Genomic DNA, 72,089 nt, shown 5'->3' on the forward strand with positions numbered 1-72,089 from the left:
ATGAAAACAGGAAATAAAACGAAACCTAGGTTCATGACAAAAAACTGATAAATACGTCCTCTGATTTTCAAAGATGTTTTAAGACCAGCTAACAATGTTAATTTTAAAATCCTGATCACATGATTACGGTATTACTGAAGATATTGACTGTACAGCTAGCGTTACTAATTGCTAAAAGTTTTTAGTGTCACCCTGAAGTGTTTTAGTGTCGCCAGCTGTAAAATATAACTGTACATGACTTGCTGCATCCAGCAAAACACAAATTCAGTTTTGCAATTTTAGCTTCAGCTGAACTTTTTAATACATTTTTATACTGAATAAAAGGACTGTGGCTTTTGCCCCATATCTCCTTCACTGTAGTCGTGTTATAACAGTGATCTTTTAACAGTCTAAACAGAATAGATTACAGCAACTTGATAGACTTGAAAAATCAACACATTCTTATTTTTTTTTAGGACTTAATTAGAAATTACTCCCAATTTTAAAGGGGCCACTGGGACTATACTGTAGTATAGAGTTACTTGATGGGAAATAGCTCAGGTCATATGAGAAGTGTGTAGTATTTTTATGAGTGTGACCACAGTCAGAGATGTAATTCCACTTGGCTCTTGACTGTCGGCCTTTTGAACAGGCTGAAATGCAGAGAAGTTGCCAAACGCAACAGTGATGAAAAGGCTGTGATTAGTTTCACAACACAGCTGCTGATGGGGAGCATGTCGACTGAAAAAAAAAAAAGACATCCATAATGTATGCATGTTTAAATCAAATTTCCTGTCTCATCGCTGAGAAGTTGCTCTTATTATGGAATTGATTTGCATATCTTGAGGTACTTAAGAATAAGGTGACATGGAAAGGTAAGTGTGAGCATGAATCATTCCCACAACTGAAATTACATGTATGATTTGTACCAGTTACTTCCTGCTGCATTCTGTCCGAACCATCTGATACATTTATGTATCCCCCGTCCCACATACGCTCGCAACTCAAATGTCATCCTATTCTGTCCTAAATGTCAGTGCAAATGAAAGTCCTCCCAAAAGTGGGGCTTCGAGAAAGAAGACTGTCACTTGGCTGCCATGCAAGACCCACGCTGGTATCAAATTCTTACATACATTTGCAGCTATAATCTTCAAGCTCTGCACCCACTGTGCAGACATCTCGTGTATGCAGTCACTGCACCCACGAGGATGTCTTTGCCGTTGTTCAAGGTGGAGCTAAGAAAACAAAGACCAGAATTGTCAGTGGAGCTGGAAATGATTTCATGACCTTGAAGTAGAAAAAGTGGCTCCACCAAGATGGTACTTCTGCATGCCTGTTTCAGCAAGTGTGGGTGAAAAAAAATTTCAGCACTAATAGTATTCATCAAACTGACAAATCTGGTTAAAGTAATCTTTAATCCTGAGACAAAATTTCTCATTTCTACATTGGAAATGTTGTTCGTTAAGTACACAGCAGTAGGACAAACCCCTTTCAGTCAAATAATGTCAAAATTAATCTGGAACATAACCAAAATGGCTCGCCTAACAAATGTTGCAGCAAATTATGTTACAGGCTCTAACAAGATGTCTTCCATTTATCTGTTTAGGAGCACATAACAACTAAACACCTTATTTATTAAAATAGATCTGCAGGTGAGAAAGTTCATATCTTAAACAGAGGCATGGGCAACCACAAGCAGGTCTGCTAGATGTGCACCACTCATTAGAAGCCCAGTGGTTTCCCTGTCATCAGATAAGAGCGACCCTAAACCGACTCGGTCATGACAGTCAACGCTGCAGTGGACTCATCCGTAGATAAAGCACCTATAACTGACAGGAATCTGATCGTGTTGTTCCACTGCACCATTTGTCTGTTTCTCAATTTAAGGCACTGAGGCAAAACTGATTCTAGTGGTAAAATAGATTAACATGCATAGGCGTAGATTTCAGGGGGGAGGCGGTGCAGGGGATATGTAGCCTGGCTGCGCTCTCCTACGTACTTCCTTAAATTTTCATTTTCCTTCAGTACTACGTCTGGGTTTGCAGTATAGTCTTAGGTTTCCTCCGACCAAATATTTCGCGGTCCAATCAGCAAACAGAGGGAGTGTCTGAGAACGATGACATTGAGGTTGTGAGTTATACGTGCTCTAGTTTGAGTTATAGTTCCGTTATGGCGACGGAGAAAGATGCAGTCCATTGTGGCAACGCTGGCAAATAACCAGAAGTTAAAGCCTGAGCAAGAACAGTCAATCATTAAAGCTGCGAGCAGCGATGGACAGGCCCTCGCGCCTCTGCGCGCGTCGGGGTTACCGGCGGACGCCGCTCCTTGCGACCGTGCATTTGCGCGGCACTCAGACGCCACAAACCGTCACCAATGAAAAGGGAACTCCCCGCCGAGTTCAACAATACCTCACACAAGACTCTACGTCATACGGTTCATTAGCTGTGAAAGGGGGCGTGGCTAAAGCATAGGGGGCGGGTCCAACCATTACCAATTAAAAATGAAGCCTCTGCTGAGATGAATGATACCTCAAACAAGACTCTACCTTAAATGGGTCAGCATGTATGAAAGGGGGCGTGGCTTAAACATAGGGGGCGGGCCAAACCATCACCAATGAAGAAGGAAGTCTCTGCTGAGTTTAATGATACCTCACACAAGGGTATACCTTAAACGGTTCAAATGTTATACAAGGGGGCGTGGCTTATGCATAGGGCGTGGGTCAAACCATCACCAATGAAGAAGGTACACTCGATTTACACCCACTTCCTGGTTCGGCGGCGAAACGCACAAAATGGCCGCCCTGCCACGGCCACGCCCTATGACGAAAAGTTTTTCTTTAAACAACTTTTCATCTTTAACATCTTAAGATGGCACAGACCGAGTTTGAAGTTGATCGGATGAAATCTCTAGGAGGAGTTCGTTAAAGTACGACATGTGGATATGGCCAAAATCGCACTTATTTTGAACATTTAATTCAAAATGGCGGACTTCCTGTTGGGTTTAAGTTTTATGTACATCTTGACATGTTACATATGTATACCAAGTTTCGTGAGTCTACGTTAAACGCACTGCAGGGGCTCAATTTTCTTAACTTTCTAGGGGGCGCTAGCGAGCCCTTTTTGTGCGCCTATTCCCGAAACCCTTAAAATACGTAAATTTTCACCAGACTTGATGCGACAGCCAAATTTGGTGAGTTTTTGAATATATTAAACCCCTCAAAAAGCCAATTCATTTGACGGGAAAATAATAATAATTCCTTCAGTTTCAATAGGGTCTTCGCCGCTGTCGGCGCTCTGGCCCTAATTAGCCTATTGTAAAAATAGGCTAACGATTGTGTCACATAGTAGAGGAATTACCGTATAGTACAGGAGAAGCTCGCAGGCAGTTTTGAGTTACATTAGCTGTTTAGGTTTAATTACTAATGTTAACTAGCATTTTAGTTAGCAATAATTAGCCTGTGCCCATGTTATCTCCTTACATATACCTACGCTCTCCGTCTCTGCAAGATTGGGAATGATTGAGATTTCTCTCGGCACAGCTACCAGAAGACTTCCAACTTTCAGACAGGTTGCTCACGTCACATCTACGTCTCTCTCAGTTGGAGGCTGCTCAGTAAAGCTAGCGATGACCGGAAAAGTGCTTCTAATATCCTTCACTGGTCTCCGTCCAGAGCAACGGGATCTGTTGGTCCATTCTTACATACTGTCTATGGGTATATCCAATAGTTTTAAACTTCAACAGAGTAACTTTAAGGAAGTTAACACTGTCTTGTCAATGGAGAGTGGCCAGACTCTCTGTACAAATGTAATGTACGAGAGTCTAGTAGGACCAGGCTAGGGGATATGTCCCCTCCAATATTTAGAAGAGGTAGATTCGTCCCTCTCATGTACGGAAAACAAGAACTGTGTCTACTTGTGCTACATCGTGGGGTTGAAAAACCCAACAGGAGCGTGAAAATTAAAGATGTGATTTCTTTTGATTTTGTTGTCTTTTATGTAGATTTAAACGTTGGAGCTTTTGGCTTTAACAAGGTCTCATTCTCAACAGATTTGTTGTTGAGATGTACGATTCCTAAACAAAAACAACATCCTGAGACACGTGTGATGTTTAGAATATGCAGAAAGTTTTGAACAATACAGGAGAATAATAATTCCCTTGTTTTCTTCTAGAAAAATTCACCAGAATGCAGGAAATTAAGTGTTTGACGCTCAAAATCAGACCCCCGGTTATAATGTGTGTGTTGTTGTGTTTGTGTGTGTGTGTTTGTGTTTGTGTGTGTGTGTTTGTGTGTGTTTGTGTGTGTGTGTGTGTGTGTGCGTGTGTGTGTGTCCAATGTTGAAACAAAACCTACGCCCTTGCTATTGGAGGTACAAAAAAAACAACAAAACAACACAATAAACAAGGCATAGAAAAAATCTTAGCAGCACACAACCAACAGATTGATTATGAACAATTTGCATCACTTTAGTGGTCAGAGTCAAATAAAATCCCTATCAATTATCTTAATTAAAAGTAGGCCTGTCAATTATCAGCACAAATACAGTTATAAACAACTGGATCATTTGTCTGCAGCAGCATTACATAGTAAGGAGTTTACAATTTTAAGTTTAGTGAGTACATTCCAGTTAACGCTGCTTGACTTTAAGCCAGCTGACCAAATGTGGGAGGTTTGCTTGTTGGCCGGTTTACCAGGATGGTCGGATGCAGTCAGTGGATAGACTAGTCCCGCATGCGTTAGCTTGGCGCAGGAGCTCAAGGTGTGGAAAGGCAGCTAACCCAAAAAGTACGTCTTCTGGTAAGTCTAAAGTTGTCTTTTTTTTTTTTTTTTTTTTTACATGTTGTGTCATCTTAGCTAAAATGCTAACATTGACCACTGGCAGGCCTACGTTCAGAAGTCTTCTGGAGTGCTGTGTGTGCAGTCACTGGGGCTAACCTTGAGCTAGCTGTAGGCTGGCTGCTTGTTAAATCCCAATGTCGTATTTTTATTTATTTTTTATTTTTAGACGTGTTAAACACAGAACATGCAACATATGGGTGTGGAGACTTTGGAGTTGTTTAAAGGCAGAGCTGGGCTGGGTAACAGAAAGCAAACGGATCAGATTCATGTAACTAACTAGAATGATTGACTACAGTTCTGTTAATCAACGGAGTGTTTAATTGACTAATCATTTCAGCTGGACTAGTAGGCCTGTATATTGTCGGGTAGTTTAATTTATAATAAAACATCATATTTTATAAACTTTATGTGTTTTGTGTGCAAAAATCTTAATTTGCAAGTGACTAGCAACTTAAGCTGTCAGATGAATTTAGTGGAGTAAAAAGTACAGTAGTGAAGTAGAAAGTGGCATGAAAAGACCCAATAACTTATATTTTATATTTAATACCATTGATAATATTGATAATTACTCTGCAATTCCATTACTGTGCAATACCTGTATACTGTGCAATATCATTACTCTCATTGTCCAATATCTATTACTCATTGAATATGATCACCACTATTGGGCAATATTCAAATAATGTGCAATAACCCACACTGCATATCACACTGTATATAAAACCATACTTATTTTTATGTATATATAGTGTCTCAACTGTGCACCTTACCCCCCCTCTTTTTCTTTGTTGCACTAATTATTTTATTTCATGTTGTTACATTTTTGGACGTATATGTTGGCACTGGGAAAATAGTTGCTTTTTAATCTCATTGTACATGTGTATAGTGACAATAAAAGGCATTCTATTGTATTCTTTTCCAACTTGCACACACTTTTCAGGAGAGCTGTTTTATGCCAGTTATTGTCTAGTTGGATGTTGCACTTCCTATAAATAACTGATGTTTTGTTTAGAAGACAAAACTGTTTTGGACTTTTTACACAGAGAATATTTTGACATGTCACAAATGAAGGCTGAATTCCATTTAGCTGCTTCAGTTTCAGGGTCCTGGTATTGTGCATGCTGGCTTACTGTCATGGCTTACTGGGAAACAAATAGAACAGAGCGGGGGGGGTAATGTTAATAGTAACACCCTCCATGCTGTGTGTGAGGAATAAGATGGTGAAACTGGTGCATTTAGACATATTTTGGCAGTGATATGAGTGTTTGAAACACTCTGAATATGCAGTGAAGAAGTGCTGCCGGAGTGGAAAGGAGTATTTGGGTAGTATTGTGTAATGTTTCAGCGACACAAATGGCACAAACATGTATTCTCACGAGTTCAACTATTTCATCTCAAGCGAGAAAAAGGTTGTTTTGCGAAAGCCAATCAGTGTTGAGATTCTCCTGCATAGCATAGCCCTGATTGATCCCAACTCCAATTGGAAAACAAGCATTTTGAAAGTTGTTTGATATCGTCTTGCGGACAGACCTGACAAAGCATGAATTCTGACTTTTTACTAAACAGCATCTTGATGTTGTTATTTTGAGTCAACATACTTTTCTTACGTTTATTGCAATTAAATTGCACGTGGCTGTTGATTCGATATACTGTAATAGCGATTGCTCAACACCCTCGCTCACGTTTGTATTGTAGGTGCATTATTTACATGCTGAAGTAGTTACACTGCATTAAGATAATGTAATTAATAGTGGGTTTATCGTTATTTGCTACAGAATGCTTAGTCTATATGTCAAGATCAAAGTTGGCCTATATAGTAACTCAAAAAATACAGTTCAATCACAACTGAAAATATGCCTCATTGTGTGTATATGAATAGAGGTGAATAAATATATTTATTTAAACCCAAGCTCACATGGACACATTACAGTTTGCTTACAGAGAGAAAAAGGGGAGTGGAAGATGCTGTCACAACCCTGCTGAATGGAATTTACAATCACCTTGAAACACCTGCCTCTCATGTACGCATCCTGTTTGCAGATTTCTCTTCAGCTTTCAACACCATCCAGTCACACATGTTGGTAGAGAAGCTGACAAACATGGGTGTAAACCTCACTCTTGTAAAGTGGATTCAGGACTTTTTGACAGGCAGACAACAGTATGTGAGGGTGGGTCACAGTCAGTCAAGAACCATCATGACAAACACGGGAGTGCCACAAGGATGCGCTTTATGACCACTGTTATTTATTTTATATACTAATGATTGTGTCAGCCACCATTCCAACTGCTCACTGATTAAGTTTGCAGATGATGCTGCCCTGGTCGGTTTTTTTTAACAGATAATGAACAGGGCTACAGGACTGAGGTTGACCACTTCCATGAATGGTGCAATCAAAACTCACAAATTTTCTGTCCAGAACAGGAATAGGTGGACAAGGTGACTTAAATGGGCAGAAAAATTACTGGATCCGATGTTAAAAGCATCTCCAACCTCACAGAACAGTATACCCTCAATCTGGCCCTGAGTATACTGGATGATCCATCCCACCCACTTTTCTCAGAGTTTTCCCCCCCTCCCCTCTGGATGTAGGTTTGGAATGCCCCTAACAAAAACCAAATGTTTCATTACATAATTTGTGCCGAGGAGCATTCAGTTACTGAACAGATCACACACAGGCACATAGACATTTTATTATGTGTACTATTGATTATTTATTGAATTATCTATTGATTCATCTTAGCTATTGGACTGATGATTGCATGCCACCACCATTGCTGCGTTGTTGTTGTTGTTTTCTGTATCCTCTACGTCTTCACAGCTGTTGGATGTTTGGTGTGGTTTTTATTGTTTATGGTTATTTACTGTTGGATGTGCTTAATGTTTAATGTGGCTCCCTTGTAGGGCTGCACAATTAATCGAATTTTAATCACGATCACGATTTTGGCTTCCCACGATAAAATTTTCGTGATCGAGCAATATTTAAAAAGCGTCATTCCGTTCATAGAGCGCTCCTTATCAAAGGTTTTGCAAAGCCAATCTGTCTGATCACGTGCCTACATGAGCCAATCAGAGTTGTTCCCTGCACCGCGCAGCTCAGTTTCTAGATGTAGACCGTCCCGTAACGTGAGTCATCACGTCATCATAAGCCGGTCACGATGTTTACCAGTTTACCAGTAAATGCAACATTTTGTCCTGTCTGTTTTGTTTTTCAGACAACAGCAGTGACCATAGTGCTAGTTTGTGTCTTTTGTAGCTTTAGCAGCAGACTGTTGGACGTCCTGCTGCTGGAATCCTCTCCCGTGAAATACAGTGACACTACACCGTTTAGCTGTCAGCATTTTAGCCGTGTTTAATCCAGTTACTACTGTGGCTAACGGTAGGCTAACGTTACCTGCTGTGTAACGTGTTATTAGTGTTTACTAGCGTGACATGCAGCGATGTTTATGTTGCCTCTAACGTGGGTTTCGGAGCATCAGAGCGCAACACAGACCTGTAAGTGGCAGTGTAATGAGCCACCAAAATCTGCGTTGCTATTTCGTCAGATAGATACCTTACGGCAAACGTGCATGTATGAAAAACGGTCACACAACAGCTGAAACGGCATACTCCTTCACAGTATCCTTCAATAAAGGAGGAATGTAGCACAATATGGATGTATTAGCAGGAATGTAGCACAATATGGATGTAAAAGCAGTTATAATTAGCCTATGTGACAATACAATTTGTTTTGGTTAAAATCAACAAATAATCGTGATAATTAATCGTTCTCTCAATATTGATCAAAATAATCGTGATTATCATTTTGGCCATAATCGTGCAGCCCTACTCCCTTGAGTGCAAAACAAATTACCCTCGGAGCAATAAAGATTTCATTCCTTCATCAATTAAACTAGCGCCAGTAAGGCAACGCAAAGCAAATGTACTTGGCCTGTGTCAACCCAACATTACATTAAAAAAAAAGTAGAGGTTTGTGAAAAGATGTGTGTAGGGTGTGTGAGGAGGGTATTTGCTGGACTTGGCCTCCACCAGGCATCCTGACGTGCCGGACCCCTGGCCTCGGGGTCGCAGGCCAGACTTCTCCTTTCCTGCGATGAGCTGTTAACTGACCTCAGGGGCAGTCAGTCAGGCTAGAACAGTGTGTTTCTCAGCGTGCGTTTCTGTGTGTGTGTGTTGGAACCTTAGCACCCTGTGATCTGATTTACTCTGACAAGGCAACAGGACCGAACAATAAAAATGTCTATTTTTCTCTTGTTCGTTCGCTCTCTCTCTCTCTCTCTCTCTCTCTCTCTCTCTCTCTCTCTCTCTCTCTCTGCATGCTCCAGGCGAAATGGAGGAGATGATTAAACAGAACAAACCCACTGGAAGAATGTCATTCCCAAAGAGTCATTTTTGGAGCCTAAATCCCTTTTGTATGTTCTACTCATAATTCTACATCAGGAACAGTTTGGTGTCGTTTGGCTCAGAATGCTGCAGCAAAATTACCTACAAGACCCCGTAAATGAATGCATATAACCAGTTTTGACACGCTAACCCCATGTGATCCAGAGGAGACCGGACCTTTGCAGTCATGGTGCCTCGGCTCTGGAACTAAATGCTGAAGTAGATTGGGCAAGCTAGTTATTTATCTTTGTTTGAATCGCTCCTAATAACTTGTTTCTATTTGTAGTCTCTTTTTAGCAACAATTTGTGTCTCGTGTATTGTCAGTATATTCAAGTCACAGAACCAAGCCTCTGTTTTTCTGAAAGCTAAATCCCTGTTCATCTTTGTTAAACCCAGAAGATTTAAAGTTTAACAACACTTTCTGCTGTGGAGGTATTTCCAGAATCCTTCAAGACTTTTCTAACCATCTGGATGCAAAAAGTATTCCATTTGCCATGTATGGAAATATAATAAGTGGTGGTCCAGCAAACCAAATATTGTTTCATCCAAATGAACAGAAATTATTTTAAGACTTTAGAGCCGCCATTTTAGCAGCATTAAATCTCTCCGCATATATTTCATGGATTTCCATGAAATTGACATTCATGGTCTCCAGACTATGTGTACCCAAATGACTTTGGTAATCACCATTTCATCTAGCGCCACCATGACGTTGACATTTGTGATTTTGAGTGAAATGTTTCCATAAAATCTGATACACACATTCATGTCTCCCTCAGGATAAATTGTAATAACTCATGGTGATGCTCTGACTTTAAATCTAGAGCCATCATCAGGTAAATAAATTAATTTATCCAAATACTTTGGTGTTTGAATTACCTGCAAAACTAATGACACTCCCATCAGCCTCAGCTGTACTTTGTTTAGTGCTAAATAGAAAATGTTAGCATGCACACTAAACTCTTAACATACTAAACTAAGATGTTGAAGATGGGAAATATGCTAAATATCAGAATGTTAGCATTGTCATTGGGAGCATTTTGGCATGCTGATGTTAGCATTTAGCTCAAACCACTGTAAGTACAGCCTCACGGAGCTGCTAGCCTGGCTGAAGACACCTTTCGGAATTTTTTTTTCTTAGTTATGTAAATTGAATACATGATGGCATGTATTGTTTTAATTTGAATATGTTTTTAAATTGTATTTTATTTAATCGCATTTCTCTATATTTATTCAACTGTGATATTAACATTAACCGTTTTTTTATCAATTATTTTCTCAAATTGCAATAATTTTCTTTTCCACCTCTTAAATCTGTGCTCTCAGTCTTAGGGCTGTGCAGTTAAAGGTGCTTTAGGTAGGATTGTGAAGATCCAGGACTTCTCAGTCCCCCCCTTCTGCTAAAACCCAAACAGTCTGCTAAGCCCCTCCCCCCACAAGGGAGAATGAATGCGTGTGCATGAGCAGTGATTGACATGCACTTCGACACTCCCACTGGCCCTGATTGGTGCATCTGAACAGGGAGTGGTGGATTTTTGCAAATCGCACTACAGGCTGTAGGAGGAGCTGGATTTTTTTTTTTTTTTAAATGACTTGCTTCATGTAGTTCTACTGGAACATAAGATCAGTTTCAGCAAATATGACAGAAAGTTGTATAAGTCTTACCTACTGCATCTTTAATCAAAATTGAATTGGGATTATGCTTTCGGCTCCCAATGATCACAAAAACAGAATAATCGAGAAAAACAATTATTTATCTCATTACGTTTTGCAAGTAAACTCTTATTTTCTCTTGTGTTCTGAATGAAAAAATAAAGTTAAATAGGAAAAGTATTACATTTCACAGTTATGTTTTTATACTGTTGATTTATTTAACTTTTTCCACAGTTTTTTTAAAGGTGCCCTGCCATACCAACCGTTTTTTGTTACGGTTAGGACAGAACGGACCCAAATGCAGAACTCAGCACAAATCACTTTATTAGGAAAAGTGGGAAAGTGAATGGGGAAGTGGGGAGGTGGATGCCAGAGAGGGGAGCACAGGCACGGGGGCTGGAACCGGGAACAGAGGCACGGGGAGACCGGGTCTGAGAACTCGACAGGGAAGTACTGGAGCGCGGAGAGGCGAGGGCTGAGGCAGGCTGGTCCAGGAAACCGTGAGGGGGAACTGGATGGAGGAGCCAGCTGACTGGAGGCAGAGTGACGAGGAAGGCAATGGCTGAAACAAAAAGACAGAAAACGGATTACAAAGATACAAGCAGAAGAACACTCAGGGGAATTTGCAGAAGCTTGAGACGCGTGTCACCAAGTAGGCAGGAGCAACGATCAAGCGAAGGTGGTGAGTCAATCCGGGTTTATATACTGGGCTTGATTGGAGTTGATGGCGGCAGGTGTGTATGGTGGGAAGAGCGGTAGTGAGGAGGCGAGCAGGTGTGCGCAATCAGCTGGCTGGCACAGACAGGAAGGGAGGGGGAACACAGAGAGAAACAGAGGCAACACAAACTGACAGCAAAACATGAGGAAAAGAAAAACAGGAACTCACAGCCAGCCGGACTCCAACCACCACAGTACCCCCTCCTCAACGGACGCCTCCAGGCGGACCGCCAGGCTTGTCCGGGTGGGCCCTGTAGAAGTCGTCCAGCAGGGTCCTGTCAAGTATCTGGCTAGTGGGAATCCACGACCGCCTCCTCGGGACCATATCCGCCCAGTCCACCAGGTACCGATAACCCCGACCTCACGTCAGACATCCAGGAGGCGTCGACTGTGTAGGCCGGGTGGCCGCCGATGATGCGTGGAGGAGGAGGTGCTGCCACTGGGACGGAGAGAGGACTTGTGGAGACCGGTTTGATATGGGAGACATGGAAAACTGGGTGGATTTTCATGTGCGATGGGAGTGTTAGCCTGACCGTGGTGGGGTTCACAACCGACTCAATGGTATAGGGACCCACGAACCGGGGGCGAAGTTTCTTGGAGGTGGACGGAAGGGGAAGATCCCGGGAGGAGAGCCACACCCTCTGGCCCGGCCGGTAGGAGGGAGCGGGATGCGATGGCGGTCTGCCAGGCGTTTGTTCCGGCAGCTGTTCGTTGGAGAGCAGCCCTAGCCTCCCTCCACACTCGACGACAACGTCGGAGATGGGTCTGGACCGACGGAACCGTTACTTCCTCCTCCAAGGACGGGAACAGCGGGGGCTGGAACCCCATGGCGCACATAAACGGAGACATCCCAGTGGCAGCGCTGATGAGAGAGTTGTGGGCGACTCGACCCAGGGGAGATAGGAACTCCACGAGGTGGGATTGCGGTAGGCCACACACCGGAGGGGCCCCCAGGTCCTGGTTGGCCCGCTCGGTTTGCCCGTTGGTCTGGGGGTGATAGCCGGATGACAGGCTGGCGGTGGCACCGAGGGCTTGGCAGAAGGCTTTCCACACTTGGGAAGAAAACTGGGGCCCCGGTCGGAGACAATGTCCTGAGGAATGCCATGGAGTCTGAAGACATGGTGGACAAGGAGACGAGCCGTTTCCAGGGAAGTAGGTAACTTGGACAGGGGGATGAAGTGGACTGATTTTGAGAACCGATCCACGATGGTGAGGATGACCGTGTTGCCGTTGGAGTTGGGCAGTCCGGTGACAAAGTCCAGGGCGATGTGGGACCAGGGCCGACCGGGGACGGGAGGGGTGGAGCAGACCGGCGGGCGGCTGATGGGATGCCTTGGCACGGGCGCACACCTCACAGGCTGCCACAAAGTCCCGGCAGTCCTTTCCATGGGGGGCCACCAAAATCTCTGTCGGAGCAGGAACAGGGTCCGGGCCATTCCTGGGTGGCAGCTGAACTTTGAGGGCGGCGCCCATTGAGGACCTGGGAGCGGACGCTGGGGGGGACGAGAGGCGGTTAGGGGGACCGGTACCAGGGTCAGGGTCCGTGGACTGGGCCCGCGGACGGCGGACTCCACGTCCCAAACCAGGGACGCGACCAGGCAGGAACGGGGCAAGATGGTATCAGGTTGGGTAACCGGTCGTCAGTAGAATGGAGACGGGACAGGGCGCCTGGCTTGGTGTTGTGGGATCCGGGGACGATAAGACAGGGTAAAGTTGAACGGTTGAAGAACAGGGCCCACCTAGCCTGGCGGGAGTTGAGTCTTTGGGCGCTCTGGATGTATGACAGGTTTTTGTGGTCCGTCCAAACCAGGAAGGGGTGTTCAGAGCCCTCAAGCCAATGTCTCCATTCCTCCAGGGCCAGTTTCACTGCCAATAGTTCCCGGTCTCCCACGCAGTAGTTGCGCTCAGTGGGGGTCAGGCGGGCGGGAGAAGAAGGCGCAAGGGTGGAGCTTGTGGTCAGCGGGGGAGCGCTGGGACAGGGTAGCGCCGACGCCCACATCTGAGGCATCCACCTCCACCACGAATTGAAGGGAGGGGTCAGGGTTAGTGAGGATGGGGGCGGAGGTGAACTTTGTTTTCAGGAGGGAGAAAGCTGCAGCGGCTTCTGGGGACCAGACGAAGGGCACAGAGGTGGAGGTGAGACGAGTGAGGGGAGCGACCAGGAACTGTAATTACGAATAAAGCGCCGATAGAAGTTGGCAAAGCCCAAAAAGCGCTGCAGCTGTTTGATAGAAGTGGGGTGGGCCACTCCACAACAGCCCGGATTTTGGCCGGGTCAGCGAAGCTGCCCACGCTCAATGATGAAACCGAGGAACTGTAACGGATGGGACGTGGAATTCACACTTTTCAGCCTTTACAAAAGACGGTTTTCCAGAAGCCGCTGCAGAACCAGGCGGACATGCTCAATGTGTTGGACTGGGTCGGGGAGAAGATCAGGATATCGTCTAAGTAAACAAACACAAACCGGTGCAAAAAGTCACGAAGGACGTCGTTAATGAGGGCTTGGAAAAACGGCGGGGCATTGGTGAGGCCGAATGGCATTACCAGATACTCGTAGTGCCCTAGTGGGGTGTTAAATGCCGTTTTCCATTCGTCCCCTCCCGGATCCGCACTAGATGATAAGCGCTATGCGAAGGTCTAAACCGTAAAAATGGCAGACCGGGAGAGGGACTCAAAAACAGAGTCCATAAGGGGAAGAGGGTATTTGTTTTTGACCGTGATGGAGTTGAGCCCCGGTAGTCGATACAAGGACGGAGGGATTTGTCTTTCTTGGAGACAAAGAAAAGCCAGCGCCTAGAGGGACGATGAGGGGCGAATGATGCCAGCAGCCAGGGAATCTTTAATATACTGCTCCATAGCTTCTCTCCGGACGGGACAGATTAAACAGATGGCTAGACGGGAGCGGGGCGTCCGGGAGGAGGGAGATGGAGCAGTCATAAGGGCGGTGGGGGGGTAAAGACAGGGCCTGCTCTTTACTGAACACGGTGGCAAGGTCATGGTACTCTGAGGGAACAAGGGTTAAATCAGGAGGAACGGGAGGAGGGTGAATTTGGGTGGGCTTACCGGGGGCTCGAGCGGACAATAGGCAAGATGCATGGCAATGAGCGCTCCAATTCCTGATCTTCCCCCGCGCCCAGTCTACGTTGGGGTTGTGCAGAATGAGCCAGGGGAGACCCAGAACGATAGGGTTGACGGGGGAGGTGACGAGGTGAAACGAGATCGACTCATGGTGATTACCCGAGGTGAGGAGGCGGAGCTGGGGAGTGCAGTGAGTAACTGTGGTGAGGGGCTGACCACTGAGGCCGGTGGCATGGAGGGGAGTATCTAGGGTATTTGGGGATGGCGAGCTGCCGAGCGATCTCAACGCCTAAAAGATTTTCGCCGGCACCGAATCAACCAACGCCCCAGAGGAAGCGATCCCTCCTGCCATGATAGGGAAACATCCAGCAGGAAGCGGAATTGGGAGAATGTCGGCTCGCCAGAGCTCCCAAGGCTACTGGCGAGCCGACTTTTGGGCGAACCGGCAGGTGGACAGATAATGACCGGCTGACCACAGTAAATACACACCCCGGCGAGACGACGGCGTTCCCGCTCCTCCGGGTGAGGCGGCGCGCCCAACTGCATGGGTTCGGGTGGAGGAGGAGAGGGAGGAGCCGGGGTGCCGCCGAGCGCGACTGGGAAGGCGGGGAGCAGGGACCCGTGGTGGCGGAAGGCAGGACCGGAAGAGGAGGAGCCGGGACCCGCGTTCTCTATCCCTCTCCCGGAGACGATTGTCTAAATCGATGGCCGCTTCAATGAGCCCATCGAGGCCCGCGGCTCGCCCCTGGCAGCCAAGTGGTCCTTAATCCGCCACTAAGGCCGCCCAGGAACGCCAAGAACGGAGAGCCGGGCTGTTCCAACCCGATCTAGCGGCCAGAATGCGGAAGTCAACGGAGTACCCGCGACGCTGCGAACCCCTGCCGGAGCGCCATGAGCCGGGAAGCCTTAGCCTCCCTTGCACAGGGTGATCAAACACCCTCCTCATTTCCCCACAAAGGAGGAGTATGAGGAGAGGAGGTGAGGCTGCCCCTTGCTCACAGAGGTGTACCACTCCAGGGCGCGGGTCGCTGAGCAACCCGGGCGACGCAACACACCTTGGCCTCGCCTGAGCTGTAGGTTAGTGACTGCCTCCAAACACCAGGTTGCACTGCACGAGAAACCCCTCGCAGGTTCCCAGTATGCCGGAGAATTCTCGGGAGGGAAACTGGGGACCCGAGAGGCGGAGAAGCGACGGAGGATGCGACCGGATCGTGAGTGGGAGGCGAGACGCAGAAGCGGGCTGAGAGACATTAATGGGAGGGTTGGACATGTCGGAGTAAGGAGACTGGGCACTCAGACGCCGGATCTCTTCGGGTCAGGGTGCGAATGGACTCGGCCATGGCCTGAATAGCCGAGGAATGCTGACCGAGCAACGCACCCTGAGCGGACACGGCGAACAGCAAGTCCTGGGGGGGGGGGTTGGGAGAGTCAGAGGGGGATTGTGAGCCTGCTGGGTCCATGATGGCTTGATCGTTCTGTTACGGTTAGGACAGAACGGACCCAAATGCAGAACTCGCACAAATCACTTTATTAGGAAAAGTGGGAAAGTGAATGGGGAAGTGGGGAGGTGGATGCCAGAGAGGGGAGCACAGGCACGGGGCTGGAACCGGGAACAGAGGCACGGGAGACCGGGTCTGAGAACTCGACAGGGAAGTACTGGAGCGCTGGAGAGGCGAGGGCTGAGGCAGGCTGGTGCAGGAAACCGTGAGGGGGAACTGGATGGAGGAGCCAGCTGACTGGAGGCAGAGTGACGAGGAAGGCAATGGCTGAAACAAAAAGACAGAAAACGGATTACAAAGATACAAGCAGAAGAACACTCAGGGGAATTTGCAGAAGCTTGAGACGCGTGTCACCAAGTAGGCAGGAGCAACGATCAAGCGAAGGTGGTGAGTCAATCCGGGGTTTATATACTGGGCTTGATTGGAGTTGATGGCCGGCAGGTGTGTATGGTGGGAAGAGCGGTAGTGAGGAGGCGAGCAGGTGTGCGCAATCAGCTGGCTGGCACAGACAGGAAGGGAGGGGGGAACACAGAGAGAAACAGAGGCAACACAAACTGACAGCAAAACATGAGGAAAAGAAAAACAGGAACTCACAGCCAGCCGGATTCCAACCACCACAGTTTTTACTTGCATTTTTTGAAATATTTTAGGTCCATATGTGTTTGTGTTATGTGGTGAATGTGAAAATGAACTGCTACCTCCTCTGTCAGCTCTAGCCACTGAAAAGAAATAAATGGAGAAATTGGGCCAATTACAAAAGCTTGTCAGTCTGACATCATATTGCCTGAGCTCATTACTATTCATTAGCTCGCCCAGTTGGGCTGGGTAAAGGATTCTGACAGCCAGGCTCTCATTGGCTAGCTGTTAACCAATCAGATTCAAACAGCTTAGCTTGTTGAATATTAATGAGAACTGGCAGAAATCGAGCTGAGTCTTCTTGTAGGCTTTCTATACCACGCTAGAATGGCTTGAAACAAGGTAACCTTGGCATTATTCCACAAAAAATAATTGCAACATATTTCCACAAGTCAACGAGTAATCGTGTTAAATTATCGTGATTTCAATATTGACCGAAATAATTGTGATTTTATTTTTTTCCATAATCGAGCAGCCCTACTCAGTCTCTTCGTTTTTCTCTCTGCCTGGCCGTTTAGACAGACTCCCTAAGCCTTACGCCCGGAAGCCCACTGAATTGTGAATCCAAACAGCCGGAGCAGCAGCAGATAGACAGTGACTGAAAAATGGGAGGGGGGGAGGTAGTTAGACCTAAACAGTGAGAGAGCAGAGCAAGAGAGAGAGGGAGCATTGAGTGAGAGATGAAAAGCATGCTAAGCGAGAGCGAAGCACTCACACTGAAGGAGGCAGAGGCAACAGCTACAGCAACAGCACGGTCCTTTCCCATCCTCCCTTTCCTCTATCATAATCCCACATCCACGCCGGGGGAGATGGAGGGCACCCTGACCCGCTGAGGATCACTGTTTAAAGGAGAGGAAAATCTCACATGACACCCCCCCCACCTGTGAGTGCCTGGATCATATTTTTGGGACAATAACCAACGAGGAGTGAAACGGGGGTGTGTACACAAACGAGCCTGCCGGCAGGAGGGAGGGAGGGAAGTAGGAGAGAAAAGAGGGGGATGAGTGGCAGTTTTGGTACAGCTGCTGATGCCAGGGTCTGCGAGTGAGACAGAGACGGACTGAGGAGTGGAGGGCGGCACGTGTGGAGCAGTGTCAACTTGTGGGCCAAGAGGAGAGGAAAAAAGATTCACATACGCACACAGCTGGACAGATGAGGAGACATCAGGGACCACGCTTCAGTCCTGGGTACGTCCACTTATACTACACACACTCATGCATGCAGGCATGTACGTTTTATCCTCAATGGTTGCTGTGTTTTTACCAATAGAGCACAGAAACACTTGAAACGCAACAGTGCGCGTTTGCAGATCTTCAGGGTTGACGACTACCCACCCTGACAAGTCTCCCTACTTGCCCTCAGATACTTGCAGCAAAGGAAAGAGAATGAGGAAGAGAGATTATGTGTGTGTGTGTGTATGAGAGTGTGCGTGGTCATGCTTTACCATCTACATCCTGTTATAACATTATTGTATAGCACTAGAGGCATTTCATAATGGGTTTCGTGAGCTGTCAGAGTGATGCATGTAAATAAACCTCCACTGGCGGAATGTTGCCATTTTTCATGTCACCGGGCAAATTAAACAATCACTCTCATCTCAACACTTGTTTTCGCGGCCGTAACATTGCTCATTACGTTAACTTTGTTCCGCGAGTTATTTGCAGTCATAAATCGTGCACAATAAAAAAATCAGAGAGGTATAACTTGTGTGGCTGCTGAGAAAAATCGGAAGCCAGGGCTTGCTTATGTACTCTGGTCTAAGACAAGTATCTGCTTACCCATGCTACATTGCAGGATGCCATGAGCATGACATGCATGGCCATGTGTTATGTCACGTTGTGCCAGAGTGCATATGGTTTATGACAGCAGGTTTGCATTAGGTGTATCAGTCTGCCGCTTCTCTTTCCCTCTATCTACCCCCCATCTCTCTCTCTCTTCCTCTTTTTCCACCATCTTCCTCCTTCCTCCGTTTCCAATTATAGGCTGTCATCTCGCTCCCTTTCCTCCTGATGCTATCTCCTGTTTCATTCTATTGCTAAGCAATTACCTGTACCTGCCTCTGCCCCTCTGGACAACATGGCTGGCTAGTTTCCTCTCCGCCTTTTCAACAATCAAAGTGAAGGATGGGTGGGGATTTCATGGCAGTTTCCTTATGGTTGCCCCGACCTGAGCAAAGGGCGACCTCAGTGAAGCCTAAACACGGCAGCCACTTCATATTATTGCTGCTCTTATAGAGCCAGAAAAGATATGTAAATAGGAAATCTAGGGGGGGGGGGGGTTTCAGTGTGCAGAAGAATTATGCCTCTAATCATGCAATCAGCTCATTATTTCCTGCTCCTCATTAACTTGTTTGGGTTTCTAACTTTATCGCTGTTCGCGGTTTCATCTTTCTGAAAACAGAGGAGAAAAGACTCACCCAGACAGAGCTGGTGGGTACGTTGCTCCAAGCGTTTGGGCAAATGTTCGGCTGGTGTCTGGGAGAGGAAAGGCTTGCCAGAGAGCTGAAACCCCTCCAATCACAACTTCTCCCCCACGCTGACTCTTTGACTGTCATTCCTTTATGTATACAAACCTCTGTCTTTATAGCTTTCTCGGTTTCTTTTTCTCTATCTCCTTTTCCTTAAACCTCACTGGTAAGGATCCCACCTTATAACCTCTTTGCTACAACAGTACAACGCCACCAGAGACGCACATATTTACATAGAAACAGGCATACACTCCCACACACCAGTATAAGCCTTTTAGCGCAGCAGTGTGACAGCTACCTGAAGGATAGCAACATTGTCCTTTCTGCTGCCAAGCCTGTAAAAATGTGTGAAAAGACACCGATGGAGTTAGGGACTGGAAATAAGGCATAGTAGGATCATGGATGAGAAGGATAAGAAGATGAGGTCAAGAGGTCATAGTTAACAGAAAGAGGAAGATGGGAATAGTGATATAAACTTAAAATAAAAGAAGATTGATGCGATAATGGAAGAAGGTGGGGAGTCAAAGGGAAAGAGAGTTCAGATGGTGACTGAAAAATGAAAGAATGTGGGCGGACATGTTTGGTCTTGGTGTTGACAGACAGCTACTGATTGCTGATGTCTTTTTTCCTGTGAATGGACACAGCAGCAAAGTGATAGTTTTCAGACACCCCCGAGGAAAGAAGGTGAAGAAAGACACAGAGAGAGGGAGAGACACAGCTTGCCGCTGGAAGCAGAGGGTGTTTGATTTATTTTTAAAAGCATTTTGCTGCTTCTCCTTGAAGGAGGAAAATTCTGGTTTATTACAGGTTGGGTCAGTAACAGGAGAGGAGGTTAGACAATCACACAAGTTGCAAACCATTATCTTAATTTGGCTTAATTTTGGAGGTAAAACTGCATGTGAATGCTTGGTTAGCTCACCTGGTAGAGCGAGCGCACGTATATAGAGGTTTACTCCTTGACGCAGCAGCCGAGGGTTCGACTCTGACCTGCGGCACTTTGTTGCATGTCATTCCCCCTCTCTCTCACCTTTCATGTCTAAGCTGTCCTATAGAAATAAAGTTCTAAAATGCCCAAAAAATTTTCTTAAAAAAAACTGCATGTGATCACAATCAAAATGATGGTAATGGGGAACAGAAAAAAAGACTGTTACTCTGTTTATGACATATCCTTTCAGCTGTGCTTTCTAGCATGCTGTCATTGTGCTAACCGAGCACTGTTAGCCTTTACAACAGAGCCTACACTTGTAAGATAATGTTTCATAACAGGGTTCTCTGTTAATTTGAGTTTGTTGCTGAGTGCTCTTGGTAGAAAATGAATGTAAACAAAGTCAGAAATGCAAGTTCAATGAAGTCATTTTTCAAAAAAAACTCAACATCGCCATACATTGTGAAATCTTGCCGCCTATAACTTACTGTTAGCTGACGCCGGCTGACACCGCCACGTACGTGTAGTTACCATAGTTACGCATCTGGTCTCAGGCATGTGATTGGTGAGAAGCCAGGTTCAACCTGGCCTCCCTGGTTTTTTTATTTATGATTAATTGTCCATTCAATGACGAGCTCGGTCTAACCTGGCCTCAATCTGATTGGCTGAAAATGTTTACTTTTTCTCTTAGGGATGCCAGGAAAAGCTGGCCTCGTTTGGGCGTTTGTAGCATTTTACTAACCACTAGACAGAGCACAGACTGGACTGCACCATGCATGCAGTGGCAGAGGGGCGCTGTTTCGCTCCACAAGCTAAAGAAGAAAATTATAATATAAAAATAAATGTTTTGGTAAGCAAAATCAGTAAAACACACAACTGTGGGAATCATAAATTTAGTTTTTATATTTTAAATTATGTTTTATATTTTTATGGGGAGGCCAGGCATCCTTTGGCCTCCTAGAGAAACCGCCACTGCCAAGGTTACAATGTAACCAAGCGTTTTCTGGCAGTAGTTGAGACCTTTTAATTTGTTCTTGGATTTGTCATTGTACAGTAGACAGAGAGAAATAAAGGTTATTTTATTGTTTCTCAGTGATTACGTTCTGAGGCACAAATAAATTACCATCAAACACTGAACAGATGATTTTTGTGAAGACAGATGCTCTTTTCTCTTTTCTCCGCATTAGCTTGGTGGTTGGCGTTAACCACTAGTCTTAGAATATTACATTTAGCTTGTCGTAGCGCATCGTAGTAAGCTGGATCAATATTGAAATATTTTATCAATAAATGAAGTCTCTACTGGATTACTGTTGCAAAATGGAGTTAGTAGTTCTGTGACATTGTATGATTTACAATTACTCTCTGATGTATAGCTCCATTAGGTTAAAATCTAACCATGAAGTCCATTTGTAAAATGTGATGTGTTTACAACAGACAGTTTTCCTTGTTTTCTTGTTTTTCGAACGTGGGACTTAGCACAAACATTTCCACGTTGTTAATTCTATTCTAAACCTCTGTGATCATTTGAGGCTTGTGATTCTTGCCCTGTCTGACAGTTTTTTTTTTTTAGTCCTGTTAAATCACTGACTAACCGTTTTGATATAAATCGAAAGGAATGATGGTCAAAAAGCTATGAAAAAAAAGACACGTTGTATTAAACCAGAATTTCCCTTTGAGACTTAAACGCCTCAGAGGAGTGAGGAGTTCAGGAAACATGGGAGTTTCTGAAACACAGAAGGTTAAGACTTGAGGGAGAAAAATGTGAGCATGATGAGAGGAGAGAGGGGCTATGATGGGGCGGTGTATGATGGGATTGGCAAGGTGTGAGAGGATTTGATTGTGCAAGTGTGTGTGTGGGTGTGTGTGGTGTGTGTTGTGTGTGTGTGTGTGTTTGTGTGTGTGTGTGTGTGTGTGTGTGTGTGTGTGTGTGTGTGTGTGTGTGTGTGTGTGTGTGTGTGTGTGTGTGTGTGTGTGTGTGTGTGTGTGTGCGCGCGCGCGCGCCTGCGTGCACGGATGATGGTTAACCTTGAGAAATGCACCAAGGGTCTTAAAGGATGTCTTATGTTGAGGATTCCTGCTATTAGACTGCTTGATGGTGATGGAGGTGCGTGCATGGACAAGGGCACAACACCCACAGCTATCTACACACAGCCTCCATGCCATCACACACGCACAATAAAACACGAGGCTGGGATAATATGCTTTTGTGCCAATTTGATTTGTATTGCGATTTTCATTTATTCCGATTCAATAGTATTGAGTATTGCGATTTTCTTTTCCTTCTTTAACAAAAACAAAAGTTTAATAATACACTTCTAGAGACAATATATCATGAGACATGAGACAAAAACTGATTGTTTTCTAAAGAAGAATGCACGTATCAGTTAGTCAGTCTGAGATTTATTTCATTTATTTCACATGGATTTTCTGCCTTCGGTTTTGCTGGATATGGATATGATGTAGTCGCCGTATAAACAGAACATTTGTAGGTGAATTAGTGGTTAAAAAAAACAACAAACAAAAAAGAATTGCTTCTGGGGGAAATAATTTAAAAAAAAATCACCACAAAAAAATCACAAATATTGTGCTCATTTTCAGGTTCATAATTATATTTAGAGGTTATATCAGAATAGGTTTACATGGTTTAATTTTTTGTCGTACTGCACATTGCTGCAGCTCTTCTTTTCAACCTGTGTGTTGAGCTCTCTGTTTTAGCTACAGAGTGAGACATCTCACTTCTGTTCCACCTTTGTTGGGAGTCGCACATGCTCAGTCGCTAGGTAAGGACTACTAGCCAGTCAGAAGCAGAGTATGAGGGCGTGCCACGCTAGCAGCTAGGCGAGCATTATAACGTGTGTTACAAAGTGACGCACGTTCGTCACAGAAGTAAAGGCTGGACTACAATAGAGCTGTTTGGAGCAGTTGGTGAACAGTGTTTTCTGTTGGAGATGGTTAGTCCCTTTGGGGGGGACACTTTGTAAACCTATAACATGCACAAAAAAGATATATAACACAATAAAGGAAAGGGGAAAAGCCAAAAAGCATAATATGAGCACTTTAAGTGTGGAATTACAGTGCAGAGCCTTGTGGTTGCATCAGAGGTCCCTCACAAAACTGAATTGAAACGGTCTTGCTTCCAGTATGATTCAACAAGGCATCATGAGCGTGTCCACAGAGGCAATTAGGCTCTAAGATGCTGGCCGCTGGTGTTGTCACACATGTACATTGTGGAATAAAGGGCATGATCCCAGTCAATAATGAACAAGTGGGCTTCTGTCTCAGAGCAAATAACCAGCAGGTGGGAACTACGACTCCTCTGCAGTCTCACCGCTCTCTTTCAACCTCCTGGCTTTCTTCCCCTGCTCCTCTTCCTCTCACCGTTTCGCTTTCTTTCACTCCCTCCCTCACCATAAATTATTCTCTCTCGCACTTTCCCTGTTTTCCTCATTCTGACCTTTCACTTTCTGTTTTGTTTACTTGAATTTACTTTCCCGCCTGCATTTTCTCATACGTGACCCCCATATGCCTTGAGATTCTGTTGTTTACTCTTCCTCTCATAGTTGCCGTCTGTCTGCCTACACAACTTTCCCTTTCTGTCTCTCTCTTCCTCTTTCTCTCTCTCGTCTGCTTGGGTCTGATAGGAGAGTTTTAAGGTCACCTGGTGTCTCTCGCCTAACGCTCATAATAAATTAGCATTTAGCTTTGCTTCATTATTCAGTCTGACACAACCATCCCTGGAGTCATTCTCAATCTCTTTCAAATAAACTCTCAAATTGAATTTCGGTTATGATTGAATCTTTCCTTTAAAATTACAAAAATCTTAAAGATACATGAAGGTTTGCCCATCCCATTTTCCTGTTAAAGAGTTCAACACCACTGTGACATAATCATTTAAAAGTAAGAAAAAGGGGTCTCATCTCTCTGACTAGGTTTCTCTGTCAAATGCATTGGATTTGATGGTTCACAGTTGCACTATTGTTTTTGTCTCATTAAGAAGAAAGCTTCTTACATTGACACCTCACTCTGAGCCTTCCTAATAAGGTTTCTTGTTCAACAGCTGTAAGCAGAAAAATAAACCATTTGAGACAAACAGCCTTTTTTCACTACATTGCATAACTGCAGTTAATGTTACACTCTGCCAAGAGCCATTATTATCAAACTGTATCTAAATGCAGAGAAAAAAAAGTCATGAAAATACACGTGTGACAAATACAGTTTGGTTCTTAGAATGGAGACAACAGGCAGGCAATGTACTGACCTTCAAGCAAAACCTTGAACAGACACTGCCATGTTGTTGCTGCAATGGCAAGACCACTCTATGATTCTTTGTTCAATCAGTACATGTCATTTGACTGATTTTGACCACTTCCCAGTCTGTGACCAGATTTGGTCTGACAATCGCACCATAAGATTCGTTGCTAGAGAGAAAAATCTCACTTTCTACCGCAAAATTAGATTAGAAATTAGAAGCTTGTGAGAGTTTGAGAAATAATTGTGTGTGTGTGTGTGTGTGTGTGTGTGTGAGAGAGACCATCTGTAGAACAGACCTTTGGGCAGGGGGGACGTTATTCATTAACTTTAGCCGCATGACTTCTAGGCATGAGCACTATCGAAGTGTGTGTGTGTGTGGGTGTGTGTGTGTGGGCGCTCTTTACACACATAAGGTCAATCTGTCTCACTTGTACGCTTCACTTTTCTCCTCTCCTCTCTCTTGTCTTTCACTCTGTCGCTCTTCTGCTTCTCTGAGTGGATGAACAGCTTTCTGATCCGTAAGGACTCTGTTAATGAATGCTGCATTGCTATTGATTTCTCCTCTGATCCCTCAGTTTGTTCAGACGCAATACAAACCACTCTTTCCTGCGATGTGGAGAGGAGGGATCAGCTGATAGCCGTGATGGAGTGTTGTGACCCGGTCTTGCAAATTGGATTTTAATGATTCAAGTATAATTTTGAACACTGCTCTCTGCTCCCCGCAGAAATTAAAATGTGCTGCCCTCTGAAAAAGATCCAAAGAAAGGGTCAGGAAAGACATGTTTTGGCCTTCAAGCTGAAATGATGTTAAAATACCTTAAAGGCAATTTTCATTCATTTTCATTGTGAAAAAATGCTTTTATTTTGCATTGAAGTTACATTACATGGACGTTTAAAATGCATCTAGGTAACAGCTCTCAAATGTCAGTCAGCTGCTGCTGTGGCAAACACTTAACCCAGAGAAATGTTTTCCACAAATATGTCCGTAGTTTGTATCTTATTTGTAGTTTGTATTTCCTTACACAAAAAGTTGGGGACAATTCCAATTTCAATTCATCTTTAACAGATGCTCAAATGCCAAGATTGTCAGTCTGAGATTTCTGTCATTTTAATCTGGTTGTGCATTTTCTTTCCATATAAAACATCCTCCAACCTGCTGTGGGAATAATTTGTTGATCCCTATTATATATACACACACACACACACACACACACACACACACACACTAACTCAAAGACTCACTAATATACACGCACACACACACAGACACACACACACACATTTCGCTCTGAGGGAGCACAGATTCAGACATTATTTCTGCCTCACTGCTACACAAACAGGCTAGCAGAAGCCCGGAGACTGTTCACAATAGATGTGTGTGTGTGTGTGTGTGTGCACACACATATAGACACACACACGTTCAGGCAGGCACACATGTGCATCACCCTCCCCGCAGGACTGGAGGCATGTGGAAGTGGAACTACACTTGGGGGGTGCCAGCACATATGTGTCGCTTTGTCCTTTATATGTGTCACATATAATAAAGAGGCCAGTAGTTGAGTTACTTTGTAAATGTATACAATATCTGGCTCTTGTAGAGCTAAAGGTTAGTCGCCTCTTTAAAATGAAATCACTTTTTGCTTGGCTTCCCTTCTCGCTTATACAGCAAAACTCACCCAAATCATGTGCTCCATTGCGTGTTGACGTCTGTGTTTTTCACCAGTTAAATTGGTCCGAGACTTGTTGCCCTTTAGCAAGGCAGCCAGGGCGTTTTTCGTAGCATTTAAAAACAAATTCCATCAACAGAGGCTGCATCTACTGAGAACTTGCTATTTCGCTCGAAACATAAAACAAAGAGTGAAAGGAGGGCTGCGTTATTACTGTGCATTCACAGACGTAAGAGTGAGTGTGGATGAACCTGCGTGACTGACTGTGTGGAGCTGTGTGTCCCCTGACTCAGTGTGTTGCAGCTGCTTGTTAAAGTAACTGTTGTTTGTTTAGAGAGGACAAACCCCTGTGGCAAGTTACTTTTCTTCTTTGTCTTCTTGTCTCTCGTGTTATTATCTGGTACCTTGTTTTGTGCAAGCTAACTATATTGGGCCGATTATAAGAGGGGGTTTTTGAATATAAGAAACAATTTATTATACGAGTCCTGTTTGGAAAGACACTATAACACCAGGGGAGAAGATTTTTTTATAACCTTTTTTTTCTATAAAAGTAAAACCTCCATTAAAGTATAATGTATATACTCACACACTCTCCTGCCAGGCTGTTCTTTGGTTGTTGTGTTGTTTTGAGCTTCTCATCATGATACCTGTGACCGTGGTAACAGGTCTTCTTGTCAACAGATGATTCGGTCTCTGTCCGCTTTTTGCCATTAAGACGTTGGGAGATGCTTTTGACTGGTTTCACTCCTCAGGAATTTATTTCCTTTGTGAGCCTAAGACACTCCCGCAGGTTAAAGTGGACAACGTAGACACTACTAGCGGCATGGGCAGGCATTGTGGGTCCGGGCCCGCCCACTGAGTCACCTGTGCTCGCCCTAGACAAGCCTCCATCCCCGAAGTCGCACTAGCTAAATGTAACCGTGTGGAGAATAACCCCATTGAGGCTAACATTCATCAGGGCATGTAGCCTACTTGAATATAAACAAGGTGCCAGAGTGAAGAATCTGTTCGACTATCTTTATGTGATAGAAAAAACGCATATAACCTAAATTGAGGACAGCTATGCTCGTTATTGTAAGTGCAATGATAAGTTAAAGTCCAATAAGTACTTTATCAAACCGTGTGTGTGTGTGTGTGTGTGTGTGTGTGGGGCCAGGATAGGTAAAGATCAACAAGCCACTGACAGTGACAGATATGTTCATATTTGATTCATTCAATAAATTATTATTTTTTTTTTTTTGTAAATCCACCAGCCATTTTCCTATTATACAAACATTTGCAGCATCCTGAGCCTTTTAAGGTTCCTTAGGAAATCTCAGCCCAGAGTAATTAATTAATAGTACTAATTATTATTCTCCCGGAAAAAAGTTTCCTTTTTATTTATAAAGAACTATAAAAAAAAAAAATTTCTTCCTTTCACTGTCTTCTGCAACTTCATTGCAACACACATACAAAAGACACCACAACTTTTAGCGCAATTTTTAACAAAAGCTCCCGTGAAATCAGGCATTTTGGGCCGCAACAATCTCAAAAAAGGCTGTGAAATCCTGGAGGGAGTGCACTTGTGTGTTTTTTCATGTGTTATGGTGCACATTCACCAGTGTTGTTGTTGTTGTTGTTGTTGTGGTGCGCGTAGGCTACTCCTGATTTTGTCAGTCATCCCATCTCTTATATGCTGTGTCTCTATGATCCTGTCCTGTCCTATTCATGGTAGCCTACTCGTGGACATTGCGCCGTCATCACGTGCTTTAGTAGGGGGGCCCGCCTTGATAATCCTGCATAGGGGCCCGGTGTTAGCTTGTGACGCCACTGACCTCCTGCCCTGTTTCGTCATTCTGGGCAGCATTGATGCAGGAATACTCTCAACTCTGTGACGTCACCTTGAAGATTCTCCTCCCTTTCACGTCGGCATATTTGTGTGAGGCAGGATTATCAGAAATGACTGCACTCAAAACGAAATACCGCAATCGTGCACAAATCGAGGATGATTTGAGGTTACGTTTATCAGACATTTTGCCAAGAAATTGGAGGGGGGGGGCCCCAACTGCAATGAACCAGCTTTGGGGGGGCCCAGCTTGCAAAAGGTTGAGAACCCCTGCTCTAGTCTATATCAAAGACGTTTAAGTTCCAGGATTGTTCAGGTGCCGCCGGATGTCCCTCATTTTGGCCAGATGTCTGTTACCCTCCGCTTTCTTTGTGTTGGCATTTTAAACGGCAGTCGATTTATGAGTAGCCAATTCTCCCAGAGTAGAAGATTTACCAGAGGATAAATGTTACTATCACTTATCAGTAATGTGTTTAGGGTTGCAACTACATCATCCCTAGTCTATATCCGCGACGTTCCACTTCCGGGATTGCTCTTGTGCCGCATGAAATTCCGCCGGATGCATGTATTTTTGCCGATGTCAGTTTCCTTCCACTTTCTTTGTGTTTGAATTTTAAAATCCGGTGGATTTGTGAGGACTATGGTTAACTGCTCCTCAGATCTCTGCAGGGTAAATCCAGACAGCTAGCTAGACTATCTGTCCAATCTGAGTTTTCTGTTGCACGACTAAAAGAACCTTTGAACGTACACATGTTCCACCAAAACACGTTCCTTACCCAGGCTATTTTGCAGAGGTGCCGTTGCTCCGCCTGGCGGTTAGTGCCGCCCAAGACGATTGTGATTGGTTTAACAAAATGCCAATAAACCATCCCATCCTGGAATGCTGTGTTGACTAACCAGACCTTCCTCCGCAGCACTGTGGAGGAAGGTCTGGCAATACAAGACTACATTTCCACTGACCTGCTAAAATGTTCTGTCAATGACTTTTCCCATGCTGTTTCCAGATCAGTGATTCAGACTACCTGAGCTGCTGCCCATGAAATGGAATACAGGCTGTCATATGCTACGTATAGATAGGGAGGATGTGCTTATAATTGTAAAAATCAGCCTGATTAATACACGTGCCGGCGCCGCCTATTATGTTTACATTGGGCCTGCTCACACATATTCATGCCTCATGCCTTATCTGCTTTTTGGGCTGTTTAACTCCAAAGCAATCACACTATAAGTTGACTTAAAGAAACTTGCTAGCATAGCAACATTAATGCTACAAACAACCCATAATGCAACACTCTCTGTAGGATCCAGTGTCTCATTCAAAAAAAATATGTGTTGTGAATACTGTACATAAATGTCTAGTCCTCAAATATTACATGAAATCTTATTTCATATGTGTGCCAATGCAGTATTCCCCTTTTTGGTTTGACTTGCAGCCTTTCCGCTTCAACCTCAGCTGATTCTGGGTTAATATGCTGTGTCAGCTCCTTCATATGAGTGTGGATTTCTAGCGAGAAGCTACTTTAACACATTTATCTCCAAACCCTCCACATGCATTTAGAGTCTTTATTCCTTAATCTGCTGTTTCCCCTGCCTCCGCTCCTTCCTGTTTCATCCCTTGTTTCACACTTTCCAGCACTCCCAACCTGACCTCAGCCCTGTCTCCCCCCTCCTTCTCTTCCATTTAAATATTGAGTCATGAATTTATTATGCGAATCAAAATAGAGCAATGACTCTTTGTCCCCGTCCCTGCATGTCATTGGTCTAGAATGAATAATTCAGCCACTGTGGTTGAAGTTAGGATCAGGGGGAAAAAAGGGAATTATTTTGGAGCCGTACTATTCAGGCTATTTTCGAACGCCGAGCTGTCAGCGCCTTTCCTGCAGCGCTCATTCTTTCTTCTCTCTCTCTACTTGCTCCCTATCATTCCACCTCCCAGTTCACTCGCTATCACATAAAGATAGTCGAACAGATTCTTCTCTGTCCTTGGGAAGGACTGCGTACTAAGCAGATTGGATAAAGTCGGCCTCGGCCTTTGTGTGCTTGTTCTATATGGTTAGCGGGTGTGTGTTGTGTTCTTTCCTGGCTGTCTTTACAATATGTTTGTTGATAAGTTTGTGCATCTTCCAGTGCCAATCCTGAAGGTGGTTTGTCAGGTTGTTTGTATGTGGTGATTACGTATGCTGTTTTTCAGATTTTCCGCTGAATAGCTTTGATGGCATAACATGCAACACACAGTTTATTTCACCAGCTTTCTACTCAAAGACAGCCATTTATCTCATTATGGAGCGCTTGCCGTCTCACTGTCTTTGACTCTCGTGCAAAGTTTGCCGTTTTTAGATGTGAAGTGACGGTTATTCAATGCCCAAAATGAGTTTCACAAGCTCTCAGTTTGCATTTTATGATACTTCACGCAGAGGAAATCACAGGAGAGAGGCTAAAGTGCTTATCGCTTCACATCAGACGGCCTGTTTGGGAAGCAAAATGGGGCAGCAGGGGATCTGATGACCCTGCAAGGGTCCGACAGAGGCCACCGAGCGGTCAACCACGAACACGTCAATACATAAGCTTCACATGGACAAAAGGACACATGCACGAGCTCTGTGCACACATAAGGTCAATCATGCGCTTGGATACACACACATAGATGCAGACGCACACTTGGATGATTATCTCGGCCTCCTGGGGCATCATTGAAACTTTTCAGCCATGACCTCACTAAGAGGGAGAGAGATGAGCATTAGAGGGAGCGAAAATGAGAGACAGAGAGAGAGTCCTTGAATTTTAACCGGATGCTCCCTGGGGAGAACTACTATCATCTCTGTGTGTCTTCAATGCCAGAGTCCCACAGCTTGCTTTAGGAGCTCAAGGACCCTGACTGTTCCGATATTCTTGTCTGTCGTGGCTCACTTTCTCACTGCTTTTTGGGAGAAAAATCATTTGACGAATCAAAAGCAAAGGGTTTCTCTTATCCGGTTTTAGCGCTGGATAATGACATTCCTCCAGCGGTAGCCAATTCTCCCAGAGTAGAAGATGTACCAGAGGATAAATGTCACTATCAGTTATCAGTAATGTGTTTAGGGTTGCAACTACATCATCCCTAGTCTCTATCCGCGACGTTCCACTTCCAGGATTGCTCCTGTGCCGCATGAAATTCCGCCGGATGCATGTATTTTTGCCGATGTCAGTTTCCTTCCACTTTCTTTGTGTTTGAATTTTAAAATCTGGTGGATTTCTGAGGACTATGGTTAACTGCTCCTCAGATCTCTGCAGGGTAAATCCAGACAGCTAGCTAGACTGTCTGTCCAATCTGAGTTTTCCTGTACGACTAAAGCAACCTTTTGAACGTACACATGTTCCACTTAAACAAGTTCCTTCCCCAAGGCTATTTTGCAGCGGCTCCGTGCGGATCTTAGCGCCGCCCATGACGATTGTGATTGGTTTAAAGAAATGCCAATAAACCAGAGCACGTTTTATTCCCATCGCGGAATGCTGTGTGGACTAGCCAGACCCTCCTCCGCAGTGCTGTGGAGGAAGGTCTGGCAAAGCGGGACTACATCATCCCTAATATGGTAGTGTGTGTTTTAAATTGAATTTCCTGCATTGTGGGTTTTAGTTTTTGTAGTTTTAGCCCCTAGTCTGTCAGTTATAACATTGCACTCACCCGAGTAATTGTTGAGTTCTGTGGACTAGCCAGACCCTCCTCCGCAGCGCTGTAGAGAAAGGTCTGGCAAAGCGGGATTATCGCAGACATGGACAGGCTAATAGAGGCTGACACAGTGCTGGGACTCCAGATAGTCTGCTGTCAATCAAATCAACAAAATAAACCTGAACTCTCCCCATACCTGGCAACCTGTTTGCGCTCTTTCTACCTCTCTCTTCCTCCAACTCATCGTCCCTTTCATCTTCAACTCTTGATCCTGAATCTGTTTCCTCATCCTGTGTGTTCGTCATTTTACCTTCTCCTCCAACATCGCTTATTTGTTCAACCGCTTTTATGACCTTTCCAAAGAAGTCCCCCCCCTGTGATCCCACTTCTTCTTCTCCTCCTCACAATGACCTGTTTCTTATAACCACCTTGTCCTGCAGTGTTTACAAAGCCTTTATGGCCATATATGTATACGTACGTACATGTGTATATGGGGGTTTGTGTATCCTCCTCTGGGATCTCTGGTGAGAAGAGGTGCCATGTGATGAAATGTAATTATCACCTTATGTCCTGTGAAGCACCATCTTCTTACACACACAAAGCTGCACAGCACAAACACACACATGTACACACACGCACACACATACATATGCTCTGTTGGTGTTGTACAACCACAAGCTGAACGCTTTTATCGGTACTCAGGTATTGCCGCTTTTGTTTTTCAGTACAAAGGATTCAGCTATCTCCTGCTTTCTTTTATTCTGCATCTCCATCCTTTTCACTCTCCATTTCTCTCCCCACGTCACCCATTCCTGTTTTTCTACAGCCTTCACCCCCATTTCTCTGTGTGTTTCACCCCCCCTTTCTGCCCCTTCTTCCCCACATCTGAAACGGTAGCGACGGCTCCTATTGGTTGCGCCGATAGAATCAAAGAAACGGAGCGCCAATAAGCTTTCAGGCTAACAGGGTCACTCTTCCATGAAGCACTGCAATTACTCTGCCGTCTACATCCATGCCATGTATACATAGTGCTTTCCCCGTGCTTGTACCTATAATGCACATTTCTTGGGTATATGGTTTATTTGCAACAGCTTGGATGAGAGTGAAAGGTCATTTTATATTCTGGGGGATCATTTGATGTCAAGTTATTCCATTTTTAGACCAGATGCAATTTTAGAAAAAAGAATAAGAAGCCGTGTCAGATTCTGAGTGCGACTTAACATAACATACATTTGCAATCAGTTTATGCATTCAGGTCAAAGCTATGTACATATTCATTGTGAATTCTCCCCCATGTGAATCCGGCATCATGGCGCTCTTCAAAGACTGGCGATGGAAAGCTGTCACACTCCTCCCCTCCCCCTTCTTTCTCCAACTCATTCCTTTTCTCGCTGTTTACTTGCCACACAGACAGTTGTATATTTGTCAGTCAGCCAGGATATATATATATATAAAATATATAATATAATATATAATATATAATATATATATATATATATATATTATTTTTATTTTTTTTTTTTTTTTTTTTTCCTCTTTTCTTCTTTGGACAGATGTGGCCTTTTCACTCAGTAAAATGCCACTGACGTCTAGTGTTATAAACTGAGGATATTTAAAATACAAAATTCCTCTCGCTGTGTGTTGTCGAGCAACATCAAAATTCCCGGCCCTCTCTTCTGGCATCTGACTGAGCGTCAGACCTAATTTGCATCATTAGATTCTTTCAACTGTGGAATAGCTTTGACCTTCCTCCATCATCAGTGAAAGAGTGAGACAGTGTCCCTCTGTTACCTCCCCTCTGTCCGCTCTTTCCCTCCTCTTTCATCCATTACACTCACTTTCCTTTCCTGTCCTCCATGTCCATCATCTCCTCCCCTGATACCCAAATCTATCAATCGCTCACATTGTGGTCGTATTATGCAGCTCTGTTCTAATACTTATTTATTTCAATCTCCTCCCTTCAATTTCTTTTCATTACACTTCATCCTGTGACCTTATTCGCGGTGGTATATCGAGGAGGTGTCTGCTGTCTTGGTTTTAAATTCCCTGTTTGGCTTTCACCTATCTAACGAGCTGGAGAATTGAATTAATTTCTTTTCTTCTCCATACCGAAGGGATATAAAAACACACTCCCACAACTCATGCACACTTGCAAATATACACACACACACACACACACACACACACACACACACACACACACACACTGAGCTGTACAGGGTAAAAAAGGGGCTGTTGCCTTTCAGGTGAGACGTCTCCAGGGAAATGTTTTCCTTAGCAGCAATCGCCCGGCTATCCACGCAATCTGTGGCAGCCCCGTTGGAACTAAGAAGAAAGACGTGATTTTACTTCCCAATGACTGACCAACCCTTGGGATTACCCCACCATTTTGTTATCTGGAAACTCATTAGCCTTTAGAAAGGAACACCAGAAATGAACTCCCTTCATATCCCGTCTAGAGACCAGGAATCACAACTGTGATAGCAGAGTCTCCTGTTTAGGTGAAGGAGAGGTTTGTCTTCTTTGGCGTACAATATAAGACCTCATTTATCAGCATGACCCACACAGTACTGAACTGACATGCACAAATAAGACAAATAAATATTCTGAGAGCATTTTACAAACGTAAGGACATACCGCCGAATAAAGCTCACGGCAGTGACCGAGCTTTTTGGAAGCATGTGTGGGATAATAAATCATCAGTTATTTCAATCCATGCCATTAATAAGGCCACAGATCCCCGAAGGGCAAGACTAATTCAAGGCTGTTCAGTCACTTGTCAGACTGTGTGTCACTCACAATGATTGGTGTCTGCTATGTGTGAAAGATTTTCTTTTTTTTTCTATTCCCAGAGACCGGTCAAGTTTGATTAAATGATTTTATCTCCCTGCTATTCTTAACTCTTTCTCTCTAACTTGCACTCATGCTAATAGTGTAATAAGCTCTGCACTTGCTGGTTAATTACACCCCAGCTTAAACAATTGGCACACTAAATGCTTTTCCTGAATACACTTTAAAAAAAACAAAAAAAAGCCATGTAAATACAGGCTTATTCACGTGCACACACAGGCACAATTTGTGTAGCTTTAGTAGTGCACGCACCCGATTTAATGACTTGTAAGTCTTCTCTCTGCCTCCCAGCTGGCGGGAGTCCAAACCTCTGATCAGCAGAGCGAGCTCTTCATCGTTCCTGAAAAGACATTGTGGTGCACATATAGCACCGTATCACACAGACCAGCACACATGCCATTTCAACACATCACAGCGACTCTGCTTGGATCTGAACCGTGAACAAAAGGTGATTTTGTACATCTTTCAGTATGAGGAGATGGTGCTCTGTTGTTGCTCCATCCTGCTCGCTAATGAGGCAAAGTCCCATCCTGGATAACAGGACTACACTTGTACTGACACTGCCATACTGTAACTGCTGAATGCATTAGGTTTAGGAGTTTCATATGTTTAGGCAAGTAAAATCCATCAATTAGGGAAACGTTCTTGTACTTTACTTACTTGTGAGCCACATCACAGGAAATATTTCAATCATCTTGTGATTGACAATAAAGTTTTTTCTCATTCACTCTTAAGGACCTGCCTAAAAGCTTGTCTAAAATGTCCATGTATGTATGCTTTGAGTGTGTATGTACACGGGAGTCAGAGCTGCCTGTGACGTTGGTGGATATATGTTTGGAGCTTAAACAGACTAAATTTAGTGATAATGTGTGGGAGGACTTTTGTTGGGATGTAAACCAATCTGTTCCCCCTTTTAGACCTGGCATTTCACTAATGTCAGGCGGCTAAGCCGAAATGGAAATTTATGATAGCACCGTAACCCCTGAACCTCCAGATCACATGAGTTCATTAAGAGTTGGAGGGGGAAAAAGTGACATTGCATGGTAGAAATAGTGTATGTGGGTGCACTAGGCTGAAAACCTACAGACGTAACACCTGAGCAGAGACCATATGGTTGCAGGCAAGGTTACCCATCTAAGCTAGATTCCCGGGTAGCCCACTGTTGTTTGTTTACTACACTGTGTGTGTGTGTGTGTGTGTGTGTGTGTGTGTGTGTGTGTGTGTGTGTGTGTGTGTGTGTGTGTCTGTCTGTGTGTGTCTGTACTCTTAGTATGTGTAGCCATGTGCTCGGGTTTGAGCCAGAGGAAAAGCAGGTCAAAACACTGCAGGGTGTGAGAATCATCAAAATAGCTACCGCTAATTAAACGTGCCAGGCCTTTGTGTGAAACAGAAGGATCCATGTTCTCTAAATGTGATCGTTGACTAACATGCTCCTTGATTTCAACATGTTATGAGTTTAGATGGCCAGAGTAACCGTTAAACCCCTTCAGACCCACTCTAAGGAGACATCAAATATGTTATGGTCTCTGCTAATGAAAATGATCACCTACTCCAGGCTAAAATATCTCGACAACTATCAGATGGATTGCAATGACATTTTGTACAGACATTCATGGTCCCCAGAGGATGGATCCTCATGCCTTTGGTGATCCTCTGACTTTTCCTCTATCTCCACCATGAGGTTCACACTTGTGATTTTTAGTGAAATGTCTCGCCAACACAAAATGTACTGTAATCCCGAAACTAATATTTCCATCAGCTTTACTTTATGTTTAGTGCTAATAAACAAAGTTAGCATGCTAACACACTTGACAATTAGATGGTAAATATTATGCCTGCTAAACATCAGCATGTTAGCATCATCATTTTGAGACTGTTAGCATATGTCGATGTTTGCATTTAGTTTAAAGCACCACTGTGTCCTATAGGGGTGGAACGGTACACAGAAGTCACGGTTCGGTTCATACCTCGGTTCAGACATCACGGTTCAGTACGAGTTCGGTACAATGGAGGGAAAAGCAAAACAAAAATGCAGAAGGCAATTTTTTTTTTTTATTGTGCATGTCTCAGGCTGTACCACCTAGTGTCATACAGTCTCTACCCTGAGTTAGCTGCAACAGCCTGAAGTGTGTACAGTAAGATTTAAACAGTAAGTACCCCACATCATCTCCAGACTCCATCTGTAACTTGTAAACAAAATAAGACAATCCGTTATAGAACTGAAAATACAGCATCTCAGTTCTCTGCAAAGACAAATTAAATTACCTGATTAATGCAACGTTATCACGACGTCTCCCGGCCATTCTTCACCGGAGAAAGCTGCTCCCTGCCTAAAGCTAATATAGTTAGCCTGAAGAAACAAGGCGTCTGTCCCAACTAACATTACGGTTCAGAGCCGCAACGCTGGAAACGCAACGCTAATCTACAACAGCAGTCTTATCCACCACTCTCTCGCCTGTACTACCGTAAAACTTGTGATTTTAAAAAGTCTAGCGGGTCCTCTAACTCTTGTGGGTCGCCACCACTCGCTATACTCGTCCTTACTGCTGCTATCTCTGACTCACTAAAACTGCATACATAGATGGAGCTCGGCTACATAGGCGGCACGCCAATCAGAGCTTCAGAGCTAAGGCGGGGCTACAGATTAGTTGTCCCTAAAGAACCGCGTATCTAACAGTAGTTCCCCATTACATTAGTTCCGCATTACATTAATTAATTTGCACGCAAGTTTTATTTATTTTTATCCATGTATTCTCCGTGTAAATTCATGCACCAAACCGTGACACCCGTACCGTTTCGGTTCAATACGAATACATGTACCGTTCCACCCATAGTCCTAAATAGCTAAAGCCTCACAGAGTTTTGGTTACTGTTTAGATCAGTTAATATACTGTTAATACTTCTTGAATTACTTTAATATTAAAGCAATAGCGTGTGACTATTTTGTATTAATGAACGTCCGACTGTTACATTCAAGCCATACAATGTATACAGTTTACAAAATGGTGTAGTCTGGCGACATTCACGCAGGGTGGCTCGAGTGATGCGTTTTTACGTCACCGCTGAGAAAGGACAACAGCAGCGTTCAGCTTTGGAGACGACGAGGACTTAAAAATTACAAGATAATTACCTGAGGAGTGGGGGTGGTGCACGATCACGGAAGGCTTACGTCTTGTGGATGCGATGACAGTGTTGTTGTCATTACTTAGAATTCCTCATGGGGGCGACAGAAACTACGCACTATAGCTTTAAAAAACCTAAATTCATTGCAGGAATTTGTCAAAGTTGTACAGCCCAGGTAGCTCAGTTGGTAGAGCATTTAAAAAGGTTTATTCCTCAACGCAGAGGTTGAGGGTTCGATTTTGACCTGCGGTAGGTTTCCTGCATGTCTTCCCTTCTCTCTCTCACCTTTTGTGCTCTCCTGGTGATTAAAGGATGAAATTCCCCAAAGAATAATCTTTAAAAAAAAAAGTACATCCCAGTGGTGGTGTCTGATGTTTTTTTATTACTTAAAAATATTTTCTATCTCACGTCAATGTTCATGTTATCAAGAGTGGTGAGGTTTATTGACTTGTAAATCAAAAAACTTTTGATTTAGGGGGTGAGAACGAAAATTCTGGCTGGGCCGAGTAAATTTAAACACAAGTCTGGATGGGTTTAACTTCAGGTCAACATCTCTCTCTCTTTTTGACACCTGTTGTGTGTGGGTATGTGTAGATACAGTATGTCTTAATACATGTATGAATTACTGTGAAAATTGCAATATGTTGGTCTAAATATTTATAATTTTATGTGCCTTTTGATAATCTTTTTCTTCCGTTATGTCAATGTGGGTATGTTCTATAGGGGTCAATAATACACAGTTGCCACAAAAAGGCAACAGATGCATTTATGTTTGTTCTACTTTGGAAGAGAACAAACAGTGTTTGAAGTGATTCATTGGATGCTGCAGTGTTTTGTTTTTCCCTTTAATCTCACCATCCCTCTGTGTATATTCATCACAACTGTCACACACAGGACTCTCTTTAGCTGTCAGACTACACCCAGAGAGAAAAAACGGGAAACAAAAACAAAGAGAGAGAGAGAGAGAGAGAGAGAGAGAGAGAGAGAGAGAGAGAGAGAGGCTTTACATGTAGGATTCCAGTTTAATCTATTTTGGGTGCACAGGGGATTTCACGTGAAGGTTGAAATACCAATGCTGTGAATGCTGAGACACTGAAAACTATTTAGCGCTTAGTTTTGTGATCGGTAATACATACTACTTTTTTTCATTTTTGACAATTCTCAGTTATTACTGTAATCAGACTGACCAGACAGGATCAACTGCTACACAATAGATGGTCGGTTGATTCGACAGGTGCATGGTTTACTGAAGCGTTCACAGAGTTTCTCTTTCTGGTCTCTTTTGCAGTGAGCGCAGAGAAAATAATTACAGCAGAAAAAAAATAGATAGAAAGATACAATCACTTCAGAGGATTGAAACATGCCCCCACACACCTACTCATACACACACACACACACACACACACTTCATTGATGTTTGTCATGGATTTGATTATCTGGAATGCACAGCACTGCTCATTATGACAGAGAGGAAAATAACAAAGCCAGTATTGAGTGGGAGCAAAATCAAGCAAGGAACAAAGTAGCACAATACATCAAAGAAGTAAAGCAAAATTGTTGTATCTTTCTCAATATGCATGTTCTCAAGTACACATTTGATCCAACATTTTATCCGCCTATAGGAACAGCGACAAGCAGCTAGATGTCGGTACCAATCAAGTGTGTATCCAATACTGACTTACTGGTTATACTGGTTAAAGAAAAGTAGACAGTGAAACAGTCAACGGCACAGAGACATTTCAAACCAATGAGGAAGTTAACTCCTGTGTCTTACGATCGATTCAAATTGAGAAGTTTGTTCTTTTCAGGACACATATTTCTACTTTGCATTTGTGGATTTCAGAATTTCCGGAAATTTCATTTATTTCACATTTCTTCGCACGTGTGTAAGGTGTCGTTGACCTGAGACCACACGCATAGACCTTACTGTAATATTACAGGAAGATAAACATTTTGAGTGTGTTTACATGTACAAAGCGATCTCACCCAGGACAGGCTACTTATACAGTCTTCATGTTAATATTCAAGTCATGACCCTTCATGAATAAACTCAATATTCCAAATAGTACTGGAGGAAAACTCAAAATTCAATACAAGATAGATAGATAGATAGATAGATAGACTTTGTTTTATAAATATTTTAGAGCTTCTCTTAATCTGAAACAGAAAAATGCATTAACAAAGATGATCAAAGTCTGTAGCAGTATCACAGGTACTCAACTGAAAAGTCTAAACCGTTCTTAAAGAAAGAAGAATCCATCCTGTCTGACGGCACCCACACCCTGCACTGCACCTAGAGTTTTGAACCTTGCGCTCTCTGGCTCCCACTTCAAATACCCAAAACCCACAGATACAAACACTCCTTTATACCCTCAGCCGGCTCACTGCTGAACTCAAATAGAAAAAGATTTATCAGCTTGACCACCCAACGAGGCTTGGTAAATACGGCTTTACTTTTAGGTTTTTACTTTTTATTATGTTGTATTGAATCAATCTTGTGTTAATACTGTTGTCACTGCTGCATACCCAATTGCCCCTCTGGGGACAAATCAAGTTCTACTTGACTTGACTTCATATACACACACAACAGGTGTCAAAAAAGGGAGAAATGCTGAACTGAAGTTAAACCCTTCCAGACTTGTGTCTACATTTTCCTGCCTGAGTGTTCATTCTAATTGATTAATTGCTTCTATATTTTATGGATCAGCTGCTCTTCACATGACTAATCACGTTAAGTAACTTGCTGCACTGAGCGAAACTGATACAAACCAAAGCTATCAGTGTCATGGGATCAGACTCCCCGCTGTGCCCGGCGCCCCTCACTGAGGTCTCAGTGTTGGTGAAGTTCAAAGTGAAAACGTGTGACAAGCGACACACACACACACACAGGGATGAAATGACCTTTTGGGGCTCATCTTCCTTCTAATCCACTTAGTGTTGTCTACCTTCGGCCCACACACCAACCCAGACAGCTCCTGTCTGAATGCAGGGACATTTATAGTGTGTGTTTGTGTTGGAGTATTATTCAGCATCGTGATTATTTTCAGCATGATGAAAGTAAATAGTTTTGGGGGAGGGGGGGTGTTTGTTGAAGAAGTCATTTGAGGACGTGGAGAGATACTTTTCCCTTTTAATGAACAAGCAGCACGTAGTTTTTATTTTTTTGTCTTGTGGGGTTTTATCTTCGCTTGTTTTAGCTTTGTTGTGTTGTTCCTCTGTGGCTGTCAGGCATTGCATTGTTCGTGATGCACTTTGCATCCTACACGCTGATGTTCAGTTTCAATGCGACTCTGGCTGACTTTGAAGCAGTCGGAGAACCGAGGCTGGAGTTTGGCTTCCCCAGCTCGTGCCACTTTTTTCTCTAACTAACTCTGTTATCGTGATATGTGTCTAGATATCGTCTTAGATTTTGGATATCGTGATATGACATAAGTGTTGTCTTTTCCTGGTTTTAATGGCTGGATTACAGTAAAGTGATGTACTTTTCTGGACTTAGCAGACTGTTCTAGCTATTGTATTATTTGCCTTTACCCACTTAGACATTATCCTTAGACATTACAGATGATTATTTATCTAAAATCTAAGTGTGAAGATATTTTGTTAAAGCATCAATTGTCAACCCAAGAATATCGCCGCAATATCGACATCAAGGTATTTGGTCAGGAATATCGTAGTATCTGATTTTCTCCCTATCACCCAGCCCTACACCTGGTGAGAGGGGAAACAGTACAGTAGGAAACTGAGAGGTGATGCTTCCCCAAATGATGAAGTGTGTTCTTATTTAGTTAGGTGTGCGTGTGTGTGTGTGTGTGTGTGTGTGTGTGTGTGTGTGTGTGTGTGTGTGTGTGTGTGTGTGTGTTGCTGTGCTGCGGCTTCTCAGGGAGTATGTGAGAGGATTGAGAGTGAAAGTGTGGATATGTTACCTTGCATTCTCAGCTCAGCAGCCCGTCTACAGACATGCAAACGCTGTGTGAAAGTGTCTGTGTGACCTGGGCCCATGCTTATCAAACCTCAAAGAATTCCAGTTAAAATGCTTTGGAGAGCCACTTTGCAGTAAAATAGGTTTTTGCTGAAGGTGAAAAATAAGACAAATTTATCAATTAAAGCTGCAAGCAGCAATGGACGGGCCCTCGCGCCTCTGCGCGCGTCGGGGTTACCGGCGGACGCCACTCCTTGCGACTGCGCATTTGCGCGGCACTCAGACGCCGCAAATCGTCAACAATGAAAAGGGAACTTCCCGCCGACCAACGCCCTATGATGAAAAGTTTTTCTTTTAACAACTTTTCATCTTTAACTTCTTAAGATGGTACAGACAGAGTTTGAAGTTGATCGGATGAAATCTTTAGGAGGAGTTCGTTAAAGTACGACATGTGGAAATGGCCAAAATCGCACTAATTTTGAACATTTAATTCAAAATGGCGGACTTCCTCTTGGGTTTAGGGTATGGCTCTAATGAAGTTTTATGTACATCTTGACATGTTACATATGTGTACTAAGTTTCGTGAGTCTACGTTAAACGCACTGCAGGGGCTCAATTTTCTTAACTTTCTAGGGGGCGCTAGCGAGCCATTTTTGTGCGCCTATTCCCGAAACCCTTAAAATACGTACATTTTCACCAGACTTGATGCGACCGCCAAATTTGGTGAATATATTAAGCCCCTCAAAAAGCCAATTCATTTGACGGGAAAATAATAATAATTCCTTCAGTTTCAATAGGGCCTTCGCCGCTGTCGGCGCTCGGGCCCTAATTAACCTACTCCGACTCCCAGCAACATGTCAGGGAAACCGTTTACACTTTACAGTATAGTACAAAAATCTAGTTACCAGGGAACAAATGAGGAACTTACTGCTATAAACCATTAGTTAATGTCAAATTGTATAAAAGAGTAGCTAATGATTAGTTTATGATGAATTAATTGAGAAACGAGTGAGGAAAGAATCAAGATCTATTTGATAATTGATTAATCTATAATAAGTACTTCTCTAATAATTCTTAATGGAGGACTTTTAATAGATAATGATGAGTTATAACAGACTGGGACATCCTATATTAATGAATCATTAAGTAATGAACTAAGGAAAAAGCCAATCAGAAGCAAGTATATACCCCTCATTCACAGCTACAGGAGATTACTTCTGTAAATGATTGTTTAAATACTGGATAGTTAGTCGGTCCAATCAAACATTACTGCAGCATTCAAGTCAAAGGTTTGTGGCTCTAATCAGCTAAAGGTCAAACCAGACAGCATGTCAGGCTCAATCAGTTAACACTCGCTGCCTCAGTGACACAGAGGAAGAGGATGCAGCTACAGTAGGAGCGCCTTCATGAGTATCGTCTCTCTTTGCAAACTCAAAACAACTGCAGTGTCACTCTGCATCCCACTGAACAGCTCTGAAAAACAATGCTCAGTTTTCTATGTGAACATCGGAAGCAGTGGTTTATGGTCACTGGGTGTTGCTATAATGATGTCCATGATGTGGACAAGCGACCGAGACTTTGTGAACGTGTTCGTATTCTGTTGTTTCTTTGTGATTTCTTTCCCTTTCAGGTTTTTATCTTTTTTATCTATTTGTATCTTTGTGTTCCCACTCCAGGCGTTGTACGCGTCGTCACTGTGGATATCCCCCTCCGTGAGACACCAACTAGGGCTTCTTTAATTTTTTTTCTCCGCCTAATTATGTTGTTATGACAGTTTTCCTTTGTTATCTTCGAGGCTCTTAAGTTTGGGCATCGTTGTTTTTGTTTTTCACTGATAATGTGGGCATTGTGAAACCTTTTTTAGACTCAGGCTTTGTCTAGAGGAGACACAAATAAACTTCATTTGACCTTTTCAGATTTACAAAGAAACTTTCAAAGAAATGTTGACTTGGACTAGTTGATATTGCTTGGAGATTCATATGGCCAAACTTAGAATTCCCAGACTTACTGAAATCATAAATCTCTGCTTTGAACAAATTCACCTGTAGGATTCTCGTAGGGTACAGATTTGATCATTGGCAAATTATCAAAGATGTTTTATCAATATTAATAAAGTTATGAATATGGTTATTAATAACTTTATCAAATTGACAAACAATCAAAACGGGGCACCACCCTGCAAGTCAGGGACCAATATTATCATTTCTGTGGTAATCCTTTAAAAGGGAAATAAAGGAAGGGGTGAATCCAAGCACGGACCTGATCGACCAGCAATTATTACAACAAGTACACAAATAATCATAAGCAACCGCTAATTAAGTATAATAAGATTTATTAACATCACAGTTATCAGTAGCTAATCAATAATCCTTCAATAATAAACTTATATATCTTTTACAATATCACAACCAAAACAAAGCAAAAACAAAGCAGCATGTGTCATGGACACGTGTGTGTGTGTGTGTGTGTGTGTGTGTGTGTGTGTGTGTGTGTGTGTGTGTGTGTGTGTGTGTGTGTGTGTGTGTGTGTGTGTGTGTGTGTGTGTGTGTGTGTGTGTGTGAGCGAAAGAGGAGGGGCCGTGTCAAAATGTAGTCCTAACACAAAAACCAAAATGGCTACTCCTGTGAGCTGCACAAAACTTTTTAGCCTCAATAGGGCGGTAGTGGTGCTGCGTGCACGGGGAGGGGCTGAAGAAGCCGAGGGGGTTGCTAGGCAATGCGCACGCTTAGCCGTATGCTAGGTCATGTGTTAGCTCTGTACACGGTGATGCCGACTCCACGTGTGAAGCTAGCACCGTTAGCTTGGGAGCTACAAGCTAGCTTGTGTCCGTGTAGGTGTATATGTGTGTGTGTGTGTATAATTAATTAAAGGAGACAGGGTAAAGAAGGGAAAACACTCTGATCTTAGTTATCGATAATGACCCGCCCCCCTCAGCTACTCAGGTCTGGACCACACGTGTAGTTAGGACATACTGAGACTTTTGACTTACTGAGGGAAGCTTTGGTCATTATAACCACTCCAGTGGCTAACAGCTGATTTCGCGATTCTATCGCAGACAGTAACTAAAGTAAAAGGAGTGATTTAGCAGGTAGCGATTACGGTTTACCAAGCTACTTAACACAACAAAATTCAAACAGTATAGTGATCAGTTATACATTCACAGCAACAGATTAATAACCAGATATGGCCAATACATGATTACAATCCGATCACATTAATGGCACAAGCGGTAGCGAACCCTTTGCTCATTAATAACAAACCAAAACGCACTAGTTCTAACATCTGCCCAGAACTGTGTAAAGCCTTACGGTGTGCGTTGTTTGTCAGTTAATCTCCTGCCAGAGGTTAACGATCCGTTTCGTCTTGAGCAGGGGACGATACGTGATCCAGGTCGACAAGCAAGAAACAGAACGCCGTCCTTTTCTTGAATCCAGGCTGATTAAACCCGCTGCAGACGAAGGAATACTCGGCCAGTATTTCCCCGGATCCCCTTTGTATATCAGGCCGATATAAAATTGTCCCAGCTCAAAACTCGACCAGCGAGGTGATGCTGGCTAGCTAGTAACCGGGGGTTACCGTGAAAGCCAAGAAACACACGCACCGACAGCTTTTATCCTTCCTCCGCCTCCTAGTGGCGGGGTGGTGCATTCAAAGACCCAACAGCCAATGGGAAAAGTGCAACCTTATCACAGGTGTGAAGCAGTTCTTTGTCTCACCACCAGTCTGCCTTGCCGTCCTCGTGTTGAATGCACATTCTCCATTTTGCGAAGTGGCGGCTTGTAGGAGTTTGGTGAAACTGGCTTTGGGATTCACATGTAGGCCAAGATCCTTTGTCTTGCCTTCAGCTCAATCTGAGCCAAATCACTGTTTAACCAGCTTCTTGGTCCCCAACACACCACAGTTTTTCCCTCCTGACTGTTTACTTCCCCCTTCTCTCTCCCCATTCAGTGCAGTTGTATTAGAGAGCTGCTAAGCTGTACTCGACACTTGACTTTGGCTTAAAATGAAGTGACTAAGCACAGATTTAATATTGGAATTATAGCTACTCAGGAATGGAAAGCACAAACTGTCAGCTTTCCTCTGAAAAGTAAAAAAACTTGTCATGTTTGCACCTCGGTTGGTTTGCAACAGTAAAATGTAAAAGCTGTCTCTAAAAACCTGTTACTGCTTGATTGCGCCTACATCACTGTTGCTAAATTGTGAGTTTGTGTGCGTGTGTGTGTGTGTGTGTGTGCATGTGTGTGTGTGGTGGCAGGGTCAGTGTGTGTGATAAGACACAAGCTCAGGAAGCAAGGATGCAAGGGTTGAGGAGATCCACGCTCTGCTGGCTGAATATAAAGGCTTTTAAAGGCTACCAGTCAACATGGAGGACCTATTTATGGTCAGACACACTGCCACAAAAACACACAAATACACACCAAACAATGACCACTACCTTGTTTTTCTCTACAGTTATTTTGGAAGCCTCTTTTCTTGGCAACATGGTGGTTTTAATCAGGCTATCCTGTCTGTAAAATCAGGTGAAACATCTGGTGTTTGAGACATCTGGCCATGGTCATCAGTGTTGTGCCTGTGCGGGCTGATGATGCACTGTACGTGTGATTGGACGGGGATGTTGCTCCCCAACATCTGTTCATTAGGTCAGCTTCCTACAAGTTAGTTATTTTTAGCTTCTGGGCTGATTTTCTTCCCATTCTTCTCCGCCGTTCTCCCTAGACAGCTGGCCTGTGGCAGAATCTTTCTGGATAGTTTTTAGATTTGCCACTGCTGTGGCCTTAACATCTGGCAAACATTGACTTACAGTTTGTAGTGTAGATGTAGGTACCGCTAGTGTGATTTTTATGTATGTTGGCTGTCTAGATGCAGGAACAAGCTGTAAGACTTACCTTGAAGCAGAATAAAGACGCAGGCTGCTGATAAAACCTAATAATAAAAAATAAAAAAAAAGGTTATCCTCAGTATTTGCCACAGTTGCCTGCACACTGTACTCCTCTGGGTCCATGTGCTTGATAAAGTGTGTGTGTGTGTGTGTGTGTGTGTGTGTGTGTATGTGTGTTTTTAAAGATTCCTGCCTGTCCTTGAGTCCAGCAATGAGGACCTTGTCTGCCTCCACAATGTCAGCTGACTGATTCATGCTACGACGCTGCCACTGACCCGTAGAATGACTATCAGGGGTGCGTGGAGACAGGCGGCATCTATCACAGTGCCTAAGGGCTGGGCAGATGTGAACTGACACACACAGGCAGTATATACTGTACTAGGGCTGCAGCTAATGATTATTTTCATTGACGATTAATCTGTTGATTATTTTCTCGATTAATGGATTAGTTTTGTCCTATAAAATGTCAGACAATGGTGTCAATCAGTATTTCACAAAGCCCAAGAGGACATCCTCAAATGTCTTGTTTTGCCCACAACTCAAATATTTTCAGATTCCTGTCACAGAGGAGTGAAGAAAGGCTAGAAAGGCTAAGACTCTATGCTAGCTTTGAGCTAGATGCTATTGCCAGCATGCTAACATCCTCACACTGACAATGCTAGCATGTTTATTGTTTAGCAGAGCCCGTCCAATTAAGTGTGCAAAGGAAATACACACTGCTGGGTGTTTACTAGATTTTTTTAAAGTTGCTTTTTTGTTCAATGACGTCATACACATCATACGACCAGAGATATAGCTTTGCGGCAAGCTCTGAGTCACTTCCTTTTTTCTCTCGAGGCATCGACAACATAGCTGACAGGTTAGGCTCTCCCTGTTAATACACATACTAGAAAGAGGTTTGCTAATGTTTTAAAGACCACGCTGAAACATTCACTCTGACATTCTGGTTCCACTACGGATGCCGTCAAGCGGGATCTCTGGTCATAATCAGTCCATCCCTGACCAATCAGCATTCAGTGTTGCCAGATCTTGCGAGACAAATAACAAATTTACATCCATGTGGACAGATTGGTAAACTGTGCGCAGTTTTGCAAAACTGTACACACGGTAGTTTATTTATTTTTCTCCCCCGAGCTTCAGGACACTGACTACAATAGGGAGTTAAACCACCTTTTAACATTAGAAAACTGATGGGATATCAAATATAGACTGATGTACCAAGTACATTATATACACGTGTATAAAATAACCTCAGATAATTAAAATTTGCATAATACCATCCTGAATTCACAAATTCTTTATTATTGCAGGGACTGCAGAATATCCCATTTTTAAATAACTATAACCCAGAAACAGGAGAAATTATTACGACGGGTTGAATCCATTCTTTTATTCCTTTCTTTTTCTCCCAGTCTTTGTTATATTTCTTCCCGTATTTTGCCCACTTTGCCCCGGGCATTTGTTCCTCCAAAAACTCTCCTACAGTCCAGTCACCATCAGTCGCGACTCGCGCGTATTTTCATTCAGTCACTCACTTACGTTTTCCTAAACAGAAAAAACTGATTGCCCTGCTCTGCCTCTGATTGGCTAGTACTCGTTGCCATCTGGGTCATAGCCAATTAGAAGCAGGATGTGGGAGGGAAAAAACTCTGCTGTCTCCTGTGTGTATGGGGAAAGGGGAGGGACAGAGGGAACATTACGGAGCTGGAAACAAGCCCAAATAAGCAACTACACTTCAGAAACAAGCCCATAAAAACTTTTACAGAAAAACAAGCCCAAAGTTGCTTATAATAAGCGGACTTGGGAACACTGTCAGCATTTGTTAGCAGAATGCTAGCATGTTATGGGCAACAAGGACTCAACCTGTAAGAAATCGAAAGGACATATGTACGCGTTCATTCAACTTTCAACCTATAATCAATGTTTAACTTGCAAAAACTACAATCAAATCTAAGATTTCTCAACGACAATCAGGCGAAAGAGACAAATTTAGCCATTTAGCTCCATAGAGTCCCATTCATTTTGCACTCGCCTGCGATCACCCCCAGTGGAACTCTGGTGGAACTCAAATTCGGTACAATGGGGCTAAATAGGGAGTGAAAAGGCTTTCTGTAGACGGGCTTTGCCTCCCCTTTTGAATGCAACATTCAAATTACTTACTTACAACTCACTTACTTATTAACTACTTATTAGAAATTCTCTGTGTTTAGCAAGTATACTGTATCACAGTTTAGCGTGTAAGCATGCTAACATGTGCAAATTAGCAATGTATACCTGAAGAATAGTGACCTGAAGATAGGCTAGATGAAAAGTTAGGGGATGAAAGATGTCTGTACCACATTTCATGGCAATCAATCTGATAGTTGCGGAGATATATCATTCTAAGTATCTCAATGAAAAACTAAAGTTTCGACTTCATGGTGGCACTAGAGGAAAAGTCTGTTATGTTCTGCTCTCTGCTATGCTCACAGTAATATTTTCCTCATTAATTATACGTTATTTCTCCCACAACCTATCCACTTAATCAGAGTGTTAATTTGTATGCCTCCATCCGCAGATAAATTGCTGGTTGCTATGGACACTGAGTATCGCTGAACCCACGGACGTAGCTAGCATGTTGTTTGAATCATGGGTGTTAACATGGACATGAATATTCCGGTTATGAGGCTTATCCCGTTTTTGATCATATTCAGGATATGATGTTTACATGGCACACAGAGAAATCAGGTTATTCTTATCCCTGTACATGCTCACCGTCTGCTCTGAGCGCATCCACCTCTTTCTCTTTCTACAACAGTAGCTTTAACAGTGAAAGAGGTTTGATCCCAGGGAAAAAGGGCCCAGACTCAATTTAAAGTTAAGCCGTTTCGCCAGGTGTTGAGTTAGGGCTACAGCTTAAACTTTGTGAAACCGGTCTAATTCATAAATTTATAATTGTTCATGCCTTGTATTCGGCAAACGTAATAGGCACACATTGTTTTTTCTACTCTATAACATATATCATTCATTTCCCTCTGACGTGTCTCCTTAAGCCATCTCACCCCTACTTTTGCATAAAACAACAACCTGTAGCCTAATATTTTCATGACCTGGTCATTATTTTGTAATAAAAGTATGCTACAGGAGCACACTCATACTCATCAAATATAAGAACAGCTCATTTCTGGCACAGTTAACAGCTTCAGCAAGCGGGCGGTTTTTGTGCGTACTACAAAATAGAATCCTGCCGGCGCCACTGGGCTGCACAATATTTTGTGCCAATCCATCCTGCAGGGATTGAGATATTTCACTAAATAAGTGAAAAGTCACTATATAATATATGTCATCATGTGCCACAAAAATGATCTAGCCTGTGCAGGGACGCAGACACTAATTGTGTTTGTAGCTCGTTATATCAGAACATCTGTATATTCCGGTTTGTTTTTCCGATCTCTCTGGGCTCGACTCCACAGAGACGCTGAGGTTTGCTGCTCCGTTTTTGTGGTCATGATGAGTTGTTGCTGGTTGACGGTGCGAGGCTGATTTGCTGCTGAGAACTGGGTCAGTTTGTGCAGCGGTCTGCACAGCAGCTTCTCTCTGTCTGCGTTTTTTTGTCTCCCAGCGAATGGAAAAATTGTGCGAGATTTCGACCAGATACTGCAGATATGGGATCTGTAAACAGTATTTTCCAGACCTGTCACAAAACTGTGGGACTTACCGTATCCACCCTGAGGCTTAGTAGATGAGACATAATCTCTGGAGGTTTTACTGCAGTTTGTGTGCGTGTGTGATCACGTGTGAAAATATCTGAGGGTTGTGCATGTGCGCAAAGAATTTATGTCTGCCATCGTTTAAATTTAGTTTAAATCTTATTTCATCCTGTTTGATCCCATTGATGCCAACACATTGAAACAGTCAGATATGATTAGACTTTCATAAGGCTGTTTTCTAAATCCAACTTACAAGAAGGACTTGACGCAAAGAGAGACTGGCGAATTTTTTGAATACTGCCCTTTAAGCCCAAACCAACCCATATATTATTAATCTGTTTGGCTCTGCCCTTCTCCACTGCAAGCATCAGAGTGCATTTAAACATGATACTCCCTGGTGATGATGATATATTCTCTCATAGTTCTACCTTATCTGAAAGCAAAACCAACCAAGTAGTGCAAATAGTGAAGAGTTGAACATCTGGGGATTCTGGTGGGCATTTTTTAACATTAGAGCAAACAACTTTCCTGTTTCTACACTCAAGTATAAAAGTATTACTATTTACTTCTAATCAGACGGACACTTGAGTTGTGTTCCAGATCTAATGCCAGGTGCTCTTTGACTGTCCCCGAGTTAAAACCGGTGTGTGGGAGAGATGACAGGTTGCCTGAAGGAATGTTAAAGCACGAGTGATTCATCTCCAGGAGGACCAAAACGATTTTTAATTCATGCCTAGCAAAATGCCACGTCCTACGCATACATGCATCAACACATACCTGATGAAACACATAATGTGACTTGAGTACACAGGGATTCAAACACCTATTTCTCTTCACGTTTCATAGCCGCGGCGTGCGTGGCTTCCGGGCATAATGTGACTGTTGAGCTCAGTCTGTGTTTATGCGTGGTGAAAATAAATTCATTGTGTTCGTCAAAATGGAGCAGCCGTTTCAGTGCAGGCAAGGAGAGCTGAGGAGATGCAGCATGCATGAATTCAGCCGAAGCAAGAAGCTCCCTCGCATGGCTCCCAGTGTCCCAGTTCTCCAACTGAAGCCATAGATGAATTTGTGAAAAAAGACAAATCATCTTAAATATCTTACACAGATCCGTGTTCCTGTAATGGGCTCCCGTCAGCTGTATTTTAATGACGTGTCAAGATATGTCTAAAATGTTCGCAGCTTTCGGTACAATATTATTTAAACTGCAGGAAACATAGATAATTTACAGCCGTGTGGATGTAATTTTCATGAGCTTGGGAGATGATCTTTTTCACATCCTCTTATAATGTCTTTATTCATTCTTTTTTTTTCTGTCTCCACTCTCTCTCTCTTTGCTTCTATCCTGTCCCTTTCTTCCCTCTGTTTCATCTTGCAGGTGTATAGTGTACTGACCCTGCCTGTGACAGGCGAGGAGTCAGAGGGCCAGGGCCATGATTGGCTCTCCTGGCTCTGGTGGGCGTGCCTTAGTGCCATGGCCGAGGATGTGGCGATGGGTCCTGGCTGCTTCTCTGGTTGCCGTGATAACCTTGACGCTGCCAGGAAGTGGCCAGGCCTGTCCGCCACGGTGCGAGTGCTCGGCTCAGCTGAGGTCGGTGTCGTGCCAGCGGCGGCGCCTCATCAACATCCCAGAGGGCATCCCCACCGAGACGCAACTCCTGGACCTCAGCAAGAACCGGCTCCGCTGGGTGCAAGCAGGAGACCTGGCACCGTACCCGCGGCTGGAGGAGGTGGACCTCAGTGAGAACCTTATCGCCACATTAGAGCCCAATGCCTTCGCCACCCTCCAGAGTCTTAAAGTCTTGAAGTTAAGGGGAAACCAGCTGAAGTTAGTGCCCCTGGGGGCTTTCGCCAAGCTGGGCAATCTGACCAGCCTGGACCTGAGCGAGAACAAGATGGTGATTTTATTGGACTACACCTTCCAGGATCTGAGGAGTCTGAAACATTTGGAGGTGGGAGACAACGACCTGGTTTATATTTCCCACAAGGTAAGCTCTCCAGCATCTTGTCTGTATCATCCCTGTGTTACTAATGAAGAACTGCATGGAAGAACTTTTTTTTTTTTTTATTAAATCCCTGAAAGGAAATTTGATCCCACAATCCCACTTTCATATTGACAGTAGTGGAATATACTGTGTGGTTCTAATAAACAGTAATCCCAAGCCGCTATTTGCCAGCCATAGTGCCTGTATCAATGTTTGGTTTGGCTCAGAAGTATGTAGTTCAGCATTTGGGAAAATGGGCTTATTCTCTTTCTTGCCGAGAATTAAATGGGCGCATCGATACAACTTTCTTGTCTGTATGCTAAATATGAATCTACAGCCAGAAGCTGGTTAGCTTAGCTTAGCACACAGACTGGAAACAGGGGTAATAATTAACATCTTATATCTCATTTGTTTAATCCGTACAAAAATTGAAGTGGAAAAATGACAAATTATGGTTTTATGGGGGGTTGTGTGTGGGGCTATTTCTTGTTTCGGTGCTGCTGGCAACCTCACATTGACAACAAGACTCGTCGTAGGCAGATTTTGTTACCGTCTGATGGAGCCAGGCTAGCTGTTTCCCCTTTTGTTTCCAGTCTTTATGCTAAGCTACCTAACTAACTAACTAACCAGCCTTATATTTAAATGTTGAGCTATTCCTTTAACAAAGGAAAGAAAGTTTAGCAAGTGTGGGGGGAAATTGTTGTCAAATTAGTTTGTAGGCACTTTCCACAGCACTCACGGCTCCACAAACTCACATCATTATAATTGACCTTTCAGTTTTAGTCTCCAGTTTGGTTTGTTTAACAACTGAACATTCCATTTCTCTTTCTGATTCCCAGGCATTCTCAGGGCTGCTGGGGCTGGAGGATCTCACAATAGAGCGCTGCAACCTGACATCCATCTCTGGCCAGACGCTGTCCTACCTGCGCAGCCTGGTCACCCTTCGCCTCCGTCATCTCAGCATCGTTGCCCTGGAGGACCAAAACTTCCGAAAGCTCTCCAACCTGCGGGGTCTGGACATTGATCACTGGCCGTACCTGGAGTACATCTCCCCTGTTAGTTTCCAGGGCCTGGACCTCCACTGTCTCTCCATCACCAACACCAACATCACCTCTGTCCCCTCCGCTTCCTTCAAAAACCTGGTGCACCTCACACACCTCAACTTGTCCTACAATCCCATCAGCACACTAGAGCCCTGGGCCTTCAAGGACCTGCTGAGGCTGAAGGAGCTCATCATGGTAAGCACAGGGTTGATGACAGTGGAGCTCCATGCCTTTGGAGGCCTTCGACAGATCCGAGTTCTCAACTTCTCCTCCAACGACCTGCAAACTCTGGAAGAGGGCTCCTTCCACTCTGTCAACAGTCTGGAGACCCTCAGAGTGGATGGGAACCCCCTGATGTGTGACTGCCGTCTGTTGTGGATCCTGCAAAGACGCAAGACCCTCAACTTTGACGGCAGAGTGCCGGTGTGTGCGGGGCCGGTGGAGGTGCAAGGGGTCAGCCTCAGCGCCTTCACCGATTCTGCACTCTTCGACCACTTTACATGCCAGAAACCTAAGATACGCAACCGTAAGATGCAGCAGGTAATGGAGATGATAACATTTAGGTTTAATATTTAGCAACAAATGAATACATGCTCATGGTTTGATTACTGAGGTTACTCTAATTGCTTCTACAAGCACAAACGGCATTTTTTATAGCACTGGCAGATTTTTGTTGTGTATATTCTGCTGTGTTTTTTCTCACTCTCCTGTATTTATTAGTCCGCGCACTCCTTTCTTCCACCTCCCGCAGGTGGTCGCTCGTGAGGGCCAACCGGTGAGTTTTCTGTGTCGAGCCGAAGGAGAACCTGCACCTTCTATTGTCTGGATTTCCCCGCAGCGCAGACGGATCACAGCTAAGAGTTCAGGGCGCATTACCGTTCTCCCTAGTGGCACCCTGGAGATCCGCTACGCCCAGCTTACCGACAGCGGAACATACATCTGCATCGCCAGTAACGCCGGAGGCAATGACACCTACTTTGCCACACTCACAGTGCGTGGCCAGCCGCTGGATGCTGCCTCAGCCTTCTTTCTCAACCGCTCGCTGTACAGCGGCGAGTTCTTCAACGACACAAATCTGAACAGCACGCGCGTTTATCTTAAGTTCACCTTGGACCTGACCACCATCTTGGTCTCCACAGCAATGGGTTGCATCACGTTCCTGGGGGTGGTTCTCTTCTGTTTCCTGCTGTTGTTTGTGTGGAGCCGGGGACGCGGGCAACGCAAGAACAACTTCACAGTGGAGTACTCCTTCCGGAAATCTGAACCCGTCACAGGCAGCTCCTCGGGAGGGACCAGGAAGTTCAACATGAAAATGATATGAAACAACGCAGCCAGGGGTCGCTCGGGGGAGGCATGAGCACGTCCCAAAAACGTGTTTGACACACGCAAACACACACAGCCACTGACTCGCAAAGAAGTGTGAAAGCACAATATGAGATCCTGTCTATCATGGCTCTATTCAAAAATTCAGCGCCCACATCAAAAACATGCCATGACACGATTTGGTTTAATTTGTGAATGAAAACAAAATAATACTGATCTCTCGGCCTCTCAGGGGTTTTATATTCAGCTTGCGTTGAAAGAGATGTTTGAATGATCCTGTAAAGAACTACAATATTGATAGACTTTTAAAGAGCTACTTGCCATCCATGCTTGATAAGAATAATAGAGGAGATACGTTTTGGAAATTGGCATGAATACTGAGCTGTGGGATACCGGTAGCCCTGTCTCTCTGTTACAGTAATGAGATAATAAAATAGATTTCCTCTTTAATTTAAAATTTCCCTTTACTGTATTATGTGCAGTCTGGGATTTTAAAAGATATGTGATGCAGGGAGACCTGGCTACCATCCATTAATATAATTTGTAGCTATGCTCTTCTAAAGTCTGCCTTGTTAAGACTCATGCATGTAGTAATTTAAGGAAAAATAAATAAATTAAGAGTTAAGTTGTAAGTTCATACCACCGAATAAAACAAATTGTTTTGAAAGACAGTTTGAATCTGTTTTTCCATAGAACATATAACAGCCTCCTTTATCTATTCTGACCACGGCTGAATAGTGAGGCTTCTCCATTAACATTATCCTAATGTCAAGCTCAATGGATGTCAAATATGAACTGATAGTATCGGATAAGAAGCACTCGATTTGGACCATTCACATAAATGACAAATAGACAGAAGATTTGGCCTTTTCCTCTTTGTGAGATTTTGCGACAATGTTAGCTGTGTGAGTTTGGGACGAGCGCACTGGCCGAGAGCTGCCCGTGGCCCGGAGGGTTTGGTTAGGAAGTCAAGCCCACCGGACACGGGCAGCCACAGTAACCATAGCAACCAACACAACAGAGAGCAATTGGGACTGGGCTCGTGGCCACAGGAGGGTCGCTGGGTAGAAGGAGAGGGAGATAAAGAGGCCCTCTACATCACAAGCCCCTTTCATGGGTCAACCTGGCAGCCTCCGCCCCCCCTGCCCTCTGCTGTGTTGGTGGACGCTTGACCTTCCCAGCGCTGCCAGGGGGGAGCAGCCCGGTGAGTTGGGTCATACTCAGAGGCAGACAGAGGACACACAGTCACACTGTTGGGGTCTTCAAACAAACACATACACTCATTCCAGTAGGGGAAAACACACATAGCAACATATGAAATACTTTTCTCAGGAAAAGTGAGCCTACGTAACCACACCTACATGCTCTGTTCAAATATAACATTCCAGCAATACTGTATGTATGTAGAGCCATAAAGCCAAAAAGAATTCTCTAAGAGAGAAATTATGTAAATGTTTGAGTGACGAAACAAAGCCATAGTATGTGTAGGTTGTTTTTTATATAGTAGCGTATGCATGATTCAGTTATATAATGATAATTATTGCTACTGACATCTTTGGTGTGATGATCACAGGACCATCTGCTGTCGCTGGGCTTGCATAAAATTGCACTTCATAACACACACATAAACACACACATAGAAGTGAAGGTTATTTAGATTGATGAGAACAAGAATCGCAGTTACACATGAATAAGCGATCACAAAGTGCGACACTGACTGCTCTCTCTCTGCCTCTGAGACGGTCGGTGTGCGAATGTCTCTGCCCCCCTAGCCCAGTGCATCCCCCCTACTCACCCCCCCCCCCCCCCCACCCCCACTGGGTCCTCCTTTGGGAGGGGTCCCTGGCTGGAGACCAAGGATTCAAAATGTAAATGAAGTCGTGTTAACCCTACCCACGCCATGTGCATCGTATAGTGGAGAGTAGTACTGTGGTTTTAAAAAAAAAAATTTAACTAAAACTTTATTTGAAGTGTTCTGTTACTTGTTTTCATTTCCTCAGTTGTTGTTCTCCGTGACTTTTTGGCTGTTTACCGTGTTAAAAGTTCCCCGTCCTCCGTGTGGGACTGTTCTGTTCTCAACACCTAATAAAGTTCCCACACACTAGACAGTGCTTGTGCCTGTTTGCATCTCAGTGTGCATATCAAATGGAACCAGGCATCAAGAAATGAGATATAATCTAAAGAAGTGGTTCCTAACTTAGTTTACCTCTTTCTCGAGTTGATCCGCCAGCTTTTCCCAAGTTCAAACGTAGCCTATAGTTGAAAGTATTTATTAACTGCTGCACCAAGCAAACTAGCTCTTACATTGAGATTAGTTGTTTACACACAGTAAGCTAACCGACTAAACTAATGCTAGCTTGCTAATATATGACCCGTTCGCAGTGAAGAGTAAATAGAATATGGTCAACATATCTGACCTGACAATTGATCAAATCGCTGTTTACTTGTAATGTAAATTGAGAATATTTTAGCAAATATCCCTCAAGTTACTACGAGTTACTACAAGTTATTACTATTATGCCAATAATGTAACGTTAGCTTGATCAAATATTTTGGAATCCTTTGAAATTGCTTGAATACTAACTAACTCTGAAAAAACATTTCTAGGTAGGCAGAAAAATAACAAAATCATACCTACAAAGGTATGGCAGTTAAGTTTAATATTTATTGTTTGGCATTTTTAAACTGTTGTAGCCCAAAAAGACTCAAAAAGAAGTTTGCAGATGTGTGGTGTATTTTATTGAGAAGAAGCGCAGGTTAACATTTGAACTCAGTTTTATAGTATCCAACAAACGTTCTACACAAAGGCATTACGTCACGTTTTTTCGTCTCAAGACAGCCTTGCACGCACACATTGTAGACAGCTACTAGTTGTCCAAAACAAAGTCTGCCTGACCTGGCTCTTGCTTAATGTTATTTAAAGAGCCTTTATTAATGTCCTCAGATTCTTTGGCCTGATATTCTATCTCCAGTATGTTATTTACAGTATGTTATTTATGTTCAAAGTTCCCTGGAGATGTCTATTGTTTGGCAGAGGACATTTTAAACTAGCATAATGACTTTTAGTTTCGTACACCATAAAGTCAATCTGAGGGTGTTTGTGAACTATCAAAACACACTATAAAACCAGCTAGTAGTTAATAAGAACTTATAAAGGACACACAAACTTTATTAGGGATTTACTAATAGTTGACGTGTGCAGTGTTCATGAGGAGTACACACTGCTTCATTTTTAGGGTCATACTGTAAAAAGTTAGGAACCACTGATCTAAAGCGCACCTACAACACTGTATAAAGACAGTTTTAAAGTTTACAGTTCAGAAAATAGGTAAGAGAGAACCTCAAACTCAAGAAACTTTTGCAAAAAAAATCCCGCGAACTCCATTTTTGTCCCTTGCGAGGGATGATCAAACCATGGCTTTAGTGTCAGGATGAATACCTCAACAGCTGTTAAAGATTCATGCCGAATTCTTTCTTTTTTTAAAGCGCCTTTAACGGTGTCAGCGGCCATTTTTGTGTTGAGAACAGGACATCACCTTTATGGACGTCTCCTATCCCTGAGCTGACCCTTTTGTGTTTCCATTCCCCGGTATTTCTCAGTGAAAACTAGGCTTAGAAGACAGTGAGAATGTCTGTAGTGATTGTCGATGGTGTTATTGTGCAAACATCGATCACAAATGTAAGCGTAGATGAGGGTGTTTTTCGGTTTTATTATCTTCTTCTCCTCCCCCCCTCTGTACCTTCCTCCTCTTCCTGTTCCCTGTCTTCTTAACATTTCCAACCCTCGCTGTCCCTGTTCACAGTATTAGGCTGGATTATGGTCGTGTGGTAGTAGACACGTGTTCTCTGTGGTCGGTGAGTCAGTGTTGTCGTGTTATGATTTGTTGCTCCTCGTGATGCCATCGAACACGGAGCAGTGATAAGATCAGTGGATACAAAAGATGAAAGGGGTGACCCAGGTTCCCTAAAAAAAAAAAAAAAAAAAAAAAACATTGGTTCCCATTTCACGCCCTATACTCATTCCTGAAAAAGCACTTCTGGAACTTACCCAGTTCTGCTCAGTGCCGCTCTGGGATCTTTCCCTGGATATGACAACCCACGGACTGTACTGTATGTATTTTCTCTGATGATATCTTGTCACACTTTAACTTGCAAATGTAGAAAGGGGGGTTGGGTTGTTTTATTAACACCATGACTATGAGCCTACACTCACTTTCTGCCTACTGTGGTTCACTGAGTCATTTTGTGAAAGAAGCAGCCCATTTACTGAAAACAGACATTTTCATGTTGGTCAGGGTTGTATCTACTCCCCCCACGAGTCCTTGAAAGCTAGAAGAGGCTTTTTGTTTTGTTTTTCATCTTTCCTGTCCCATCCAGCTTCAATTTTCTACCAGAGAACCATTATCTAAGGCTTTACGAAACAAAGAAATGCGTTAAACGTTTTAATTGAAAGACACTGCCAAACAATTGTTCAAGGTGCCTGTACACACAGCTTAGCAGCCAAGCCATTGCCTCAGTCTGGCTGACAGACGCTGTGTTTGTAGATACCAGTGGAGCTTAAACTTAATTCATCTCCTCTGCCGTGATACTTGAGAAAGTAGGCTGAGCCATCCCCCGCCCCCTCCTCCGGTTCGCCCTTGCCTGGGGTTGGTGTACTGTAGTCTAGACGCCCCATTTACAGCAGCAGCAACCTCACTACCTTCCACTGGGAAACTCTTCAAAGACACAGACCAAAATTAGACCGAGACACCAATAATCATGGCCTGAATTATTCAGGTTTTTTTTTATTTTGTAACATTGTTTTCATTCTCTTTCTCAATTAAAGCTGGGGTAGGCAGTTTTCTGGAAAAGGTGCACAAAAAAAGCAGCTTTCCCCTCTCTGCCCCTCCCATCAGACGGGCACTGGCATATGCACACGCTTCATACAGTAACCTGTACGAGTACTAGTCATACAGTCATCATCCCGATCATGGTTGGGATCCAGATGCCGTTATATAGCGGCAATTCTATGAGAATTACCGTCCTGTTTTCTTTGCAAACTTGGCCCACAAGTTTTTGATGACATACTGAGATTCAAGGCTCTACTGTAACTAGCTGCATGAACATTATTTTGAGTTAGCCGCAGCCTTGAGCCTTTGGCTAAGGTTAGAAATAGGATCAACTATTAGCAACCGTTTCTCTCCATCTCTGAAAAGCTTCGCTTTGTCTGTCTTCCTTTTTTGGCTTGCTTTGCAGTGTAGGCCGTTGTTGCCAATGCTGGAACAGCAACTTTTTCTGCAGGATTTTCTACCGTTGAATCAGCCTTTCACCATCTGAAGGGGATGTGAATGCGCATCTGCACGTGTAGAACAGCCAATATTTGACCTGTGATTGGTCAAAGTCTCCGCTCACGGACTAGATTTTCTAAAGCCTTAAAAACAGAGCCAGGACGAGGTGCTGAAGTTTAGTTTTCTGTCAGATCACTTGAATTGCAATATGCTAAAGCATCTTGTGGATTTTTTCCCCCCAACAACACCAAAGAGTGCCTACCCCAGCTTTAAAGGGCCAGTCCTCTCAGTTGTTCTCTCATTATCTGGCCAAGAAGAATAGATTTTTACATGCATTACCTTGCTTTCCCATCATGTCTTACTCTATATTCTCTGCTCTAAATGAATCAAGCTCCTATTCCAGATCCTACAGCTTGGATTGGACCCGAGTTGAATTATGAGAGCTGAGAGGAGCAGTAATGGGATGACGGAGAAGTGAGCCCGGCTAATTGGGTGATTACTTGGCTTATTAGTTCCATTTCCATAACAGACCTCTCTGAACAGTGTACCATACAAATACCAGAGGCTAAATTCATGGTGTTATTTTAATTGGACGTGTTTCAGAGCATTGCTCAAGGATTGTTTAAAGCACCTTGAACAGCACAACTGCTTCATCTTAACCTTGACCAGACAATTGCAACTGCCTCCCTTTCTATGTGGCAATACTGACCCCAAGTGGTCACTGTGAGTAAAAGCCTCAAATGGGACCATACTGCTGATGCTGATGTACCATTATTATTGTACGTGGTGGGAAAATAAAAGCTCTGGGTCTCATACAGTGAAAAAACTAAAGGGAGAAGGGGAAATTGACTGTTAGATTCATAAGTCAGTAGTTCACTGATTTTTTCCTATAGCCATAGCGTGACCTCCTCTCCGCCGTGGGTGTCTGCCGTCAGCCACCTGTAAAGAGAGTTCCCGAGGAGAGGCCTCCATCTGACCAAAAGTAACCGTTCTGACCTGGTTTGCTGGGACTCAGTTTGTAGATTAGACAAATACTCTCTGACGCCCCCCGCCAGTCTCACTGCCATCACAACAAACAGTAACAAACCATGATAAAAATGTCACAGCGTCATTCATTCTCTGCATACGACTGAGAGCTGATCGGCAAACGGTCGGTTCCTCTCTAGAGAAACAAAACTTTCTTTCTTGTGGTCTTAGCAGGTTTAATCTATGCATGCCTTTTGTATACAGTGATTGGTCTTGCCAAACTCTCATCTACACATGTATGGAGAGCTATGGGTGCCATTATTGCTGGCCATGGGACTGGTTGAAACAGACTTACTGTAAGAGCAGGCGGGACCATTAAAGTGTTTTTAATCTGGTACAGTTCGAAGCGAGGGGCATGTAATCTGCTGCAGCTGCATTCACGGATATTTAAGGACGTGTGCATCTTACAAAAGAAGCATTTGTTTACTTGGGATGATTGTACTTTTACACATATCTATCCACACACAGAGGATGTGTAAGCTGTAGATAAACCAATTGATATTCTAAGCAGGATGGTGGGACTGATCAATGCTGTATGGGGATAGGATTATTAATGGCATCCTTTCATTGATCTATCTTGAACCTTGCCACTCTCCCAGAATCCCTCTGGAGTAGGAGGAGGCGTATAGAGCTCTTACAGACCTGGTTGGCACTCATTCCTAGGTTTCCACATCACCTTTTAAGATGTTTTTCCTCTTTTAAGAACGAGATGGTGCCACATTTCCGACTCTTTTTTTCCCCCCAGGTCTGAGCCGATGTAACGCTTCTCTTACCTCTCCCACTCTTCAGAGGAAGCTGTCACTGTGGTATAGCTCTGTATTTGTTGGAGCCCTCTAATGGAAAATATAGTTTATTTCCTTAAATTTGGCTGGGGTAAACGTATTCTCTCTCCTCTTTCTCTCTTTTTCTCTCTCTGTCTTTTCTCTCTGTCTCTCTATCAACTTGGCACCGACCTCGTTAAACTTTTCCGAACGTTTTTTATCGACCACTTTTAGTTTTTGCACTAATGCATAATTGTTCCCTGTTGACACGGTCGTTACCGACTCCTGAAACCTAGGAATGGGTGCTGAGCGCTCCATATAAATGCAGAGCTAACACAAAGACAAGCTGTTCAGCTTGTCGGATTGAATGGTGTCAACTGATCCATCATTAAAGCATATGACATATGGCTCATAATAGAGACTGTAAGTACCAAATTTGGACTCTCATCCGCCCTGGCCGTGAGAACATCTGACTGTACCTGAATTATAACATTTAACTTTTGAATCGCGATGTGTGAATCCTTGGATGTGAAGAACAGAAACTGTACATACTGTATTAGATCTATTAGCCATATCATGTCATCAAATCTGTAGACCTCCTTGCCATGTCTGACAGAGGAAAATGACTGTTGAACTGTAAATAGTGTAGGTATAGTAATATAGGATTTAACTGCTGCTTCTTTTCTCCAGGGGGCACCCATGTTTTGCTCAGTCCCATGGCTGCCTGGTCTCAAAGAGAAGGGTGAGACAATAATGTACTTGTCTATAGAACACATATGGTTTCTTTTTTTATTTCAATGTATGTTTTATATACTGTCTGTCTTGTAAATGAACTCCTTTTCGTCATAAAAGCATGATGTGACTGTCAAAAGTGTCCTGTGTCTGTTCTCGTTTGCTGCTTGTGTCACGTGATTCTCAAAAAATGTCACTCACACACAAGCTACACTACAGTACATGGTCAATATGATATGTTGAACAACATGTCATTCAAATCTACCTAATGTACTGCTACAAAAGAAACTCCTCCAAAACTTTTCTGGAAGGTTTTCCCCCAAAAGATTTTAGGGCATGGCTGCAGGGATTTGCTCCCATTCAGCTGCAAGTGCATTAGTGAGGTCAGGCATTTATGTTGGGTGCAAGTATGAGCGAATATTAAATAAATAAGATATTGGGATATAAATAATCATATGAATAAATACTCACTATATTTAAAGCTGCTATAATCAATATTTTTATATTAACAATGGAACGAATGAGTGAGAAAGGGGCCACTCGTAGTGACAAACCCACAGTGAATTATCACCCAACTCTGCAGCTCTTCACAACATCTTTCAGCTCATTGTTGTGGTTAACTCGCATAGCTCTCATAGGGTCATTTTAGGCTGCAGCAGGCACCTGCTTTCGGCAAAAAAAAAGCCTTAAAAAGCCATTGTGCACTCCCTGCTTAGCACCAAACAGCAGATAGACACAGTTAGAGACTAGCTGGTAAACAAAGTGGAGCATTTAGAAGCTAAGGAGCCAGATATTTCCCTCAGGAGTTGGTAGAGACCAAAAACAGATTTAAAGGAGAGTGGATATTAAACCGTCACCAGGTGGAAACCAGTTGTTTCACAACTGATTGATGCAAACAAGTTAGAAATATTAGTTTAAAAGGTGATAATATGCCAGTGTTGTGTTCACAGCTTCTTTCCCCAAGTGGCCAACAAATCTGTTATTGCAGTTTTAATATAACCATAGTAACATTAACCATAAAAAATGTTTCTTTTCTTTTTAATTCAGCTCATTAAATAGAAATTGTTAATCACAATTGAACTCAGCTCATTATTATGAAGTGTTGGTTCTTTTCACAAAACAGAGTTTATTACAGGATGTTTTTTATTCAATCCAGCTGTTTTTATTTTATTTCTAAAAAGCATTGTTCCCGATTTCATAATGGCAGTTTTCATCACAGTCTTTTACTGTCTATTACACTAAGAAAAAAAAAGGCAAGAGCCACGTGATGCGATTGGCTGTCACTTTAGACTGAATGAATGGACAGCCAATCGCACAACGGCCTCTGCATGGTTTGTCTTGATTGATTTGCGATAATAAGTAACATAGACCCTTTTTCAACTAACTGATGCAGGTGTTGAGTATGTGTGTTAACACCAGAAAAGTGACAAAATAAAGTATGTGAATGAGAGCAGGCAGCATGCATACTAAATGTGGTCTATTTTGAAGTGTGATGCTGGTGTATTCTCCCTCTCTCAATCTTATGCAAAAAGGAAATGGAGACGCTCACAGCTGGAAAACATTTAAAGAAACTGTGGGTGGTGGTGAAACAGCTCCAAAATATGTTGGAAAACAAAAACAAGTATTAAATCTAAGGAAAAACGTTTTGATGGCTCTTGGATTCACATCCAACACTACATGTGTTGTGTATAATTTATTGTCAGTATAAATGGCAAAGTATGCAGATATTTTTATATGCTAGTAATTGGCAAAACCGTATCACGATTAGTATAGCGTAATTATTGGTGTGTAGTACGGATTTGGGACACGGCTCAGTGTTTTTATAAATCCTTGCTATGGCCCTGATGCTGTACATTTCTGGACAGGGGTGTCCACCTACTTTTATTTTACACCACCAGATGGCAACAGAGCACCACAGTAAGAAAGCATCACACAGAAAATGAAGTAAGTCAGCCAATTGCTTGTTTCTTTTATTTGTTTTAGGCAAAACACACAATTTAACCATACTGGTTTTCACTTGGTGTATTATTTGTTCCAGTTATTACTTGAGTCTCCCTCCACAGGCTGAAGGCAGACAGACGACTGACGCACTCACTGTGTTCCTGGGAGATGAAGATCAGAAGAAAGCTCTCGTGTATGTGTGTGTGTGTGTGTGTGTGTGTGTGTGTGTGTGTTTGTGTTTGTGTGTGTTTGTGTGTGTGTGGGCATTGGATCAACATCTTCGATTACATGTCCACTTAACAAGTACCCGTCACCACCTCCATCGTGGCCGGGGGAGGGTCCTGTCCTGGATGCCTCAACCCCCACCGTAAAGGCCACTCTGCAGAGGTTAAAGGTGACCACACACACACACACACACATACATACATACATACACACTGATTTCTCTGAGAGCCATCCTTTCTCCTCTCCTCCCATTTCTCCTGTCCAGTCATTTTCTCTGCCCTCCTCCATCGCTCTCTTTCTCTCTCCCTCTTTCTTTTTCTTTTTTTTTTGTCTCTGCTATTTGAAATTGATTGTCTTCTACCATCACAAAGACACTTGGTTCTGATTGATTGGTTGGTAAGGGAAGAGGGAGAGAACATCGACTCTGGGGCTTCCAGAGCTGTGAGGTCTGTCTGAAGGAAAAAGCAAATGACGCCATTTTGAGGCACTGGAAGAAACCCATATTTCAGCTGCCTGGCTGTCTGTTTGTTTATGCTTCCCCTAAAGCAGACAAACACCCAGGCCGATCGAATTTAGATTAAATACGGATGAGCTGAAATACAGGAACCAAACAGAGGAACTCACACTACCACCTGTGTGATGAAACAAAGGGTAGATACAGACATGGAAGTGTGGAGACTATTTCTACACAAATGGAAGGGTTACAACAGGAGGAAAGACACACAGCGATGAAGCTGATACACATACAAACACGCATATTTTATACAAATACACAAACAGCACATGAAAGACACTAAAAAAAGAATGTACTTGGAAGCCAAAACCCAGTTGTTTTTTCCCTGTTTCTCCCCCTCTCCTCCACCTGTAGAGGTACACTTCATCCTGCAGTTTATATACACTTATATAGTATCCATGCATAAAAGAATCGCTCATCCCAACCCTAATGACAGAGGTGCTTGGTTGGTTCTCTTTTTTTTTTTAATATGGGAATCACTTCAACACACATAGAAGACAATTGTCAAACACAAAATAAGCCAAAAAGTGATGCAAAACAGATGATGTGTCATTTTCAACTTGATCTTTAACAATTTTCTCAATTCCTACATCTTTCTTTGTAGTCATAATCTTTCGTCACTGATTTCTTCCTCTCCTACCCCTACATTATTATATATTACGTCCTTTCCTACCTCTTCAATTATCCTTACACCTCCTTTTAGTGTTTCTCCTAACTCCAAAAAAGGACAACGTGCAAACCTACAAACAATAAATTAACCAATTATAAAAAGGTGTCAAACCATAAGACGGCTTATACTGCACACGCTCCTTTAAACAAACTTTAAAAAACGGAACAATCATTTTGCTGTGACTTTAATGTCACTCTCGTCGCTAAACATTGTCATTATTGTTTCACTACATTAACCTTTACAATAAAGATTTGAGGTATATCGAGATGAATTGTCTACACATGCCTGCCTCGTTGTGATGCTACCCTGGACGGAGGGACCAGCGAAGAGGGTTTGGATGGGTGATGGGGGTCACCGGCGGGCATCACGTGTGTCTTTTGGAGCTGAAAGGTCTCATCATTTCTGCACTGATTGATCATTGGTTGGTTGTTACAAAGGTTAAAGTTTTAGATGTGAGCCAATGAAAAGAGCAGGATTAGAGGGGCTTTGTAAACAGTCCGATACACACACACACACCTACACTCTGGTTACAAATTACACAAAAATATCTCTGGTGGGAGTGTGGGTACATGTGTGTATCATGGAGAGGACTCTGTGTGAGATGACATCGTCTCACCAACGTCAAAACAAAATGGTGGCGGTAAACAATCTTTTTTTCTTTCTTTTTTTGGCAAAAAAGTGCTAGTTGAAATCAAACAAGAGTGGCTTTTTTTATGTAATGAGGACCTCCTCCTGTGTTGCTCCCCCTTCATCCAATGTGTGCCCCCCCTTCACTTTAAACACTGTGTGCGTGTGTGTGTGTGTGTGTGCATGTGTGTGTGTGTGTGTTTGTGTGTACGTGCGTGCGTGCGTGCGTGCGTGCGTGCGTGCGTGCGTGCGTGCGTGCAGAGCAGTCCAACCCCTGGTTGAAGGAAAAAGGCACTCAACTCTTCCCACATAACAAACACCTCTGTGTGTTTGTCACGCAGCACGACTGCTCTGTGAAAGTGTGGATGTGCACTCAGAAGCATACAATATATCTGCATGTGTGTCGTGTTTGCATGTGTGTGCACATCCCAGGTCCGGTGTGAACACGGCAGGCTTGAAGTATCTTTGGTATTGATGGTTGATGGCTGTGTCACAGTCCACTCTATTCTGTGAGGTAGCCATATACACACACACACACACACACACACACACACACACACACACAACTGTTTCCATCACTAACTCTTTGCTTTGGGTCTGAGCTTCAAATACCTGCACTAAAAAGCTACAGTTTTGTTCCCTTCTGGACTCTAGAAGACGTCTTAAATGACACCTCCAACAGGGAATCTGTTATAGTGCACAAGCAGAACCCAAACTATGAAGGAACGTCAATTAAATGTTTCCCTCCAGTCTGATGATGGGCCTCTGATGCTCCTGCTGCACCCTTCTTCCACCTGTCTGCGTCTCCTCTCTAATATGATTATCTCCCGCTAGAAGATGCTACACAACAAGTGGCTTTGCCCACACAAAAAAAAATTTAAAAAAGACACAAAGAAATGAGGTGGTTCTCGTGGTCACCAAAAACACCATCAGCAGAGGAATGCAGTGACAGTTCAGTTCAAAGGGCTCAAAGTTCAGAGATCAAGGAAGAGGTCCTTCCATCACACAGGTATTCACAAATATGCACAGTTCCTCATTTGTGGTATTCCTTCCTCGTCTGTGCATAGGATCAGTCTATGTTCATTTATCTTCTTTTTTTTTTCCTATCTTTAAGTTTTTACATTTTGTCGACAAGGTGCTTCTTTACATAAAGTTTCAGCACAACATAGCACAGTAGTCACGAGAGAGAAACCATGTGTCTATGGTACTATTATTACCCGCATCAATAGTTAAGGAGGGAGAAATGAAAGAAAGACACAACAGGGGGAGTAGCAAGAGAGTAGATAAATAGAGAATAGATAAGACAGAGAGAGACAGAGAGACAAAGAGAGAGAGAAAAAGAGAGATGAAATTAAATATTATTTACAGTCATTTTCATGTCGATCACATCAATGTTTTTCTGAGGTATGGAATAGGCAACGTGCCCGTGTAGTGCTCGCAGTTTGACGGTTGTAATGACACAGGCCAGACACAGCGGGGCGCATGGCGACGGAGCGGGCTGCACCTGTTCTCTGATTATCATAAAGAGGCAAACATCATTGGCACTCAGGATCCTATATTGTGACATTTGACCTCCGCGTTTGGCCACTAGAACAGAGCAGACCCCCCCTCCCTCACTCCCTACATTCGGGCATGACACTTTTTAAATGTGGGGAGTGTCATCCCTGTTTGATTGTTCTCCTTTTTTTTTAACCTGAAAATAACCTCTCAAGTGGCTACACGGTCTATGGCCGTGTTGCCGTACAACGAGTCTTAAGAAACAAACATTCAAATGTGTATCAAAGGGTATTGTGGGTAATCATGTCTTCAATCATTGTGTCTCAGTTTGTTTGGTGTTTGCAGGGCTACACTCCTGCTTATATGGAGTATTGGTATATTTATCCTAATAGAAATCTACAATGCAGGCTACGCTGTGTTGAGGTAGGCCTGCTGGAGACATGAGGTGCACCTACATGCTCGAACTTGTTTAGATGTGGTTTAAATGGACAGCAGGTGGCACTGTTACTCTGACGTGGAGCAGGCCGAATCACTGCAGAGGAATTACACCCCCAGAAGCAACCCGAAGCATGTGAACATTACGCACGCGTACACACACACGCCTGCAGTGACGCAGAGCCGCGAAAGTGGTATGTGGATAGCGGGTCAAAGGACCTGCCGAGAGCATCTAACAGACACTTGACACACAAGCGTACCTCTCAATCAGCCTCAGTGTCTGTTACTGAAATGAGGAGTGGTCGATCACGGCCCAGCAGACGCATCCACTCTCTGATTTCTGGCTGATTTGGGAAGGCCAACGTGCAGCTGCTCGAGGTTTTCCTGTCTTAAAGCTATCTGTTCCCTGTCATGAGTGATTCTTTGGTGTGTTTACATCCTGACAATCAGCAGAGGATCCTAAAGCAAAACCTCCCCCCTTTCAAGGCTTCAACACAGACCCACAGTGCGGTTTAGTGGAGATGGATTTCCTTTGGTTTTCAGTTGGATTTACTCAGAGCCACTGTGTGGTTGTTTCAGGGCACCTCTCTTAAAGCTACTGGATCTTTGGTTTTGAAGAACCACAATTTGAAATGCGTGTTAACCCCTAAGAGTAACATTCAGATTGAAAGAAAACACATGGAGCATTGAGAAGATCTGATTCATCTGCACAAGTCATCAGCACTCTGAGCAGATGAATCAGATGAGTGGTCTGAAGCTAAACACCCTGTAGCTCTGCAGGAGTGCTTTAGTGAAAAACATCCCCCCCTCCATCCTCCGCGCATCTGTTCAACCAGCCGTCCTGCCAACGTCTTTAGGCCTTAGAGAAAGTGGCTGCACAGGAGGTACCAGGTTGGATCGGTGAGTTGTTGTTGTTGTTGCTGTTTCCATGAGGAGTGTGCACGTGGCCATGCACCCCGTGATTGTGCTCCTCTGTGTCCCAGCGGTCCGTACAGCGGCGGCGTGAGTTCATAAAGAAGTTGGAGACGGTGGAGAGCTCGAGGCCCAGCTGCTGGGAGATGGTGATCTGCATCTCCTTGGAGGGGCGGCGGTTCTCTCTGAAGATGGCTACCAAAGTGCGACGCTGCAGGTCGGTGAAGACCAGTCGCTGCTTCTTTGGCACCTGGTTGCGGTCCCGTCCTCGGTCCTCCTCCTTACGTTTACATGCTGGAGAGAGGAAGGGAAGGGACAGAGGAAAGGAAGAGGGAGGACAGAACAAAAGGAAGGAGTTTTATTTTTATTTATATTCTAGGATCCTTACAAAACAATACCCAAACCCAACATTGAGTGGGCACTAACAAATAATGCAACATATGGCTATAAGATAAGGGTGGGAGGCCTAATTAGACACCTAATTATGGCATAAAGGGAAATGCTAAAGAATTTAAGATTGACAATTAAAATGGCTGACGGGCAAAACAGATGGTAAAAGCAAAAGGTTAACAAAATGGACCAGTGCAGGTGTTTGAATGCATGCATGTTTTTGTGTGTATGAGTTGTAATTTTTCAGTTTAAAGTGTTTAACTCACTGTTAAAATGTAAATATACATCATGACTGTATATCATACAGGTAAAAAGGAACACATTTGGAGTTCAAATGAACAAAAGGGGAGGGTAACAGGAGGGAATGCAGGCTAAAAAAAGAGAGAATGGAAAGGCAGAAAGAAGAGCAACGAGTCAGTGAGTCGACACTGGTGAGGGAAAAACACCAAATTAAAACGTCTCTCGGAGTTTCAGATTCGACTTTCAAAAGACGTTCAGTCTCGTCTAAATCAGTGCGTTCCAAGCGGAGTACCAGATCACCCTTGGGATTTTTTAGTGGCCATTAGCTAACAGTTGCTTATGCAAGTTTCAGCCTTTAGAATATTGTATATCTTATTGCTATTTGCCAAAGTACACTAAAAGTTTTTAGATTGATTTCTTACCTTCCAGGCAGCCTTTTCCTTTTAGCATTCATTGTGGTATGACAATCAACTTGAGGAGATCTAAAACTTGCTTCACAGCTAACCGTAATCTCAATGTTCTTATCAAAGTCCATATTTTAAACAGGTAGTAGAAAACTCTTCTGTGTGTGTGTGTGTGTGTGTGTGTGTGCGTGTGTGTGTGTGTGTGTGTGTGTGTGTGTGTGTGTGTGTGTGTGTGTGTGTGTGTGTGTGTGTGTGTGTTGAAGAACACTCTGAGATTTGAGACTCACTTGTTGTACAGAAGAAATGACGAACAAGTATCTGCTACTTGTTTATATTTATTAAATACTTTGTGGATGAAAATCATACTTTGCAGCAGATGAGGACCAAGATGTCGAACTGTCCTTGAATGCTACACAATGGATAGTTTCTACTGCTAACATCTGCAGTAGAACATGAAAAAAAAAAAAACATTAATAAACCTAATTGTTCATCGGCATGGATTCCCTATTTCAAGCAAGTTTCAAATCTCTACAAGTTGATTTTCAAAGTGCAGTGAAATGAAGTGAAACCATGTGGCCGCCTAGAGGATAGGAAATCAATCTAAAATCTTACAGAAGGCTTGGAACATGGTCATCAGTAATGTAAAGTGGGTTGTAGGATTACACTGAGTTTGTGGATGATGGGCTAACATGCAAAAACACCAGTAAGGTCCTTTAAAGTTTGGCCAAATGTAGAGAAGGTGAGTTTTTGTTAATGACATGTGGGCAAAAATAGGTTTCATTTTATTCTGCTTGTCTAATGATAGCCTACAGTTCTCTTAAAAAAAAAGAGGTTATGGTGGATAAATAGTTTACACTGTGGGTCTGTGTGCCTTGTTGAAACTGGAGGAGAGTGATGATGTAAAATGCTGACAAAGAAGTGGTGTGCAGTGCCTGGATGCACCATCAGTAGGCTCGGCTCTATAGCTGTGGAGACTGAAGGGAGTCTGTTCTGTTCTGCTGCCCTAAAAAGCTGCAATGATCGATTTTCCGCGGTTTTCTCCTGAACACGTGGTCCAGTAATCAGGGCTCCCTTCCCCACCCGATCGATCCCCATCGATCCGCGAGAACGAGGTGTGTGTGTGTGTGTGTGTGTGTGTGTGTGTGTGTGTGTGTGTGTGTGTGTGTGTGTGTGTGTGTGTGTGTGTGTGTGTGCGGCCTCACATTGGGGAGTATAGCCCGGGAGCGCGCTTTGTGACAGACAGACGGAGAAGAAATTGTTTATCTGTGGAAGAACAAAGGACATGTGGCGGGAAAGATCGACAGTCATCCAGCATGAGAGCTCTGGCTCTGGAGGATGACAAAGGAATGTCTCTCATAATACGTCACCAATTATTTTTTTTTACAAAAAGTGTGCACGCGTGCATGAGATGCGGTCTGCTGGCGTGCGTAAAAGAAACAAAAAACGTGAAGAATTATATTCCCAGTCCCAGTCTTGGAGTGTTTGTGCACATGTGTGGGAGAGAAAGGAAGGACAAAAAGAAAAGGGTGAGGGGAGTGAAGGAGGGAGAGGTTGGGGGGAGTAAAGGCTGGCTGCAGTGTGGAGGTGGTGTAGCCTATATGCAAATGATTGATGACTTTACAGCAGGTTTAGACAACAGCGGTAAACCGATTTGACTGTGAGGGGGGAGATCAATATGAATGTGCACATGTGTATGCATGCCGGTGTGTGAGCGTGCATGTGTTGCCATTGCCATTGTTCATGCTTTGATACTGCAAGCACAGCATAATTAAGATGTTTTCCTCAGCAGAGTTTATAGGTTATACGTTTGTCCCTGCATTAGAGCCTGCACAGATACCTTCTGGACTTCTTCAACTGTTTCCCTCTTGTTGTTTTTCTCAATTGTTTTAATTTGCCCTCAGATTGATAGCCCCCATATTGATTGATCCGCACTTCAGAACCATTTCATGGAACGTTTATTCAATTGGTTCAGGCCCAGCCATGCCAGAATCTCCTCGCGGCTCTCTAAGTGCTGTCTCAAACCAAACTCAATACTCCCTAATGTAATGACTGAATGCTAGTGCTAATATAGTGATAAT

The 72,089-nt window shown here is 43.5% G+C and overlaps 2 protein-coding genes across 4 annotated transcripts in view; one reads left to right on the forward strand and one right to left on the reverse strand.

The window, feature by feature from the left end:
* The first annotated feature begins 4,551 nt into the window (after window positions 1-4,551).
* Window positions 4,552-56,171, forward strand: lingo3b (leucine rich repeat and Ig domain containing 3b). 3 transcript variants are annotated; one of them, XM_028592706.1, is made up of 4 exons: window positions 4,552-4,774; window positions 51,398-52,007; window positions 52,844-53,587; window positions 53,799-56,171. In XM_028592706.1, exons 2-4 carry the CDS (start codon window positions 51,453-51,455, stop codon window positions 54,366-54,368), a joined length of 1,869 nt encoding a protein of 622 aa, XP_028448507.1. In that variant the 5' UTR covers window positions 4,552-4,774; window positions 51,398-51,452; the 3' UTR covers window positions 54,369-56,171. The 3 variants fall into 3 exon arrangements, with proteins under 3 accessions (XP_028448507.1, XP_028448508.1, XP_028448506.1); XM_028592707.1 differs by having other exon boundaries at window positions 4,552-4,762; XM_028592705.1 differs by lacking the exon at window positions 4,552-4,774 and adding an exon at window positions 17,693-17,968.
* Window positions 56,172-68,918: 12,747 nt separating this feature from the next.
* onecut3b (one cut homeobox 3b) overlaps window positions 68,919-72,089 on the reverse strand; it is a 10,936-nt gene continuing 7,765 nt past the window's right edge. Inside the window, exon 2 of the mRNA XM_028593081.1 lies at window positions 68,919-69,271. Coding sequence (XP_028448882.1) covers window positions 68,919-69,271 — 353 coding nt within the window. The remainder of the gene's footprint in view (window positions 69,272-72,089) is intronic.

This window comes from Perca flavescens, chromosome 12 (assembly GCF_004354835.1).
Source record: "Perca flavescens isolate YP-PL-M2 chromosome 12, PFLA_1.0, whole genome shotgun sequence".
In the NCBI taxonomy this organism is placed as follows: Eukaryota; Metazoa; Chordata; class Actinopteri; order Perciformes; family Percidae; genus Perca; species Perca flavescens.

Bases quoted from the DNA above. Each gene is read 5' to 3' on its own strand.
- lingo3b (XM_028592706.1), top strand. From the start codon at position 51,453: ATGATTGGCTCTCCTGGCTCTGGTGGGCGTGCCTTAGTGCCATGGCCG. The intron at 52,008-52,843 runs GTAAGCTCTCCA...TCTGATTCCCAG, and splicing joins TGGTTTATATTTCCCACAAG to GCATTCTCAGGGCTGCTGGG. The intron at 53,588-53,798 runs GTAATGGAGATG...CACCTCCCGCAG, and splicing joins GCAACCGTAAGATGCAGCAG to GTGGTCGCTCGTGAGGGCCA.